The 72,089-nt window shown below is 32.9% G+C and overlaps 5 protein-coding genes and 1 long non-coding RNA gene across 7 annotated transcripts in view; 2 read left to right on the forward strand and 4 right to left on the reverse strand.

Moving 5' to 3' along the window:
• Window positions 1–1,255: 1,255 nt before the first annotated feature.
• On the reverse strand, window positions 1,256–2,686 carry LOC133192552 (uncharacterized). The gene is made up of 4 exons (XR_009721827.1): window positions 2,566–2,686; window positions 2,044–2,114; window positions 1,448–1,597; window positions 1,256–1,317 (listed from the first exon to the last, which is right to left on the reverse strand). It is a non-coding gene; the product is annotated as an uncharacterized LOC133192552 (long non-coding RNA).
• An 11,759-nt stretch (window positions 2,687–14,445) lies between these two features.
• Window positions 14,446–30,479, forward strand: LOC133191928 (glycine receptor subunit alpha-2-like). Of its 2 annotated transcripts, XM_061327690.1 has the most exons (11): window positions 14,446–14,584; window positions 14,709–14,818; window positions 17,139–17,235; window positions 17,345–17,401; window positions 22,208–22,272; window positions 23,955–24,022; window positions 24,465–24,691; window positions 25,556–25,638; window positions 25,951–26,082; window positions 27,684–28,057; window positions 28,220–30,479. In XM_061327690.1, exons 3-11 carry the CDS (start codon window positions 17,141–17,143, stop codon window positions 28,388–28,390), a joined length of 1,272 nt encoding a protein of 423 aa, XP_061183674.1. In that variant the 5' UTR covers window positions 14,446–14,584; window positions 14,709–14,818; window positions 17,139–17,140; the 3' UTR covers window positions 28,391–30,479. The 2 variants fall into 2 exon arrangements, with proteins under 2 accessions (XP_061183674.1, XP_061183675.1); XM_061327691.1 differs by lacking the exons at window positions 14,446–14,584; window positions 14,709–14,818; window positions 17,139–17,235; window positions 17,345–17,401 and adding an exon at window positions 17,883–17,919.
• A 17,385-nt stretch (window positions 30,480–47,864) lies between these two features.
• LOC133192553 (putative nuclease HARBI1) lies at window positions 47,865–48,981 on the reverse strand. Its single transcript, XM_061328546.1, has one exon. It carries the CDS (start codon window positions 48,909–48,911, stop codon window positions 47,865–47,867), a length of 1,047 nt encoding a protein of 348 aa, XP_061184530.1. The 5' UTR covers window positions 48,912–48,981.
• A 2,821-nt stretch (window positions 48,982–51,802) lies between these two features.
• LOC133191922 (cyclin-I-like) lies at window positions 51,803–58,570 on the reverse strand. Its single transcript, XM_061327683.1, has 7 exons — window positions 58,417–58,570; window positions 57,913–58,057; window positions 56,222–56,350; window positions 55,489–55,563; window positions 54,738–54,878; window positions 54,302–54,532; window positions 51,803–54,087 (listed from the first exon to the last, which is right to left on the reverse strand). The coding sequence occupies exons 2-7, from the start codon at window positions 58,024–58,026 to the stop codon at window positions 53,794–53,796; spliced, it is 984 nt and encodes a 327-aa protein (XP_061183667.1). The 5' UTR covers window positions 58,027–58,057; window positions 58,417–58,570; the 3' UTR covers window positions 51,803–53,793.
• A 187-nt stretch (window positions 58,571–58,757) lies between these two features.
• LOC133192554 (cyclin-G1-like) lies at window positions 58,758–62,785 on the forward strand. The gene is made up of 9 exons (XM_061328547.1): window positions 58,758–58,842; window positions 59,109–59,336; window positions 59,470–59,547; window positions 60,458–60,589; window positions 60,744–60,818; window positions 60,990–61,241; window positions 61,361–61,465; window positions 61,715–61,929; window positions 62,097–62,785. The coding sequence occupies exons 2-9, from the start codon at window positions 59,208–59,210 to the stop codon at window positions 62,200–62,202; spliced, it is 1,092 nt and encodes a 363-aa protein (XP_061184531.1). The 5' UTR covers window positions 58,758–58,842; window positions 59,109–59,207; the 3' UTR covers window positions 62,203–62,785.
• Window positions 62,786–65,437: 2,652 nt separating this feature from the next.
• Window positions 65,438–72,089, reverse strand: part of LOC133192555 (uncharacterized) — a 14,412-nt gene continuing 7,760 nt past the window's right edge. Inside the window, exons 5-6 of the mRNA XM_061328548.1 lie at window positions 71,804–72,089; window positions 65,438–66,067 (exon numbers count right to left, since the gene is read on the reverse strand). The exon at window positions 71,804–72,089 is cut by the window's right edge and continues 7 nt beyond it. Of these exons, the coding sequence (XP_061184532.1) occupies window positions 65,758–66,067; window positions 71,804–72,089 (596 nt within the window). The 3' untranslated portion in view covers window positions 65,438–65,757. The remainder of the gene's footprint in view (window positions 66,068–71,803) is intronic.

Consider the following 72,089-nt stretch of genomic DNA (forward strand, 5'->3'; position numbering starts at 1 on the left):
TGTTGTTTGGTTTTATTCTCTGTGCATTTTGGGCTGTAATTCTAATTTTGCTAACTTTTTAAAAGCAATTGGAAGTCCAACTTATTGAACAAATTATATGGGGTATAATTTCTCCTTGCACTTAGTTTCTACACTATAGAGTTGTCATTTTAAACAATGAAGAGCATGCAGACAACAAGAAATGTCAGAGGAGCAAAGAAAAATGGCTATAGATTTATTTCTATGTGGTTGAAAACAAAGGTATTTGCCAGAAATATTTTGTGTGGATAAATCCACAATATAGGGGCTTTTAAAAAAATTAATAATGGGATAAAGTATGGAAAAGAATCGAGGTAGGTGGTGTCTGATTGTTGAGAGGAGTGACAGAATCTTGATTCGAACAGTGAAGAACAGAAGACAGACTTTGAGAGAAATTATAGATAATTTCAATAAAAATCCTTCCCAGAAATTGTCTGTAAGGATAATTCAGAGAAAACTCCATTCTCATGGAATTCACAGAAACAAAGACCTTCACTGTGTCAGAAATCAATAGAAAACGTTGTATTCAGTGTGTAAGTGTAGGAACAATCGAGAAGTTGATGACTATCATGGAAGAAAAGTTTTTTTTCTTTTTTTTTGGAAACTCAGATAGTAATATCAAATGAAAACGCCTGTAAGTGTGGAGAACTCAGGATGGAGTGTATCGTCCAGTGTCGCTCAGCCTACATGGCCGCAGTGTAAGATATGTGGCCCTTTTCACAAAAATTCTTACGACTAAGACAAAAAAATTTCCAATTCTCCAACAAATATCTAAGCTATAGTAGGTCACAGACTTAAATATATTATTTCAATACATGAGATTACATTGTAAATAATATTTGGAAAATAATAAATATCTTTATTAAACACAAAATTACATAGTGGTCAAATTTTTATCTCAGGAGAAATTGCAACGTATGTTTAACATATGTTGAACATACATTCTGAAACATATGTTCGCCATAAAAAACGAGCAACATATGTTTTACATATGTTTATGAACATATGTTGATCATATGTTGCTTATATGTTTTGTATGAACATATGGTTAACATATGTTTATGTTCATATGTTTTTCATATGTTAAAACACGTTAATTTTATTTCTTACTTACATTTATTATTTAATTATCTTGTATTTCTTTGGATTGCAAACTTAACTAAATAGTACTCTTGTCCTTTAATCACTTACATGTAATAATAAGAAATCAAAGAACACAATCTCAAGCATTAATCTTGAGTTTATTTTTTCAAATTTTTACATAATTCTGGCTTTACTTCCCTGACAGTGACTGCATTGCTTTTGAAATGATAAAGAAAAAATAATAAAAATTAAGACATCCAAATTTCATGTCAATTACATGATTGTATAATTAATAAATATATACCAGTATTAGTTAGCACAGAGAGTAATTACTTTGAGCACTTACAATTTTTTTCTTGGCCTGTTCTTTGTTTTCTTTCATTTTATAACCCCTTGGAACCTCATCATAGGATTTGAAATTGTCACATGTTAAGGTACTGGGTGGCACTTCAGTGGAGTCTCCAATTTTAAGATTCTGTTGATTAATACAGGTTTTCTAAAATACATGTACAAATTAAAGTCTACATGTAATTTAAGTTCATACACTGAAGATATTTGTCATATGTATATGCAAACAAATGCATACCCCATTCTCCTAAACAGTTATCAGTTATGATATGAGTTAAAACTAATTTCATAAAACATTATATGCCTATGGTGTTGTGTAACACCATATAATGTTATGTCCAAGACAATTTCACTCTTGGAAGATATGCTTAATAATAAAATCATAGAAAATACAATTAGTTTCCCTAAATGTATACAAATGAATTTGGAATGTTGATATAATATAATATATTCATATTAAATGGATAATCAGATACAAATGTATGTTTGGATATAATAAAAATACAGGCAGAGAAATAGACATTCTGTTTCCAGTATATCCAAAAACTTTGTTTGGAAGAAAATAACAAAGCTTGTAATACAGGGTGTACTTACCTATTCTGAAGCAAGCGTAGGGTCGTGGTGTTCTTCCATGTTATTCATAGCAGACAGACTGTATATTGAACCTATAAAAATTATAAAATAAATACAGTAAATATTTTCTAATGAAATTCCAATCAAAACTTTAAAGAAACTTCGAAAGAGAGTGAGTACAAGTCCCTAGTTTCTCTAGTGTTAAAAAAAATTCTATGTCAATTAATATATAAATAGGTAATAAATTAGCTGATGAACTTTTAAATACATTTACATGTACACTATTATCTTGAATGCCAGATTAGGCTGAAATTGATCATCTTTCAGATATTCTATAGTTTAAAAGCCAGCAAGTTCCATCCATATTCATATCTTCAATATTTTAGCCAAAAAAAGACAGTATAATTTTTGGTACGTTGTAATGCAAAACAGTGTAGAATTAAGAAGCAAAAAGAAATTTCTCAAAAACTATTTTGTTATTAAATAGTCATTACTTATATGCACTCTGTAATTACTGTGATTATTATATGTATTTATTTTCACCTGTATTGTGATCGTGCAATCTTCAGTCAAATCAGCTTTGGGTTGAATCGTCAGTCCTAACAGCTTTGGGTTCTTTCAATAAAAACGGCACTCTGACACTGAACTCCAGTTGCTTAATACATAATAAAAACAAACATTTTCCATTAAAAATTTGATAAAAGAGCCGAGTGCATAACCATCTAACATAGGCTACACACAAACTGCAATGCAAGATTTCTACTTTCACTTTCATCAAGATCGTACATAAATATGCAAACGTAACTGTCGACAAAAGGAAAACGAATCTGAAAAAAAAATTAGCAATGCTAAATAGATTTTACATTCGTCGAAAACAAATCCAAAATAATGTAGCATGTAGGCCTAGATAAGATCACTAGGTGTGTCGTTTTTTACGAACTGCATTAATTACAACTACAGTTAGATATTATACAAGTCACGAGAGTACTAAGGACTTCGTATGAATTTATAACCGTAAAGAAATTCTCTTAAAACACCATAAACTAATTCAATTCTAAAAAAAACATAACTGATAGCACTTACTTGTTTCTATAACACCCAACACTTCTGCTGCAGCAGTGACACTTTCATCCGATAAAAACCAAAACCGGTCCGGAAATAAAATGTGGAATGATTTTAATTTCATAAATAAATCCAAACAAAACGGGGTAAATACAAATTTATTAATTCTTGATAAACTTGATTTGGGGAATACCATGTTCAAGAAGACAATTTTGAATTTGAAGAAAAGAGGGGGCTGAATTTGGAGAAACGAGTGGGGGAGGGGGTGCAGGGTAACAGAGTAGTTAACCCCTATTTATGTAAGCTTCTACAAGAAATGACCATTCTTTTGAATAAATGTATTCAAATTGATCTTGATACTTGTTATTGAAATTAATTTTTTAACATGCAGTCTATTTGCATTGGCGGATCCAGAAGGGGGGGGGGGTCCGGAGGTTGGCACGGGCTTGAAGTGCCTATGGTGCGATTCTATGCATGTGTGTTGGGGGCACCGACCTGGAACCCTCCCCCCTTCAAAATTTGCTGGATCCGCCCCTGACATGTTAAAATATATCATTTAACTCGAGTTTTTCATATTGCTCTTAATATTAAATTATTGCCGGTTCACTGATTAACATTAAATTAATTAACATATTTTTTTTATGTCGTTAAATTTAAATAAAATTAATTCAAATAAAAGATAACATTAATTTAATATTAAATGAAATAAAGGTGAAAAGGCGATTGGTTATTATATGATGTTCAGTATGAATTTTATGTGAAACTAAAACATATGTTGAACATATGTTTGAAACAACCATATGTTTAAAATATGTTCAACATATGTTAAACATATGTTTTGAGTCTGCTATATGTTCAACATATATTTCAAACATATATTCAACATATGCTTTAAACATATGTTCAACATACTGTCAAAAATTCATATGGTCAACATATGTACAACGTATGTTCAACATATGTTACTCGAAACATATGTTGAACATATGTTGCAATTTTACCTGTGTGTATATAGTAGCAAGATTTTTTTGTGAAAAGGACCAATGATCTTTTTTTTTTGGGGGGGGGGGGGAGGGGGTATGCGACATACTCTGGAGTGGGGAAATTAGTTCCAATAACTGGAAATTTGATATCTGAGAAATATATAGAAACTCATGATGAACATTAATGGCCAGTCGTTTCAAAACATTTTGGCAATCTATCATTTGTAGTCCAGGGGCCCGTTTTACAAAAGAACTGACGACTAAGACCAAATTAAATTCTGCTCATAACTTTTTAACTTGTACTAAATTGAAAATGGTTTAAATCTTTTTTAAAAGGAATGTAGAAAGATATTTTTACGCTAGCACTTTTAAACAGAATCATTCATTTTGCAAAATTTTACAATGAACTAAATTTTTGGTCTTATTCGTAAGTTTTATTGTAAAACGGGCCCCAGGATGACAATGCTCAATGCTTCACAATTGATAACACCCTGGAATAAAGGCTGTGAATAATTGTCTTGACTGGCCATCATAGTCACTAGACATCAACACCATCGAAAATTTCTGGCTAATTGTAGAAAATCAACTGAGAAAAAATAAATCCAGGATGAGTTTGATCACCAAAGTTTTGAAAAATCGGTCTTCTCTTACTGTCCCTTAATACATTAGAAACATATCACACAATTCAAGGAAAATTACTTGAGTCACATCACATCAATAGATACTGAAAATATCAAATGTCTTTTATAGTTTTTGATTTATGTAGGTTTGAAAACACAAGAAAATTTGCCGATAAAACAATGACGTCAGGTATTTGGCGTATCACTACGTCTACGTATATGGGGTCCGAACACATTAACAAAAGTATATTACTCTATAGCATGCTTTATGGTAGCAAATGGGCAGATAAAAAAGAAGAATCCTAATATCCTTGCATCTAGTTGTATTACGCTGAAGGCGTATGGAGTTCCTCATATTGGAGCTCAAGCTAGGTACTAGTTGTGATATGAAATTTCTTTTTTGATTTGTTGTGTTTTGTTTTGTTTTTAATTTAGGTATTTGTTTGTCTTTTTTTTTTTTAATCTAAGCTGGTTTTATTTCTTATATACATGTTTTTCAAAAAAACAAAACAAAACAATGTATACCTGATATCTTTTGATATAAAGCGCCTGCACTTTTTCAACTTTTCGATTTTTAATTATTTAATGTTCGAGGCTATTGCAAGTAAATTACTTTCTTTGGTGAAGGCAGACATGGTGACAACATATGATATTCAATGGAATTATCCCTTTCCGTTGATGAAATAACGATTTTTCAAAAATCGAACTCTTTCTTTGTTTACTGATACAGTAATCTTTGTGAAATTCGTGCATATATTTCGTGAAATTAATATGGTTGTTACGTTTTACTTGATTGGCAATCTCTTTAAACTAAACATTTTTGTTTTGTTTAGTCTTTGACGTGAAATTAAATGTAAAATTTAAAATTATACTGACGTGAAATCAATTTTAATTACGTTTTATAAATGATGGTAATAATTTAAATTGAAATTTTATCATTCCGTTCTGTATGTCAAAATATCTAAGGTTACATTGATCCACAAGTATGCTGACAGACGAGAAATTAATGACATTCACTTAGTGACCTTCAGATGAAGTAGCATACCGAGAAATATGACGTTCACTTAGTGACCTTCAGATGAAGTAGCATACCGAGAAATATGACGTTCACTCAGAGACCTTCAGACGAAGTAGCATACCGAGAAATATGACGTTCACTTAGAGACCTTCAGACGAAGTAACATACCGAGAAATATGACGTTCACTTAGATACCTTCAGACGAAGCACCATACCGAGAAATATGACGTTCACTTAGAGACCTTCAGACGACGTACCATATCGAGAAATATTTAAAGGGTACTGGCCTGGACGTCTTAGCCTTTGTGTTGTCAGATGATTATCTGTTTATGATCAAATATTTTTCAAATAGCTTTGGGTGTTGAAGGATTTGTTTTGACTCAATTTGGCCGTTCGTTTTCTTAGCTGTTTAAAGTTTTTTTTTTGTTTTTTTTTTTACATTTTAAAACTCAATACTTTAAATGTTTCTTTTTAGAATTTAATTTAAAGTTACCGATCATGTCACTTTAACGGCATCATAACGACTTCTAAAAGATTTCACAAATAGCTTCCATATGACTTTAGTTTAAGAAAATTTGAGGAAAAAATGGATTTCAGATTGATTCCTTGGCGAAGGCACAAGGCTAGTTGCTTGGATGGTACAGAGCGAGCAAATAGTTCATTAAAATTCAAGTGCCGTTAAGCTTAAACTCAATACATAGATTCTAATAAGAACGATATTTCCCAAATAATATGTGTGTGCGATACAAACAAGTCGTCATTATTATTATTAGGCGCAATAGAGATGTAATTAAGAAATCTAATACTCAAGCTAAAAATAATATGATACAGAACTTGGTATTAATTAAGGAAGGCACTTATAGTATGAATGTTCAACTGCTTCGTGACACATTTTCTTCTAAACTAAAGATGCGCAGTCTTTATGATATAATTTTTGGAGAAAGGTTTATTACTGGGGTTAATGATTGCCTTATCATATAAGAGTTATGCATTTGCTGCAGACTTTTTTTTTTCCTGACATCAATCAACAAATATAAGCAGTGTTGGAACATTAGAAGTAAATCTGTTCAGCATTAAACACTTTATGTGAACTTTTTATTTTCATGTTATTTGTATAACATTCTCTGTGGGAAAGACCATCACCTAAGTTTTACATTAACCCTAATTCAACATCAAATAAAATGAACGATTATAAAACATGGACTTCCAGTATAGGCACAGAGTTCATTTGATTACAGTTGGTAGTTAACATTTTACCAAAATGTTTAAAAGTGGCCCCTGGACCCATCCCCGGGCCGGGATTTTTAAAATGCATTCTACGTTTCAAGAACCTTCTTTTGGTTTACACATGGGTACCAAGAAGGAAAGTTGTTTACCTGATTATAATTGAGAATTAAGTCTTAACAGATTAGTTAGGTTTGCCCTCCCCCACTCCCACCACCACCACTTGCGAGGTTCAGCTTCTAAGATGGGACTTGATGCTAAAAATTTATTTTTTTCCCTCGACATTAGGCATGAAAACTGTATGTATGATTGCAGTACTAAATGAATGCTGAATGAATCCCCCCCCCCCCACTTGCGAGGTTCAGCTTCTAAGATAGGACTTGGTGCTAAAATTTTATTTTTTTCTGGACATTAGGCAGGCAAACTGTATATATGATTGCAGTACTAAATAAATGCTGAATATTATGTAAAGGAAAGGTGCAATTGTATGAATGTCTTTCTGCAATATATTTAATGAAAATCATGCATGTCTTGGCATTCCCAAGCACACACCAAAAAGAGGGAGATAATTACTTTCTCTTTCAATGCACTTTCTTTGAGGGCTCTTTGAAGTATCACAATACAAAATGTTTATCAGATAAGACATTTCTAGTCATCCAAAGCAATGATAATATTTTGACCTTTTTAAACGAGTATTACACTAACAAACACAATCAATGGACAGGGTCGGACATATACCAGCGATATTCAAATTTAATGCTTGATTGGACGTAAATGTATATTCGGAACTAGATGTGTTTTTACTGGAGTAAATAAATAAGAAAATAAAAGGAACTTGGACGAAAAAGGGAATGTTAATTTTCCCGGTGGCTGTAACGCTGAATCACTTAGTACTCTACTGTGTATGTCGAAGATGTAATGTGAATTATGTAATAGAATTTAAGACTTTAATAAGAAAAAGATTAGCACCTGAATGAAAGGTTGGTCATCTAAAGCAATTACTGTGTGTGCTTAAGCAATATCGAGGTATGTCTTTTACATGTAAATTATTTTATTAAGCATTTCTGTTGGTATCGTTTTTAAAAGCTGTTTGGGTGTGGCATATTTATCTTGACGACGCACATAAAGAGTTTACATCATCTGCCATTGATTAATGTATTTAAAGTTAAAATCGCAAAAAATACAATGATACGATTTCCCATGCCTTTCAATAAAATTTAAAAAGTAAGAATTTAATGTTCGAATTTTTAATGTTTTAACATCAATTTATTAAAAAAAAAAACGTTAAATGTAAAATCTCCATATACATGACACGATGGAAACAACTTGAATTTCTATTTCGTTATGTCTAACAAGCAAAGGGTTTCTTGGCAAAAATGTAACAATCATTATGAGGTTCAAAGACTTATTATTACACATTAGAGATTGTAGTTTTAACATTTTCATGAATGTTGATACAAAATTCATTACAAGAAATAGAAGAATATAATTTACAAAGCTTAAAGTAAAACATTTCTTCTTTTTTTCATTTTAGAAAAAAACGCAGTCTGGAGAAATTATTCTAGATTAGTACATAAATTTTACTCAAGGCGTACTGTTTATTGAAAAAATCGAATCAAACTACTAAAATTAGTACATGTATGCATTTTGCTGTATGTATTTTACTTCTGCTTTTTCACGAAATGTATGGAGTTATCGAAAAGTATCAAGCTCAAAAGTCCATTAAACAATACAAATTTTGGAGCAGAGCAAACACGGACCTCTAAAACATCAGAGGTGGGGGTTTTTTCCTAGTCAAAAAAATTTAGTCGCCAACGAAAAGTTTTAGTCGCCAGACAATTTTTTCTTTCGCGCCAGCTTTTAAAGCTGATAATAGTCAATATAAGGGGTGTGTGGGTCTTTTACAATCGTAAAGAAAAAGATCTACAAGAAATATAAGTCAGCTAAATGCCAAAAGGTTTTAACTTAAGAATGAATGTAAAACTCCATCTTTTCAAGCCACTGTTCAGAGTCCGCATATAGCTCTCTCCTACCAGCCAGAATAAGAGAGATGATCGTACATTTTGGCCCCAGTTTGCGACGATGGTAAAATCTTGTATTCAAAATATTTTAATTTAATCAATCACTCTTTTTAATTGGTTCTCATGAAATATTCTTTAAAACTATTAACATTTTAAAGTATCTACATCTGATTTACACCACATATTGCTGCACAGTACTCCTGAACTTTATTTTAGTGGGGAGTAAAGAAAGAGGCTTGATAGAACATTTACTGGAACCCGCGATGTATCTTTGTTTGTAAGGATTTTTATGAAGTTTCGGAATCCAATATAGATATGGTAATTCAAATTCATGTTGGTTGTTGGGAATATTAAAAATATTCAAAATGACATATTATTTTAAAGAATTTTCTCCTCAGAAAGGGAGCTATGGGTATAAGTTGGATTACCACTTGTTGAATTAAATCCCAATTCCTCTAAAATACAATTTAAATAATGGGCCTTACAAACAAAGACAATGTTGTTACCTGCTTTGTCAGCATGCAGGGACCAGTACATACTGATCATGTTTACTAATCTATCTAATAATTCTTTTTTCACTTTTGAATTATTGAACACAGAAGGAAAGTTGGTTTTCATTCATTTTTTCATTTTTTTTTTTTTAATTTCCGGACTTTTATGAAAACATTAAACAAAAACATACATGTTAACCTATACTGTGAAGAAAAAGAGAGAGATTCAGACCTCAAAAAAGATAGTATTGCGCGTGTTGTTTTACGCATTGATTTAAGATCGAAGATATATATGTAAATATTGCCTAAATTGACCCCTGCAATAATTAAACTCAAATATTAACTACAATGAAGAAGACAAAAATACCTTTAACATAAATTATATATACAAATATAAATATTTTTCATGCTTATTACTTTGGCTTTGAATGGCTGCTTAATTTAGCCTTTTGAAGAATGATCTTTGTTGATATAGCCTAACTGGAAGCAATAATTCTGAATGTTCTTTCAGTTGTCAAATGCAGGGAAAGATGACATTAATTAGCCTAATTCAGATCAAACACTCGTGCTTATCTTTCGTTAAAAAAATCGGATTTCCCGCGATGACCGAAAACGAAAGTAGAAATGCAAAAAAAGTATTTTAAATGAATGCTGATTCCCTTTTTTTACTTTATTGAACGATGTCAAAAGTATTCATCCACTACTAGAATACTATATCTCCCTTTTTTTCGGAGAAATTTATCGTAACCAATGTAATCACGAAGAATTGTGCTCCCGCCGTTGTCACAAACGTGCTTGAAATCTGTGTAAACATCGTATAAAAAAGGCATTTAAATGATCTGTTCAAATCACGCGATATCTAACGAGGTTATATGACGAGTGGCTTCAAAAATGACTACTCAAGCGAACCAAAAATGGATTTTTGTAGAAAAGCGGTAGATTTACGAATAAAAAAGTTAGGCGGAAGATGGAGTAAAAAAAAAAAAGCGGTAGACTTCCGCCCATCGTCTCAAGTCACGGTCCAAAGTCCGCATATAGCTATCTCCTACCAGAATGGGAGATGATCGTACATTTTGGCTGTGGTTTGCGACGATGACTTCAGCCTTAAGCGATAGAGTAAACATGTATGACAAAAACAATTTTCTGTAGTCTTAGATATTCAAAACATCATTCACTCCTACAATAGAAATTGTCATGTATATAGTATACACAATCGAAACTTCTCTGGTCTTCCCGACAAGCGGAAAAATAACCTCGAATGTGTTACATAGGCGTCCATGACCCCCCCCCCCCCTTTTATAAGCTTTGAAATAAATGTAGAGAGACCTCTTATCTATAGAGTTTGGAGCTCAACTTTATTGAATGTAAAATTACCTAAAATATACTACAGGAGTGACTTTTAACTATGTCTTTCCAATACTTTAATAAACAGGAAGCAACTCCATCTTGTATAAATTTTTAACGTCCGGTGATGTTAATACATTCGAGGTTGTTTTTCCGACCTCTGACGGAAAGGCCCGAGGTGATGCGATTGTACATTGTATACATAATGAAACTTCTACTTATGATTTAATGATAAAGTATCTGGTTTACAACACAATTTCAGCCATCGCTCAGACTAAATATAACCTTAAATAAGATGTTTGAAGGCATTTTTCTTGCGTTTTTTTCTTGGTACATGTATTTTCACTGCCTGTCCAAGTAATATCAGAAACTGACGACAGCCGCTTTAAGCTTTGTCTTGTTTTATGAAGAAAATAATCATTTCAATCCGAAAACTTGATTTAAAGTTTATTGCATTTTAACCCTGGGCCATTAAGTGAAAACAGTCAAAACTAAACTATTTTTCACCTGGATTTTCATCTGAAATATTTTGGTATATTTGGTCTATCTAGGACAATTCAGTTTGACAAAAACGTCATTGCTCACGAACTTTATGGAAAACCCTCGTACATATATAAAACTACTGTAAAAATTCAGTGTAACAAATGAGTTGAGTAATAGGACCTTCGTTTGTAAATTTTTGTAAAATAATTTTGTAATTAAAATAATTTGTAAATAAATTTACGCATGTATAATGATGTGCAATACGCTCTAGAAACTTCAATCAAAACAGAAAACATTAATCTTATTCCAGAGAGTATTGAACCTGGTGTTAAATAATTGATGAAAATTTTCTACATAGATTGATTAAATGATATTTGTTGTATGCTTCACCTAAGATTTAGTGTCGTAAAAAAAGAACAAATTTCAGGTAGAAAGTAATCTCCAGATCTAACCAATATCAAAATATTGTAAATGTGTTAATATTGACTTTCTATCAATATTACCTCTCGTTCTTCACAACCAGGAAAATCAACCACAATCCTGCAATATATTTTAATGACACAGAATAAGTACAATCACATATATTATTCAGTATAGTACTTGAATTTCATACGCATCCAATGCAGCGATAAATCTGGTCAAGGTGACATCGAAGGTCACTTGATCTATTCACTTTTGTATTATGATGCAGTAAAATCCATAGACATAAAGATCAATAAGATTAAAAAGGGAAACTGGATTATTTGCTCTTCCGTTGTTATTTAGTTTCGACAAGAACATATAACATATGTACCCCTGTTAGATTAGAAGCATTCAGACAAATAAAATATACATGTATGTAAATTCTGTTCTCAGCAGTAACATTTTTCAAAGTGCCCCCACCCTCCCCGACCTTCCCCAGAATGATGACAAGCTAAAGGTAAAAAAAATCTAAATGAAAATTAACATATAACCAGAAGTCTCTGATGAGACTGTAGCTCTGCTGGTCTGTTTGTATAACAAAAGAAAAGTAGCACTTGGATTTGAAACATTGCAACATGCAACAATGAATAGAATTATGTATCTTAATGTAGTCTACTTCTGTGCCAAGTTACATTGAAATCAAATGAAAACTGTAGGAGGAGTAGCGTTGTGAAAGTATTTCACGGAAATTTCTATTTTTAGTAACCATGACAACACCATTCACCCAAATAAAAAAAACAGAAATACATATTATGTATCGTAGTGTATTCTAACTGTGTGCCAAATTAGATTGAAATCAGACCAAAATTGTAGGAGGAGTAACATTTAATGGGAATTTCACAAAAATTTCTATTTTAAGTAACCATGGCAACACTGTTCATCGAATTCAAAAACCAATGCAATAAATTATGTATCTTAGTATAGTCTTCTTGTATGCCTAATTATATTAGAAGCAGACTAAAACTGTAGCAGGAATAGTGTTTTAATGGAATTTCACAGAAATTTCTATTTTTAGTAACCATGGCAACACCGTCCATTGAATTCAAAAACCGATGCACTAAATTATGTATCTTAGTGTAGTCTACTTGTGTGCCAAGTTATATTGAAATCGGACCAAAACTGTAGGAGGAGTAGCATTTTAAAGGAATTTCACAGAAATTTCTATTTTTAGTAACCATGGCAACACCGTCCATCGAAATCGAAAATTGATGCACCAAATTATGTATCTTAGTGTTGTCTACTTGTAAGCCAAGTTATATTGAAATCGGACCAAAACTGTAGGAGAAGTAGCGTTTTAAAGGAATTTCACAGAAATTTCTATTTTTAGTAACCATGGCAACACCGTCCATCGAAATCAAAAATTGATGCACTAAATTATGTATCTTAGTGTAGTCTACTTGTGTGCCAAGTTATATTGAAATTGGACCAAAACTGTAGGAGGAGTAGCATTTTAAAGGAATTTCACAGAAATTCCTATTTTTAGTAACCATGGCAACACCGTCCATCAAAAATTGATGCACTAAATTATGTATCTTAGTGTAGTCTACTTGTGTGCCAAGTTATATTGAAATCGGACCAAAACTGTAGGAGGAGTAGCGTTTTAAAGGAATTTCACAGAAATTTCTATTTTTAGTAACCATGGCAACACCGTCCATCAAAATCAAAAACCGATGCACTAAATTATGTATCTTAGTGTAGTCTACTTGTGTGCCAAGTTATATTGAAATCGGACCAAAACTGTAGGAGGAGTAGCGTTTTAAAGGAATTTCACAGAAATTTCTATTTTTAGTAACCATGGCAACACCGTCCATCGAAATCAAAAACCGATGCACTAAATTATGTATCTTAGTGTAGTCTACTTGTGTGCCAAGTTATATTGAAATCGGACCAAAACTGTAGGAGGAGTAGCGTTTTGAAAAATTGTTTACAGACAGACGGACAGACAGACAGACAGACAGACAGACAGACAGACAGACGGACGGACGGACGACGGACACCTTACTATCGCATAAGCTCTTCTGGTCTCTGACCAGTAGAGCTAAAAACTACAGCGAAAGTCTATACTCAGAAAAAGTGGTGGAGTCCCACTTGCCCCCCCCCCCCCCCCCCGGTGTACTACGGGCCTGCAAATTTACACTTATTTATTTCTGCTACTGAATATTTAAAAAAAAGTCGACTAAGGCCTGTGGCAAAAAGTTCGCCTTTGAAAAATACCTTTTAAATGAGCAAATGGAAGGCGTTTTGTTCCTTAAGTTATTTCATTAAAGACCACAGACGACTCTTTACATAAGAACATATAATTTTTTTAAATCAAGATTTTATTTTATTGCAAGACTTATAAATCAATTCGAATACATCTCATTACATGCAGACCGCCAACTACCAAAATGATTTTCAGTCATTGTTTCTTCTAGACCAACAATAATGTTTTGTGCTTTGTGTCGTACCTAAAAATTAATTTTCTATCTCCCTATGCTTCCTTCAAAAGTATAATTGTGCAATGGATGTAAGTTTTTTTTTCTGTTAATTTGGTTTTACTGAGAATATTTGACACTGTTTTTTTTAAGGCGAGCTGATTTACAAATAACTGCAGTCTGTAATAGCCAACAGAAAAAAGAGGGTATTGCTTAGCATTTTGTGAATTGATTGACATATGCGAGGCTCTCTCTTGCCATAGTACACATTAACGTGTGAGAGAAACAGAGTGTAGATTAGTTTCTTATTCACCACTCCGTTGTGTGCAGACATCAAGCAGGGGTAGTCAAAGCAGTAATGAGGAACTTTAAATGTGCGCTATCTGACCCTTCCCTTGTAATAATTATTGATTCAGTTTAATGGATGGTTTTGAGAGCTGGTATATACATATATATGATATAATACTGCTTCATGGGACATATTCATATCGAGGTTTTTATGTTTGAATTTGAAAAGAACACCTGTAAAGAAATTTTGTACTAAAAAAATATTATTATTCCTAGCGGCGGTATCTTCCATGCAGTTTTCTGTTTATTCGATATGTAATGTGGATTGTTGACGAACAGGAGTGTTAAATCCAAGGCGACAGTAAAGACCTGCATCTTTTCAAAAGGTATGTGAATAATCGGCAATTATTCATTCAATATTCAGATAATGCCTTTATGGTTTTTCTTTTGCTTGAGAAACTTGGTAGCGAAATTCCCTACCTTGATTTATTTCAAAATCTTTTCTCTTTATGAAAATAACATTCTTCCTCTATATATCAATATAATTTCTGCGAAGATTGTGTAACTAATTTTTTATTTATCTAAATCACATATTGTGTATATTTGTGGCGAAAAAAAAAATGTTCTCATTGGTTGGTTTCAAATGTAGAGTGTTTCAGAACACACACGAACAGTTTGGTATAAAAAGTAGAAATGCAGAAAGAACCAGTAACAAGAGTTTTCTGAAAAGCGACAATCAAGTTATAAGACATTCAGGACGTTGATTTTTAGCATGTGTTTTCCATATCAAATTTACTAACATGATTGCAAGCTTGTGACAATGAACTGGATGTATGAAAAACTCTCTAAGATTCTATCAAAGAGAACCTTTTCTAAAATACCGAAACTACCATGTGACTTTTATCTACTTTGAAAATTGAAAATATGCAAGGTACTTTGTATCTTTTGAAATTAGAAAAAAAATCTAAAATACCGAAACTACCATGTGACTTTTTTCTACTTTGAAAAATTAAAATATGCAATATATCTTTTCATGATTACATTTAAATAGCTCTGCTCTTGTAACATGCAATATACACATGTTAAATATTAAGTTCCTAGGCGTACCTCTTAGATCCAAAAGATTATTATTATTTTTTAATAGATAGAGAGTCTTCGCAGGCGACACAAAAACTGCACAGTCATTTAAAGTTTCCATGTGAAGGTTTTTAAATCAAGATTTCATTTAATGGCAAGATGGAGTTGTCGATTTTTTTAATTGTACTTTAAAACACTATATAATAGATCTTAACATTACATGATAGATCTTAAAATTTTGAAAGAGAACTGAACAGTTTCTTTCAATTGCAATTTTCAGCAACCATTTTCATATTTATTTCCTTGGCTAGACGATTTTTGTTTAATTTTGCTAGTACTGTTCACTGAAAATTATTCTTTTGCCAGTTGAAATTTTAACAACAGCCGCCATGTTTAAATATCTTGAGGGTTGTTTTATTTGAAATCAGTTTTTAAGATATGCACATTATGTAATGCTATTTGCAGTTGAATAATTTATGTGTATGTAAAATTAATTTGAAAATTGAGGATACATGCACCAGAAATTTATTTGTAACTCTTGTGTTCATTCATAACTTTCTTGACAGAATGAGAAAAAAATACTTTCATGTTTCTAGATCAAATTAAAGTTTCTTGACTATATAGAAAAGTATTGATTGTTTGCAATGTGTGGTACTGTTTCTGGCTTTGAATATCAAATACTTACAGAGTTATAAACATTTTTAAACATACTTCAATATAAATGTTATGACTGTTCTTTTAAATGTCATGTCTTTCTATCTTCCGCGTTCTTTGAAAAATGAGTCGAAGTACATGATTCCAATTTCTGTAAGATTCGAATCTACACTTGTAATGGTTCTTTTGTTATTGTCCTGGTTCGTGATCTAGCAGGAAGTGATATAAGTTACATTACATTCCTAAGCTTCCCGTGACTGCAAGAGAGTTACTGGTTCAAATATCTTACGACATTGTATGAAAACTATGTACACGAAGTACAGTAAATCATTTTAAAATATAGCGGTCAAACACCTATGTTAAGGTAATCAATGTATAACGACAATATTTTGCACCTAATAAATGAGTGGTCCGATATTTTTCACCATGGTAGTGTTTTGAAGGTGTTATCAAATAAAAATACTCCACCAAAGGAATTTACAAAATTTTGATTATTGTCCAGTTATTTACATCTTGAATTTTACATTGAAGTCTATGGGCAGCGTATGTGTTATTAAGATATTTTAAAAAGTAATTTGAACTTCATAAAGAATCTCTTGGTGAAAGTATGCATAAACTTTCTCTTTATTAAAATATGAAATAAACATTTACCACAGATACTTTGACAACATTTAATTTTTTTTTCTTTTTATCAAGTACAGATAACTCTTTAAAAACGTTTAAGGTGCAAAATGGTCGGCTTATATGTTATCAGTAATGTAAATTTGGTTCATTTCATTTCATCGTTAACTAGCAATACATATTTTACTAGTTTAAAATGATTCAAAATATCCCTTCATTATACATTGAATACCTTAAGAGAAGGTAATTGTATCATTCTGGTGTGGATATACAAGTAGTTAGATCTATGCAATGTGTAACATACAAGAAATTAACAATACATTATGAAATAAACTGAATTTTTTGTTCCTTAAGACATGGAGCGTGTGTTGACGATTGTCGGATTGGGGAGCCTCATGAATGTCTTAATTCGACCCGTACAGAGCGATATTACTGTGTTCAGCAATGCACGGTAGTCCTTTATATCTCAGACTCTTAATTTTTAATTTTTCATGCATCGTTTATATTTTCTGTTCTTCATTGCCATGGTATGTAGTTATTTTTCTGAGTTCTGTTTCCAGGTACTTTGCCATCTATTTTCTTTGCATGGTCACTCTGGGTTATGCCGAAAGTGCAAGGTATTATGTTTTATCTGATCTTGTACATTATTTACGTTACATCTGATCTTGTACATCATTTATGTTACATGTGATCTTGTACATTATGTGAAGATTTTTTTTTATTTTCATGAGTTATGCAATTGTTGTTTCCAATTTTTCAAACATGCTTATATATACAGCCAACAATTCAAAAATACTGAAATACTGATAAATCAAACGAATGAATATGATATTGTATATCCAATATATGAGATACATGTTGTTGGCTTTTTTTAGAACGAAGAATACAGTTTAATACGTGAAAAATTGCTTTTTTTTTGAAGATTTGTATTTCTATATTTATTTAAATAAGGTGTTTTTTTTTTAATTTATCGTCTCATAAGATTTCGAGAAAAAAGAAATTTAATTTTTTTTTTCATATTTGCAACCGTCTTTTATTCCTTTCAAGCTATTTTATTTATTTTTTGTTTCATTTGTGATCATCGTCGAAAATAGAAAATAATGGGGTTTTCCATAATCTTTTCACACAGCGGAAAGTAAGTAATTTTAAATCATACACATTTGCTTTTTATTTAATTGTTTTAAACTACTTCCCTTTTAGGCGTATTTTCACGTAAAGATATACGACCCATGGCTCGATATATTTTTGCATGCTTTGCTATTCACGATCTCTTTCTTTCTTAGGTCCGCAGATTAGACACTTTTGTGTTTTACAGTTGTACTTTTACTATACAAAATTTATAAGCAATATTATTTAAAAGAGTTTGTTGATTTAAACAACCAGGCCTGAGGAACTTTCTGTATTCGCTCTGATGAAATTACAAAAAAAATCAAAAACACCCTATGGGTTATTTAATCGTAAAAACATCGTATATTTTGTCAATAACTTGCCATAAAACGTTTTTGGGTGTAAACATTGCTATTGAATGCCCTTAGCTATTGGGATTCTAGTTATGAATACTTCCCTCGACGCAATAAACCTCTCAATGTTCATGAATTTATATGCTTTCTTATAAAACGGGCAAGCATCAAAGGAAAAATACCAATGAGTCCGTTTTCCAACAAAGCCTAATAACTATTCTAATTAAGATTTTTTAACTAAAAGAAATAGTATTTTTGAAACCGGTGCTTTCTCTCTCACATTTATTCCCTTAAGTTCTTTGCAGTATAATAAGGGCAAAGATATTAACCCGACAATTCCTATGCATTAAATTCTCGGTTTCTTAGTCTTATTGCTAATTAATAGATATTATTATGGCACGTATGTGACCTCAGATCCTCTTAAATATGCTCATGGGGGAAAGGAATGCATTGGCAAAATAACTTATCATAATAGTTAACGAGAAATGAGCAAACATTAGGCACCATTGTTCCATATGTTACGACTTCAACAAATGTATTTATTGAAAGTAACGAATGCTTCATTGCTTTTGCAATTTTACACGCTTATTCAGACAGTGTAAGTTTTATACCCCCTCCCCCTTCTTCACTATGCTTTTAAATAACTTTTGATATCAATGTGCTTTTAGATTAAATAGCTGATTATGTGGTTTAAGAAAAACGTTGACGCAAATACAGTTAACGAGAGAATATTGCGCAATTTCCAGCTCATCTGATCCAAGATGACTTTTTCTTTTCTCAGATTCGTTCGTTGTTTGATTGCATATAAACTATTATTTCATTTTTTTAACTAAACCGATACATATGTGTACTTTGGAATATTTTCATAGACTACATCTGAGATAGTAAAAAATCTTGAAAAAAGAGTCTAGAGGTATTGAACTTGAAATAATATCTAAGAGAAGACACTTTTTGAAAGGACTCAAATTATGGATGGTAATTGAAATCCACAAGCAATTAAGAACATCGTTAACCAAAGTTCTCAAGATGGCAATGCTAGCTAAAATATTTGTCTTCAATATTTTCCGTAAATATCGTCGTCTATAGTCATGATCAGATATGCATTTCGAATTAGCTACGAGAGAGGTTAATGTTTTAAATAGTCAGTCCATGGAAATGTTAAAATAACTCAAATGAAATTTTTTGAACTCTGTCCAGTCTAAAATCTCTTTTAACAAAAGATCAGAATAAATTTTGATGAGAATACAAGAGATTCCGCTACTTTTAATGAAAACTATTTGTGAGGAATAGAATAATTATAAGTATGGAACCTGTTGGTGATGTGGATAGAGTAGAAGTGAACGTTCTGGTTAAAGGATGATTATCTGTAAGGTCATTTTCCGGCCTACAATAAAAACTCTTAAAAATAAGATTTTATGTAATTTTAATCATTCTATTTTATGATTCTGATGTTTGTTTTCAACATCAATCACCTAAGTCACGTGATTTAGAGGTGACAAATGGTGGTCATATAAAGAAAAATTGAGGGTAGGTCTATCAATATCAGGTTTCTATGCATGTTTCTAAATGTAAATGATCAAAAATTGTTTATTTATTACGACACATATCAAACTAAAGTAATGAATAAAAAATTGTTTCATTTAAGGATTAAGACATTTTTTTATGACGTGGATTTTGATGCCTTTACATTTTGCATATTTTCAATGTAAATCTTTACAAAATGCACATCGTATTATGTTGAAAAAATGCTTAATTTTCATTTAACTTAAAATTATTATTTCATATAAGTTTTATTTGTAATTGTGCATTGTTCTATAGATGTGCTACCTATTTTACGCATGAAATGCTCGTATAAGAAATGTTGTCTCGAAGTATCTATTGATCTATCACACTTGTGTCAAAATTTTGAAAACATTGAAAGACTTTTGTTTGTGATTGAATAAAAAACTAGTTGTTATTAATTAAATAGGCTCTAAATTAACAAAAATAGGGAATACATTAATGTACAGGATGAAAATATTAATGCAAGTACATTTTGATTAATCATATGAGTAGTGGGTATATAAAACTCAGAACGGTTGTATTTAAAATATATACTGGTACATAAAATGAAATAACGACGTAAGAATTGTTTTCAATTGATTTCATTTCATTTCGCATGTATAACAACAAATTTAATAAAAAATGCTATCTAAAATATAATACACAAAAGTCAAGACCCTGTCATCACCCTCACCCCTTTTAACAGAACTTAATAAAAATGGGAATCTTTTCAACCATTCCTTCCACTATCCATGTCAAAAGTTTTAGTATATCCATGGACTAATATCACACAAATGTACAAAATGGGCCCTACGGCTTTGCCGCTCGCCTTCGAACTTTGAGGCCGTAGGGTTCAATTCTTGTTCTTAGTGCCGCGTCAAAAATAAGACATTTAACGAGGCTAGTGACTGTCCCTTTGCTAAGTCTTCGTTTTTAAAGGTGAATGTCATTGTGTCTTTTGGGTATAACCTTTAAAAAAGGAGGTCCCTTCAATAATGAAATCAAAATTGTGACACTTCACCTTAAGCAGATAATCTCTGCATCTGGGTGAAAAAAATTAAAATGGGGTAATGCAGATATCAATTATCAATCACATGTGACCTTAGGAACCCTTCTCCCCCTTGGCAAAGACAGAACTGCTGTTCTTGTAGCTAAAATGCTAACAAAGATGCGTGTTGCTTCCTGACATCCAAATAGATTGATCGAGTCCTTTCAACACCCAGGTAACACAAATTACTTGGATCTTATGTCACTCATACGGAAAAATATAAGGGTCCCTCTGAAAGATTGGGGCGAGAATTCTCATTATATGAAACCATCCCATAAGTAATTCCTTATCTTTAAAAGTTGCCTATAGAATATGTACCTATAGAAAAATTAGTTAATAAAAAAAATAGAAAATGTATCTTCCCACAACAAAAAATATAGCTTTTACCACTACTAAAAGTAGTACTAACAGATATGCTTTACTCCTAAAGAATAAATACAAAAATGTAGCAAAAATAAAGTAAACTATAATAATAATAATAAAAATTGTAATTAATAACTTGTATTCACACCTTTATATGTAAAAAAAGTTATTTTTTCTTTATTTCAATCAGACAGTTCATGAGAATTGTCTTCACGTGTAATTTTACAACATCCAGTCTTTCCAGTCCTTTGATTTTAGATTTTTGGGTAAAAATTGACATTTTTCGAGTAAAAATGCAGGGCTTATATTATTTTTGTTTATTCAACAGAAACATGTGCTCTAACTGAAGTTTATAATATGAAATAATCTACATAAGCCTTCATTTTCATTCATTAGATTTTCCTGCAAATATCGTAAAAATGAAGCGAACAATTTTTTATTACATGTCCTAACCACCTTTAACCAAGGTTCATAATCTGGTAGTCAATTTTTATGTTTATAAGAAGTTTACAAGCACATATTTGTGTTGGTTAAAGGTGGTTATAACATGTATAGGAGTTGCCTAACACACCCACCCTATTGAGTTTTCCCATTACCCTAATGCTAATACGGACCGATAGTACATTACTTTGTGACCTTATATCAAAACAAATACTATAACATCATTAACCAATTTTCATTTTAATATCATTAAACTGGATTATTAGCCTACTGATTCATGCAGTTTTTCAAGAGAAAAGTACTGCTTGAAAATTTGAAGTCATTGTAGGCCGCAAAACGACCTTATAGAAAATGGTCCTTTGTATATAATCTATGTACTTGTAATTATGCTTTATTGCTTTTATAATCTCTGTATATTTTTTTTATTTTTAACATTTTACTCGTGAGTGTAAATTTGATTTTAACATTATAATTCTAGTTCATGTTATAGATTCTGCAAAAATAGATATCGCTTGAATCATATCAAAAGTAAAATTAATGTAAATTTTAATGTTATTTTTTTTTTGTAGGGAAAAGATATTACAAGAAATCTTTACAGATTATGATGGGAAAATTCCACCAAATTACGACAATGGTAATATACTTTGCAGTATAGAAAAGGAATTTATTGGCAAATTGATGCGATTTGCTCGATGTTAGATTAATATCCGACTTTTTTACACATGTATCGGGTTTCTTTGGCTTTGCTCGGCTCAAATCTCACAACAAATATGCAAGGGAATATACCATAACTGCCCTTGTATGCGTCCTTAACATCATTGTGATTAAGTATATGGAGTTGTATTTGACCTTCCAATGTCAAACATACTACAGGGGGTACATGAACTCACATATTCATTTGAGGGTTTAAAGTCGAAGATAGTTTAGGATATCTTCTTACCAATGTTGTGGACATATATGAAGTGAAGCACTTGACATTTAGCATCAAATTCGCCACAGTGGTCGAGACATCCTCAGAAAGGTCAGTTCAATTAGGATCAAAGATTTACGTCACATTGAGTCCTAGAAGTGTTATGAACACGATGTGTAGAGTACATTTAACAATTTAGTCTTAAACGTGCTACGGAGGTGTAAGGTGACCAGATGAACAAATTTATGTATTTGCCGGTGCAAAAGGTCAATAACAAATATGTATGGACTGAATACTCAGTATATTTAGACATAATCTTCAGTTTGTAAGAGTGGAATGTGTCCTTATTTTCAACCTTGTCCTGTCCTGGAAGGGTTATCCCCCTTTGCTTTTAATCAATAAAAATCAATTATAAAAACTCTATCTGGTAAAAATAAAAAAAAAGTTTTCAATCATTTTGTTATTCCTGATGATTAAATACATCTTTCCACCACAGCATTTATTGATATTCTTAGTATTTGATTTTCCCCAAAAAATTTGCTTGTCTCCATAGAACTCAATGCAATCTTCATTAATTAATAACTGGTTAATTACTGTTTAGGTAATTACACTTTTGAAAACTTCTCCTGGTAAATCCTTTTCTACTCTAAAATGCTTTGAATTAATATCAGAGTATTAAATACATGATGAATAGTTAAGGTTAGAAAATTGCATGTGTCCTAATGTGAGTCGGATACCTTTAAAATACTTATATGTGTACGATGACTTTGAAAACATTCTTAAGGGGAAAACTCAACCTGTTTATGTCATACCTGCATGGAAATCAAAGAAAAGTCGGATATTGCTTCCATCGACAAACATTCCAGGCCCCAAGACCATAAACTGAGAACACACGTAAGTCAAAATTTCAAATCGATATAACTTTCAAAATAATTTTGGTTATAAAATAAAATTTTCATATGTTTGAATTGGAGTGTTATGCACAATTGCAAATTTTTAAGCTAATACGTTAAATGAAACTTAAGATATTCAAAATCAAATTTTTGACTTAAGTCAGTTTATGGTCTTGGGGCCAGGATAGTGGTTGGAATCTATAAGTTAAATGTTGTTAACACCAATATTTTCTTCGTTATCTGACGACTGTTTCCTTGATTTGGACGCATTTTTTTTTGGTGGTGTCCAGACTTTAGTTCTTGTTGTTTAAAACTCAAATGCTGAAATTATCCCAGCAAACGACACTAGTACATAATTATAATGCCTTGGTTATTGTATGTATAACAATATGAAATGAACAATTCGTATTTAATAAATGTTCTTTTTATTAAATTTTCATGTAATGTATCTCTTTTTCTTACTGACTGAATTCATTTAAAATCTTAATACTCCCTTTTTTAATTTATTTTCAGACACTCCCGTCAATTCTTCTGTGCAGTTTTACATCATTAGTGTTGACACGATCAATGAAGCTACAATGGTATGTAGTACTTCTGTAAAATAAATTATTTTCGTTGGGTCAAATATTCATGGTCTAAGAGAAAAATACTGATCCTTGGGGATTTGATATCCTGATATAAGAAAATCATACTGTAGTCTGAAATTTTCACATTTTATGGAGAACATAAACTTGTGGGTCTCTTCATATCACTGAAACAATGAAAAAATAAACCAACGAAAATGATTGATTTTACAGCATTAAATAAAACGTTCAAAATTATAAGCTCTTGTGTCCTGAATAAATATTTTATCAGAGAAATATATATAACATTAAATTATGATAATTTGAAAGACTGAAATTGTCTGTAGAGATAACATAAATGCTTTGGGAGAGAAAAAAAATTGAAAAGGGTGAATTTCAAAGGTGGCGGCATAGCTTACTCCCTACATCAAACACTGTGATCTGTGTATAATATTTTTAGGATTTTTCAATGAGCTTCTTTTTGAGACAAAGATGGATTGATAACCGTATGAATTACACCCCTGCTTTAAACATGACACGTCTTGAGCTAGACAATAGGCGAATGGCGGATGTCTGGGTTCCTGACCTCTACTTCGTAAATGAGAAGAAAGCAGACGTCCACGATGTCACCGTTCCTAATAAATTGATGCACGTCTATCCGAATGGCCTCATTGTATACAGTATGAGGTAAACAGTAATCATAATCAAAACTGACATTTGTGTTGTGGATAAACATGTCTCTGGTATGCGTTTGTAACGACAACCGAAAGTTCAGCTGATGTCGATAACGATGAAGAATGATGATGATTACTATTTTTATTATGGTTTGATGTTATGTACTAGTATTTACAGCTATTAAGTATAGCTGCTTTTTTTTTAAAAATGGATCTTCAAACATTGGTAGAGCGTCAGAATGTACATGGTTTTTTTTTTTTATATCTAAGTGGTAAAAACCAATTTCATCACTGAAATGGATCTCGAGGCTGTACTGAAATTTATAATTATGACAATTCTTATCTTAATCTTTTTGAAGTTTTTTTTAAACTGTCCATCCTTCTTAACCTGCTCCCTTGTTGGCCAACTAAAAGGCAAATTTGGTTCGTTTTAAGAGGTCATTTGTGATGTTCGTTTTAAGGAGTCATTTGTGATGTTTTGATATTAGTTTTTAAACTTTTTTTAAGCTGGAAGAAGACCTCTTAATTCACAAATTAAACTTTTTCGAGAAAGCAGTGGGATTTAGTTGTGTTAAACATGATCTAGGAGTTTTCACAAAATCTTTTAGCCATTGCATTACAGGACTTTTCAGAGTTAAATAGTGATGAAACTAATAGTAAAACACGCTATTGTTTTCCTTGAAAATACACTTTTTTCACATGTCTCTTGGGACTCTGTAATCTCTCTATAATAAGTGCTCGGATCATTTTTTTTTTCCAGAAATTGCTCTTTATCTTCGAGATAAAAATGAAATAGTAATTGGTTAATGGCCGCTATAGACTTGTGGACCCTTTCAATCATAATTAGGCTTGTATGTAGCTTGATTTATCATTTCAGAGTTACAGCAGTGTTTTCTTGTACTATGGATCTGCAGAAATATCCCCTAGACGATCAAAAATGCGCCATTGTTATGGAAAGCTGTAAGAACGATTTCCGATCAATTTCCTCCTAGAGTTTGCATAGCATTTTCTTACATGGAAAAGTACATTCATTATTCATTAATTCTTTTGATAAAGGATCCTAAGAGAATTTCAGATTTAAAAAAAAAACACATGTAAAACTATAATATTTACATGAGCAACTTTTGCCGAATTTTCAAATCAAACAAAACTAATAAACCAAACACATTCTATGCTATTGGCAGAGGTTGAAACAACGACAAACACTTTTTAAAAGAATATTTTTTTTCAGAAACAGATGTACTCAGATTTGTTATATTGTTTCTCTTTTAGATGGATACAGTACAGAGACGCTATTTATGCGATGGCACGAAACTCCTGTAGAAACATCAGACAATCTTCAACTTCCTCAATTCGAAATGCAGAACATTAAGGAGTCCAGATGTGACGTTACTTACGCTGGTGGTGGGTATTCTCTCTCTCTCTCTCCCTCTCTCTATAATGTATATTGAATTCCTTATTTAATATCGAAATCCGCTATGTTTGTTTAAGAGATATATTATGCTTCCTTGGTTGTGCTTTGGGTTAACTATGCAGAATTATTCATTAAATGTATGTTAATACATAATGTTGATATTTAATCTGAAACATTCTTGTGTTCATGACATTTGTAACATACACGATGATTAATGAGCTTAATGGTAAAATCAATATTTTAAAGCTACATGTAGTTCATTCGAGTCTGCACTACGTCTTTATTAAAAAATGGCTTTAATCTTTTTGATCTACAAGGACAAGTCAATATATTCAGTAATTGATTTATTTTATACTTCACTTGGAAGTGATGTTTTTTTGGTTGAACTATTTTAATTAAGAGTTTAGATATATATATACTTTGTAATATGTAAAAATAAATTTAAATGGTAAAATGGAATTAATTTTGGAAAACGCCGAACTGCTTTTGGAGAAGCCATCAGGGGGTTGAAGGTGACCATTCAACTTATTATCACAGGGGTAACATGGGAAATTCACAAGCATCGGGTTTCATCTGATACATATTAAAGGGTTTTCAAATTATTTTCGACAGAAACAAGATAACGTCTTAAACTTTACTTGACATATTATCCAGAAATAATTTGAAGTAATTCACAAGTGTGTGACTTTGACCTTTGACTCCTTAACCTCGAAAAATATGGGTCACGTTTTAGTTATAGACAGTATTAAAATGAGTCTGGAAACCAGTTCATACCCTATATGAACTTGTAATTTTGACCAATCACGTTTGGGCTCCAAATCAAAAAGGATCTTTATTATTAGTTAAAAAGATATACCACAATATTTGAATTTCCGACAATGAACTTTTGACGACAATATAAATAGGAGTCATTTTTAAGTCAGTAAAATTAGAAGGTGATGATCTGAAATTTTATTGCTAAAGCTTAGTAATATTTAGAGATGTCATCCGGAGAGTAAAGAGTATTCATACTACAAACGAAGTTGTGACCTTGACCTTTCACTTTTTGGCTACAAAATCAATAGTGAAGATTAATCAAGAGAGAGTCATCACCCATGAACCGCTGGACCAGACAAAATGAAATTTGTATAAAAGTTTCATTACAAAATATACATTGAAGTTTATTCAAATAATGACCGCCAGGGGTAGGGCGGGGTAACAAGAGGGGATCAAATTTATATACAGGAATATGTAGGTAATATCTTTAAAAATCTTCTCAAGATCAGCAAAACCAGGAATAGTCATCTTAATAGAGAAGCATCTTCAGGTAGTGTAGATTCAAGTTTGTTCGAACCCTGACCCCGGGGTAGTCTGGGGCGACAAGAGGGGATCAAAATTATAGGAAGATGTAGAAAAATCTTCTTTTCAAAAATGCTTTTAGCCACAATTAGTCATATTTAAATGAAAGCATCCTCAGGTAGTGTAGATTCAAATTCAAAACATGACCTCTGGTGTAGGCCGGGGCAACAATTGGCGATTAAAGTTTAACATAGGAATATTTTTTAAAATATTTTTTTTTTAAATCTTCTCCAGTCTACATTTTTTTTTACAGTCACCTACACCTGTTTAAAGATGGAGCTACATCTTCACCGAACTCTGGGATATTACATCATCCAGGTTTATGTGCCAAGTTGCCTCATTGTGATATTATCCTGGGTATCATTTTGGTTGAATGTGGAATCAACACCAGCCCGAATTTCCTTAGGGTTGTTGACAGTTCTAACTATGACGACACAAAGCTCAGGCGCAAAAGCCTCATTGCCTCGAGTCTCATATGTAAAGGCCATTGACATATGGATGTCAACGTGTTTGATATTTGTGTTTGCTGCTTTAATTGAATTTGCGTATGTGAATGTATTAGCAAGGGTTGAACAACGAAGAGGAAAATCTGTGATGTCAAATATGAACGAAGCTAAGGAGGAGGAGGTAAGTTTACAAATACCCTACCAGTACTACCAGTACTGTGAATTGTGTTCAAATCAGACAGAGACCTAAATAAACCAGACTCTTTAAAAAGAAAATTAGCTTTTACAAACACGTAAACATACTACACGTAAAATATAATTAGCAAACGTTATCTTTTTTTAGGAAGAAGAAAAGGAAAAGAAGAAATGTTGGTGTTTTAGAAATCTCGAGGACAGAGAAAGGGCACGATTGGTGGACAAAATATCACGTGTTGTTTTTCCCACTGTCTTCATAGTATTCAATATCATTTATTGGATAACGTACGTGTTTTGGGAACCAGAGACTGTAGATTAACGAACCAGTGATTTTATTATAGATGCCAATATACATGTACATTTACGGACTTCTGTGTTGACCAATTTGTACTTGTAAAAATGTAACCCCCAGTTGTCTCTTATAACTACAATTTGTGGTATTTCCATAATCTCTAAGTATTGTTGTATACTTCAAAACCGAAATTTTCTAATTGCACCAATGTACATGCAAGTGATTACATTTTAAAACTGATGAGTTTTTTGGAGATCGGTAAATTTTTATCTTTTTCCAGTTAAAAAATACCCTCAGGTCACCAATGCTTTGTGATGTAACTCAGGGTACAATTTAAGTAACATGATCATTTTTTTCCAGAGTTTCTAATACAGAATTTTGCAGAGTCCATTTTTGCTATGGGAAAACCTCTTTGGTCAAAATTTAAAGGAGGAGGTGCACAATGGCACTATGTAATAAAGATTCTCTGAAATTGTTAAATTTTATTCAGTGGTAAAGGAGGAGTTGTGGATAAGAGAGGGATAATCCAACGCGTAACGCACGGACAGAAGGACGTACAGACGGACGGACACTCCATCACTACACCCCCCCCACACTTATCAATGGGGGTATAATAATATACAACATATAGAATAAGTGAAGAGGTAATTGATATTACATAGTATAGAACAAATGTATAAAAACTAAAAAGTTTTAAATACTACAGACAGCTGATGCTCTATATAAATCTTTCCACATTTCTTCTAAAAAGAAGTGTCGCCCAAGTGGCACAGTGGGTAGGGCGTTTGCTGTATAGTCGCGGAGTAAGGAGTTGATCCTTACGTTGCAGGTTCGAATCCCACTGCGGGACCTGGAGACCGGTCCTTTGGATGAGATCGTATTAACCGAGGTCTCGTGCTGCCACGAAAAATATCTCTCTCTGCTCAATGGCCTTGAGTGCCGAGTATAGGTCAAAATTTGCAGTCCTCCGCCCGGTGTAACGACGAAAAGTGACTCCCGTAGAATATTGACCGGGGATCATTTGTCTACATAGAAATTTGTCCCCCTGGTCAATATTATGTAGAAAAATGACCTTCTTTTTGTAGAAATTATGGCCTTGGGGTCATTTTTCGCCATGTGGATTGTAGAAAAATGACCCTGTAGAATAATGACTTGGCTTTAATTAGAACAATTGGTGCTAAGACTTTCATACTTAACATGTGTAATCCTTGTGACAAGACCTTCCTTTGGATACCAACAACTTTGACCTTAACCTTTGAGTTTGACCTACTTTAGCAAAACTTTAACCTTGGCCCTAATTTTTGAACGGTTGGTGTTGGGGATTTTATTCTTCATATTTGTAATCCTTGTGACAAGACCTTTCTTTGGATACCAACAACTTTGACCCTTGGTGTTTGACTCCTTTTGGGAAACTTTAACCTGGTCATAACTTTTGAACTATTGGTGCTTCGGGTTTCATATTTCAGTTGTGTATTTCTTGGGAGAAGGCGTTTCCTTGGGCACCATTAATTTTGACCATTTGACCTAGACCTTGATGTTTGACATACTTTTGAAAAAACTTTAACCTTTTCCATATCTATTCAATGGTTGCTGCTAGGGCTTTCATATTTCACAGGTTTATTCCTCGAGACAAGACCTTACTTAAGGTACCAACATATTTGATTTGCATTTGAGAAAGTTTAACCTTTGCTATAATTTGCCATACCGGGGCATCAGTGTTTCACAAACACATCTTGTTTGATACCAGAAGAAAACTGCATGGTTTTGGTAGGAAAATTCTTGTTAGGCAAATACATGTAAATAGGGGTTAAATGATGCAGCCTTGTGATTTGAAGTGTTCATTTCTAAAAGCTTTAAAGTTTAAATGACAAAATTAAAAGGTTATACTATATTTTACACTAATAATACAAGATGTTTTATCCATTAAAGGAAAGCCTAACAAGGCTATAATGATGTTCTATTACTATTAGAGCAAGAATACATGTACGTACATTCTTTGATTTTTGTAATCACATTTTATAAAATAAGTTTCCACGGCTGTAATTCTTTTAAAAAATCAAGATCATTATCTTAAGTGGTGTAAGAAAGAGAAACATATAAATAAAAAAAATGTATAGCTTCCATAACTGTAATCCTTTTTGATTTTACTCTGGGAAAATAATGTGCAACAAATAAAAATATAGTCTTCGTTTTTAGCTCTACTGGTCAGAGACCAGAAGAACTTATGCGATAGTAAGGTGTCCGTCGTCCGTCCGTCTAGCTGTCTGTCTGTCTGTCCGTCCGTCTATAAACAATTAATTTTTCAAAATGCTACTCCTCCTACAGTTTTAGTCCGATTTCAATATAACTTGACACACAAGTAGAATACATTAAGATACATAATTCTTTATATCGGTTTTTGATTTCGATGAACGGTGTTGCCATGATTACTAAAAATAGAGATTTCTGAAAAGTAATTTCAAAACGCTACTACTCCTACAGTTTTGGTCTGATTTCAATATAACTTGGCACACAAGTAGACTTCACTAAGATACACAATTCTCTTTATCGGTTTTTGATTTCAAAGAACGATGTTGCCATGGTTACTTAAAAAAGAAATTTTTGTGAAAAACTTTCAAAACGCTACTCCTCCTACAGTTTTGATCTGATTTCGATATAACTTGACACACAAGTAGACTACACTAAGATACATATTTCTGTATATCGATTTTTGATTTCGATGAACGGTGTTCCTATGGTCACTAAAAATAGAAATTTCTGTGAAAAACTTTCAAAACGCTACTGCTTCCACAGTTTTGGTCTGATTTCAGTATTACTTGGCACACAAGCAGATGACACTAAGATACATAATTTTGTTTATCGGTTTTTGATTTCGATGAATGGTGTTGTCATGGTTACTAAAAATAAAAATTTCCTTGAAATACTTTCAAAATGTTACTATTCCTACAGTTTTGATTTGATTTTTATAACTTGGCACACAATTAGACTACACTAAGGTACATAATTGTCTTATTTTTTTTTTTTTATTTTGTTGAATGATTGTTAGCATGGTTACTAAAATCGAAATTTCTGTAATTTTTTTTTTAAAGGCTACTACTCCTACAGTTTTGAGGATTGCAATAAATCTTGCCACAAAAAGAGACTAAACCAAGGATCATTATTCTATTTATTGCTGTTGCAAAGTTTCAAGTTCAAGTGCTACTTTTATCTTCCTTTGTTTTAAGTACAAACCAGTAGAGCTACAGTCTCATCAGAGACTTCTGGTTTCTTTAGAAGTTATAAGAAAGGTTAACGTTTTGGAACCATACCCAAATAAATTTGCCTGAAAAAAATGGGAGATTGATAAGAAAATTCGATTTCGTAAATATCTTTGATTTTCTATGAATAAAGTCTCAAACTTCTTCTCATAAAAATATAGGGAAGATTACATTCGTGAAAAAATAAATTGTGTAAATCAACATGCCTCTGACCTTCGATATCAGGGGTACAAAAAGTGATTAGCTCAAAATCTTTACCAATGTCTTTTGTGGTTTGTTAGTGTCAACAAAATCTTTAACAAAATGAGGCTTTTTACATAAAAAGAAAAGATTGCTTAAAAAAGAGGTGTTAAATGGTATACCAAGAATTGACACAAGTTTATATACGGCAGTATCGTCTTTCCCCATTCTACATGTAGTTACACGTAAAATATTTACCAATATAAAAAAACAGAATGTTGCATTACGAAAAAAAGCTTCTTAGTCTAATTCTAGTAATTTTTTCTTGAGTATGATTGGCAATATTAGATTAGCACATTTGAAGTTGCGTGTGCAAAAAATATAGGAATAATATAGAAATCTTCTTTTCCTTTCATCGAAAATCCTCTTATAATGATTTTATTTACATAATGCATATGTGCACTGTAATGCAAGTTGTTTTAAATTCATTACGATTTACAGATTTTATCTCTATAATGTTACATGGCTTGAGGAGGGCGGTATGCGCGACAGCGGCAACCTTGTAAAATTTTTAGCACACATTTTGCATGGCTCTTTTTTTTTTTTATTGAATGGCTCTACTGCTTAATGGAATGATTGTAATTTTCCAGAAGCATGGCTAAGGCCTGTTATAAGGTGAACATTTACTCAAATTACACTGATGGCCCAACGGTAAATCAATTAACACTATCCTGATTCCATTAACAGCTATGGTTAGTAGAGTAGAAAGTAGAGTAGAACCATGCAAGAGGTAAAGATTACATGTAGGTTTTATTAACAGTACGCATTTGAATAAAGCACCAAACGAACATTCATATGCAATGAGAAAATATGACATATCGCGTAATGCGTAGAACAACGAGAGAATCATGATGCAAGTTCATTTTGGCTAACATTCAACGCAACAACACGATATCTGAACAGGATAAAAATTATTAATATATAACATTTAAGTAAAGTGAATGCATAGGAGGGAAAGGGAAAGTGAATGTCAAACCCTTATTACATTCTTGGTCAAATAAAGAATATTTTATAGACCTCCTCTCAGCATGTGGATAATTTAGATACTTTTCGTAACGGTACAACAAATAATATTCAATTGGGATTTCAAGCTGACATATCATTTTCCTTGCATGTTAGGAAACATATAAGTATTGTTCTTCAAGCATATAAAATTCTTCTTCATTAAATACGCAAACAACGCAATGATCTAATTATGAACTGGAAAGCAGTATTTTCTGTTGTGTGAAGTTATCGTCCGTATAATTTTAAACTGCATTCATTTTTTGCATAAATAAAAATTTCTGCTAAATCCATTTTTAAGCAAAAACATCAAGAATAAACATTTCATGATTTATTTTAAAATAACGATAAAAATGTTTTCTTTGTTGTAGAATAAGTATTTTTCTCATTATTTTTATTGTAAAAACTATGAAACAAATATTTAAAAGGCATATATATACAATTTATTTTTCGAGGCCAATGTGTAACGTGAGTCACAAGGAAAGAAATAAATAAAGAGAGAGGGAGAGAGTGGGGAGAGAGCGAGGGGAGAGGGAGAGGGGAGGGAGAGAGAGAACAGAGAGAGTGTGGGGGAGAGAGCGAGTGGGGAGAGAGTGAGGAGGAGGGAGTATGGGGTGAGGGGAAAGAGAGAGAGAACAGAGAGAGAATACGTGGAGTGGAGAGAGAGATGAGCGGATGGGAGAGAAATAATGAGAGGGGGGGAGTAGTGTTTCAGTTTCATGTTAAGGTGTCCTATGTTAAGTAGAGTAAATTAAAGGGCAAAAGCTCACTTAATCAAATTATGTCAGTGGTTTTGCAAATACAACTGAGCTGACTTTTTTGTATGTTTAATGTTGTAAACTTTGCTTCTCTGGTATGGGTACTTCGAAATTTACTCTTATTTTGACCCGCCTGACATCATACTTATGTAAAACAAGATATTTCACTTGAATGTTTTGCAAGTTAACTTGAAAGTGTTCATTGTGTTGCAACTTGTCGATCAGTTTTCTACATGTTTCAAGTAAAGCCGCGCAATTCACAAGTTTACAAAGTATATTCTACAAGTTTGTTTCTATGTATGTTGTTTAACGTCCCTCTCGAGAATTTTTCACTCATACGGAGCACAGGCACTTGGGGTATCCCCCCCCCTCTCAATTTTTTTCTTTTTAAATCTGGGTCGAGGCACCTTTTTCCTATTTTTGTATTCTAATATGCACTATATGTTATCAATTATGTAACTCTTTTGTCTCTATAAGCTGTTTTTAAATATATCGTTTTCGACTGATACATAAAAAGAGAGAAGGCTTGCAACTCTTTTCTTGTCGACAGCCTCATCTCGCTTAAACTAGCTTCGCCTGATTATTTATCTAAAGCATAAGAACACATGGAATATGCATACGTCAATAAATTTGTTACACATTTTTCTTCCTTTTCATATTTCCATTTAATTTTTATGTGCCCCCGATTTGTAAATATTTCGATTAATCACCCGCATCTAGGGTAAATTTTGTTGATGTGTACCAGCTGGGACGGAAGTGCAATAACGGTAACTCTAACTTTACAAATGATTGATTGTATATTGTTTTACGTCCCATTCGAGAATTTTTCACTCATATAGAGACGTCACCATATACCGGTGAAGGGCTTCAAATTTTGACCTTTACTCGGCACTCAAAGTCATTGAGCAGTGAGGGATCTTTATCGTGCCAACGCCTGCCGTGACACGGGGCCTCGGTTTTTAAGGTCTCATCCGAAGGACCCGCAACTTTCACTTCAAAGTGCCGAGCGCATGGCGAAGGAACAGTTGCTACCTATTTTTTATCGACTTAGGTCTGTCGCGGCCGAATTCGAACTCACGACCTCCCGATCACGGAGCGAGCGCTCTACCAACTGAGCTACCGTGAACGGCCAACTTTACAAATGTTCTGCATTAAAAAAAAATCCAGGCTTTGTATTAACAATATTTTGAAATTTGGTTGTCCAGGTCGTATGTTAAAAGTTAATCTTCATCCATCAGAATCTGCTAGTTACAGGTATCTTGTTATACACAGAACTTACCGTTCCAAGTAATATGAAGAGAAAATTCGGGATTTATTCCCTCTGGCATTTAATGTTCCGAATGACATTACACTTAATGATGACGCCCGAAAATACCGGCGAAGTTTAAGCGAGGTGAGGCTGTCGACAAGAAAAGAGTTGCATTAAGCCTTCTCTCTTTTTATGTATCAGTCGAAAACGATATATTTAAAAACAGCTTATAGAGACAAAAGAGTTACATAATTGATAACATTTAGTGCATATTAGAATACAAAAATAGGAAAAAGGTGACTCAACCCCAGATTTAAAAAGAAAAAAAAATGGAGGGGGGGGGGTCCATAGCCCAAGTGCCTGTGATACGGAGACGCTTTTACGACGTTTTACAGTTTTTCGCCAGAAATTTTGCATTAAGTGTGGAAAATCTAGCCGTCACCTCTTTTATATTTGTTGATATATACTTCAATTTAATGAACGTAAAGAACAGAAAATTACAGTTTTTAATGAAGCTTCTGAGGTCAAACAGACTAAGGGAAAGTGGATCAAGAGAAGAAAAGAGTAAGAACAAACACTACATGAGGATCGATCAAACATTTCAATTGCATTTCAAGGCGTACAATGTAATATGATTTTTCACATATAGAAACAAATTTTCGAAAAAGATAATAAGCTAACACATATTGCTGAGTACGAGGGTTGTTCGAAAAGTTCGTGGACTTATGCGATAAAATTAATACTATAGTCTATGCTTACAAAATTTTTAATGAACATTTAACAACAAAAGTTTAAGAAATGTTGAAAATTTTAACTTGATACCTTGAATATTTACCAAATTATCATAAAATAAAAAAGACATTATATGATCATCCGGCGCTGTCGCCATATAGTTTCATGACGTCATTGTTTTTCAATGTCCGCATTCTCTACCTCAGACACTTATCTTGATGAGTTTCCGTGGAATTAAGATTTAAACCCGTCTTGTTTATATGATTTTACAATGTCATAAACTGCTGGTATCAATGCATATAATATTGTAAATAGATCTGAAAGATCCTCACTTGGTTATAACAGCATATTTGCTTGAGTTCAACATCTATCACACATGATCAATGTCACTTTTCGACATGACAAACTTTGAACACCCTTACTACAAATCGACATTGACCTTTACATCTGTCGTCTCTCTAATCTTTTTCGGCGTTTAAAAACAAGTATTCTGAATGCATTTTATTTTTCAGTAGCCCATTTAAATATTTCCTAGGTCTATGCCAGTTTTTCCTGAGGGCGAAACTTCATAGAATGTTGGAAAAAGAAACCCACCCCCCTTTCTGACGTCATTATAACCCCATAAGTGTTTGGACATTTCATATAAATTTTACGATAAAAATTCATAGAACTTACAGAATGGGATAAAAATTGCAAATTTTACGGTACAATTGTGTCATACTACATGAGTGAATTAACGGGATTTTTGAATGACAAATGCTCATATCAAAAATTGAGTTTTTTTTTCTCAGTTACAGTTAGGAAAAAAAAACGTAATCTTCTAGGTTGCGCCGCCTGGACATACCATTGCTTTCAAAAACATCAACAATTTATTAAGATGTATAGTTTAATATATAAACAAATAAGATGATGCTAATTAAACGTTAAAAAATTCATTGATGTATCTTAATCGGTTTTAATTTTATGGCGCTAGTCCACGAACTTTCCGAACAACCCTCGTATGTTTTATCAAACATTTATTTGCAATATGTGAAGACAAGACAATTGTTTATTCTCGTGAACTCTGTCTACGGTGAAGAGAAAAAATTGCAAAAAGAAAGCTTTACAATAACGCTTGCGTGAAAAAAAAAACAGTAGCAAAAAGAGTCAGGTAATTCTCAGTGCTGTACGTCCTATGAAATTGCAAAGTTTGAGAAATTGAATTTTGTTATAATTTGTTTTAAAAAGTTTTTCAGACTTGCAAACATAAATTGGATTTGTGTGATGATATTTGGATAAATATACGCAGTCAATACTTTTAAAATACATAAATCAGTGTCATGAAATAAGTAATGGAATTCACTAATCTCCAATTTCATTACAAAAAGATTCAAAAAGCAGATTGTATTTTCTTTTGAAATATCAAACCATCTTCCTGTTCGCTATCTGAAAATGGATTAGGTATACATCCCTTAATTAAATGGTTTTCGTCGATTTGTCTCTAAGTTGATTGTGTTTATGCTAAATGAATTAGTCATTCCATAAATAAATCAATAGAAGATACACTGTAACTGACCAACGCATGAAAGAAAAAACTAAAACAGAATAAGATGTTTATCCCGTGGATAAAAGCAGACATGAAAAAGTATACCAACTACCGGTAGCTCTGTGAAACTTAAACGGTTTGCCCGGTAGAAGATAGGAAATCCTTGTCTGTGAAAGATGTAAGCAAGTTAATTTTTTCTCAAGAACTGCAAGATTCTAAAACTAAATATACACGGCACACTAACTCTCAAGATGATCCACAACATTTAAAATATGACTAAAGAAAGCAAATTTTCTGTTGTAAAGGTACGTGTATGTCAATGTGCAGTCTGATTAAAATCGGACCTTTATCATGCTTCGAAATTCTGGTAGTCGCTGTACAAAGCGATTATTAAAATTTCGAAGCGTAACAATTAAAGATCTGCTTTTAAATAGATTGATCAGTGCGTTGTCAAGTTGCTACGATATATCTTCACAATCCCAACAAATCTTTTTGTTAATATATAAACTTGTATCAAATTTCATGCATATCTCTTGTGTCTTGAAATAAAATAATACGAACATACAAAGAAAAGTGTATATAGCATTTATTAAGATTGGAATACATCAAAATGAAACCGATGTTACGTGCATCGGTATCATTTTTATCACACCTTCAGTGTGTTCAGTTATCCTGGATTCCAGTTTGTCGTATCAAGTAATATTGTGTCTGAAGTGGAATATCAAGTTCCTTGCAGTTATTAAAAAACTAATTGACTCAATTTATTAGGTCACCTGAGTCAATGAGTTGACCTATTGGTTTGACGATGTGCATCGTCCGTTAACATTTGGACATTTTCAGCTTCTTCTCTGGAACCGCTGAACCAATTCAAACCAGTTTTGGCATATACATGTAGCATATATGAGTGAAGGGGAACAAAATTGTGAAAACCATCAAAATGAGTGCTGCCTGTAAAAATCTTCTTTACTCCTGGACATCAAGCAGTTAAACTTTTGTCATGATTGTAATAAGCTTTGAGTCCTCTACCAACATTGTGAAATTCATGTCCCCTGGTTCAGGGGACTAAATAGATCAAATAGTGAAAGTACATTATTTCTTTGAAAACTTTTCTGCTCTGTTCCTAGGTATTTAACAGACTAACTAGGTACATAGTTATGATGAAGAAGGGTACCTCTTCCAAATTTGGGAATTTCATGGCCCCTGGGTCAGGGGTTCTAATGTTAGGGCGGCGTCCTATTGATAATATAGTAAAAATGTATTAATTCTTTGAAAATCTTCTTCTCTGTTCCTGGTTTCTAGACAGACTAAGAACATAGTTATGATGAGCAAGGGTGCCTCTTTCAAAATTGTGAAATTCGTGACCCCTGGGTCAGGGGTTCTGGGGCTAGGGCGGGGCTCTATTGATAATATAGTGAAAATGCATTAATTCTTTGAAAATCTTATTCTCTGTTCCTGGTTTCTAAATAGACTAACTAAGAACATAGTTATGATGAGCGTGCCTTTTTCAAAATTGTGAAATTCGTGACCCCTGGGTTAGGTGTTCTGGTGTTAGGGCGGGGCTCTATTGATAATATAGTGAAAATATATCAATTCTTTGAAATTCTTCTTCTCTGCTCCTAGGATTTAAACAGACTAACTAAGTACATAGTTATGATGAAAGCAGAACCGTTACATACTCGCAATCAATTTCATTGATAAGCTGTTTCTTTCTTGGTATCGTGACTGGATTTCAAATCTTTATATTTTTTAAGTCCTTTGGCTTTTCTCGAATCATGATACAAAGTTTAACTGTTATTTATGATTTATTTATGTTGAACATACGATTCAATAACTTATCTCGTTACTTTCAAGTACAATTTGTATTCACCATATTTTTAAGTTAAGGTTTCTTACATTAAAATTCAGATACTGTCACAGAATCTCTCTGCATTGCATTAGCAATATTTTTGAACTTTTGAAAAACTTAATTATCATTACCGCAAAAGTCATTTTCTCTTATAAAGACATAATTACCGAAAACTGAAACTGAAACATTTCACTCAAAGTTCTTTTAACATCAAAACGTTACAGTCAGCATCATACATCCGGGTACGAGTATTAAACAGTAAAGCTGGTACGTAGAGCTGAGGCTGAAAAACATTCGCAATAACGTGATTATGTTCATGTATGTGGGGCCATGTCACGCTTATATTTCAACTGCACTAGAAGCTACTTGTACTCTGCAGTAATTAATATGTGAATGTTGATGGTTATAAGCGTCTTAAATTGACTGTAAATACATATCTTTTAAATAGTACTGATAAAGTTTATTAAAATAATTCTTCTCAAGGTAGTTTAATGAAATATGGAGATAACGAACAGAATTCAAGCTCAAAAGTTCCATGCAAATAATACAAATCAGGAGCAGCAAACACGGACTCGACATGAATGGAAGTATAACTATTGTTAATTGATAATATGTCGTCGATATATCTAAATGTCGAATTAAAGACCATAGTAAGTGTTTACCTCTTCTTATGTATAAAGATTTTGAATAAATTCTTCTTCATATAAATACAAACTAGGTCTGTTAACAACGGGGCGCAATTGGTACCCATGGGATTTCCGACAGATTGTCGGAAGACCTGGTCCCCAAAAACTACAGAGATATTGTCAATCGGAAACTCAAGCATCTTTTAATGTCAACTTCAGAGTACTTGTGTGTACAATCACAATGTTTTTAACACGACAATGTTGAAAATGACCAATGATAAGGCAAATGAATTTACGAGTTCCATTTTTATTAAAAAAGCAGCTGTCAATGATGTCAAAAAGCCTAGACTTTAATTTATCGTGGGAAATAGTTGTATAAAGTGTTGAAAAGTCCTACGTTTTAATGTTATTGATTTTGTTAAAATTTTGCGATTTAAAATTTTCTAAAAGTTCCTAGGAATTTTTAAAGGGGTCTGGACACAGTTACAGTGTTCACATTTTAAATTTCTAAGCTTATTCAAAAAATAAAACCAGTTAAATGAATTGAACTTACATGAATATTCTAAGAAAAAAAATGACAAGGACATTCTTCTGTACATCACGTCAAACATCTGTTTTTGTAAACAGGGCACGAGCTCTGTTATTGTTAAATATTTACGTTTCACCAGGTCTCTTCATTTTGTTAAACTCTGCACACATCACTGTACACGAACTGACAATACTGGTGAGTCGGCTTTGCTTTCTCGCATTTCTACTCTGAATTTTCTGGATTATAGTTTTAATATTTTTTTATTAAAACACACCAAAATGTCTACTTTTCTTAATAATTAAAGATAAAGTTTACTTCGTGAAGAGCAAGGATTTGTGTCAATCAAATTCGTAGTTTTAATAATTTTTAGATGAAAGAAGTTTCTGAACACGCTTTTATTACATTCCCTTGTGAAATGCCCTAGCAACATATACGTCATGATAATATACAGAAAATTTGAGAAAATATTAACTTTAAATCTGTGTCCAAGCCCTTTTAATATTTTCGTGAGGAGTAAAGAAAGAGGCTTGATAGAACATTTACTGGAACCCGCTATGTATCTTTGTTTGTAAGGATTATTATGAAGTTTAGGAATCCAGTATAGGTATGGTAATTCAAATTCATTTTGATTGTTGGGATTATTAAAAATATTGAAAACTGACATATGATTTTGAAGAATTCCCTCCTTACAAAGGGAATAATGGGTATAAGTTGGATTACCATTTGCAGAATGAAATCCCAGTTCCTCTAAAATATAATTAACATAATGAGCCTTATTAAACAAAGACGATGATGTTACCTGCTTTGTCAGCTGGTACCAGTATAAACTGATTGTGTAATCTTTCACTTCAGAGTTAATGAACACAGAAGGATACATTTTCCCCCTCAATCGCTTAATACGAGATTTTAACATCCATATGATACATTTAATCCATTCTGACAAAGTGCCATGGTCTTCTTTTTCATGCTTTAATTGCCCATCGCCTGGCGTAATCTTCCACAGAATTCATAATATAAAATTATGGCCCCAGTTTAAATATCGGAATTCCCTAAATTTTGACCATTTAAAAATAAGTGGTTTAAGGTCCTCATTATTAACTATATTTACGTCACCAGTTATGACGTTTCCAGCAGGACTATAGTAGTAAGGTAAAGAAAACATAAACACATTGGAGGATTGTTTCAGATGTTCGATATCTAGGCCCTGTTGAGTTTTCTTGTAATTAAGAAGTTTGGAGGCAATAGTCGATATATTCCCAAGTAGTAGAAAGCAGGCAGCAACAGCCCAATCTCGTGAACGGAAGAGTTATTGAGGTTATACATGTATTTTTTTTTTTGGAAATGCCTCCACAATATACATTGATTCATGGATTATCGAAGAAAAATCACTAATGATGTATAAATATTTTCGATATTTGATAAAAAAAATCGGTAATGCAATGTGCAAAAATGCTCTCTCTATCTCTCTCTCTCATCACAAATTAACAAATTGAAAATCTTTGTAGATTATTTCTAAAGATTACAATATAATCTACAGATATTTGAGAGTTAGTAGCTTCTACCGGTACTTTAAACGATAAAAGATAATTCAGATTTATCTTTCACCCGTTACCAGTTAATCATTGTCTTTCATTGATCTTTGATTAATGTTTGGTTTTTGTTTGTTTGTTATTTATTTATTTGTTCGCTTGTTTTTCATTTTCTGGGCAAGAGGAAAAAACATACAATTTGTATATTTCATTTTATAATGTAATAAATGTATGTAACTAAACATTTCGCAATGGGATATTTCATCAAGCAATACCCGAATAAAAAAGCCTACTGTTCCGAGATCTTTTTTCCAAGATTACCCCTTTGGAAATAGCTGTAGCTCTTTATAGGCGAGGGACATCTACTGACGATGGACAAAATATACTAGTTATTTGTTACTTGACGGACCCAAAAATTTAGAAGAAAGGGTACCTTTTCTAAAATTAAAATAAGACAAGGTTTTTCACAGGTGCACATACCTGTTACTTTGTAATATATTATTTTAGGGGTGATTTAATCACAAAACCGGTAAATATCTTCACAAAAATATAGGCAAATCTATTCTGAATCCCTGAGCCGAACTTGCTACTGATTGCTCTCTCAACCCCCATCAACTGTAACCAAAGGCAAAGATGCTTACTGCAAAGGATACAAGATGATTGAATTATTGTCAAATAAGGGAAGGAGATGGGATAAAGATTAGGTTAGGATAGCAAATAATTCAATTGCTGTTTTAAAAATTTTCTGTATATATTCTTATGTAAAACTTTGATCGCCCATTGTGCCCCCCTCCCCTACCTCTGAGGGTCATGATTTGAACAAACTTGAATGTGCACTATGTTATGAAACTTTCACATAAGTATCAACTCTTCTGGCCCAGTAGTTCTTGAGAAGAAGAGATTGAAAGACTTTTCCCTATATATTCCTATGTAAAACTTTGATCACCTATTGTAGCCCCATCCTCCCCCCGGGGGTCATAATTTGAACAAAATTGAATCTACACTCGCAATGAAGCTTTTACTTAAGTTTCAACTTTTCTGGCACAGTAGTTCTTGAGAGGAAGATTTTTTAAAAGGATTTCCAATTTTTTTGCCAATTCTTAATAATCTCCCCTTTGAAAGAGGACGTGGCCCTTTATGTGAACAAACTTGAATCCCTTTTATCCAAGGATAATTTGAGGCAAGATTGGTTGAAATTGATCCTGTGGTTCTTGAGAAAAATGTGGAAAATTTTACAGACAGACGGACGACAGAGAAAATGTGATCAGAAAAGCTTACTTAAGGTTTCAGTTCGGATGAGCTAAAAAATGTCAACTTCCAACCCCCATTATATCGGTACATATACATATATAAAAGTAGCGCAAAAATATTTCCCAGATAATCATTATTGTTATACCTTAAAAAAAATTGGTCCCTATACAAATCTATACTTTAAAAAGTCTGAACAATTCCAATGTTTTACTGAGCGGTCATAAAAAAAAATCGATGTTTGACCACAGAGAGGGATATTGGACCTGTCGATGAGATATTGGACCGCTTACGTTACACTTGGGGCGGGATCAGCTAAATATTATTTGCATTCGTTGGTGTTCTACAGTGACAGAATTTACCGAATTTTAGTGCAGGTAAAGGAAATTTACATCATGGAAGCCAGCACAAGATATCTTATAAACGCTGAATTCAATTTTTTTCCTAAATTTCTTGTTATCAGTTATCTTGACTCAGGGCGGGGCATTGTTAAGACAATATTTACATTTCCAAATATTTTTCCTTAAGATTCTTTGCAAATTAGAAAAAGTTTATGTTTTCATGAACTATATCGTGGGATGAGTAAGAATATTTCAATTGTGCATGTGATTGAAGTCAAGAAGTAGTGGAAACTTTTTTTCAAAAATGATCGTTGAATGATAAAAATATGTGGCAAGTCATCAGAAAAATAATGTAAATATAAGATATGAATTTAATATTTGAGAATTCATGAGGTACATGAAGTACAACGCTTCACGCCTGCATATTTATCATGAAATATAGGCATATATAGGTTCCACAGGCACTTGTTTCGGTAATAAATTTTTAACCCATAGTATAATTATAATATTATGGGTTAAAAATTTATTATCGAAACAAGTGCCTGTGATAGGTTCGCAGCACTTTTCACAAACTACAAAAAGTGTTGAAAATAATTATATGTTGAACTTAGATTTTTAACTTGGTTATGCCCTTGCAATATTAGAATTTATAGATGACCTCAATACTTCAGGTATATTTGCTAAAATCACGTGACTGCCACATCACGTGACAAGTCTATATAAGAAATCTAATCGTCCTCATGTAGTTTTCAACCATATTGCATTTGTCCGATAATAGTAAAGTCCTAAAAAGAAACGCCCATCCTCGTAAAGAATGTATTTTCTATCTAAAAAATTCGCACGTATTTCCATTTGGCACCTTAACTGTACTGCGTAGGGTAAGAAAGATAACTCAAGAATGCACATTATGAAATGGGAAGATAACGAACATTAATTAAACAATATAAATCAAAGATGGATCACCGGGAAAAGTGGTGGATCAAGTGTCATGGAGAAGTAAGCATCCCCTGCCGACGGTTCACACCCGCCGTGTGCTCCTTGTCATGACAGATTGTATTATTTATTTATCGACCATAGAATTTACGAAATGTTGACTTCAAACTATAATGATGGTATCATCAACTCATTTTTTAAAAGCCTGTCTCATTTTAGAAAGTGTTCGTACATAGAACACGCCGTTGCGTATCGAATCAACACAACTCCAAGTGGAGGTGATTTAACGGTAAATAATGGAAGAAAAGTTTAAGTAATCACGTTTATCATAAAGTTATGTTGTCAGTTTGACTTTCTCTACAATGACGTCCAAATATAAAACAGATGTGTTAGACTCTGTGGTGTCTTTTATTTCGAGTTCAGTTGGGTATATCGAATCAACGTAGGGGTAAAACTGAATATTGTTATTTGATAAACGTCGTCGATATTTCTAAATGTCGAATTAAAGGCCACAGCAAGAGACTTCTTCTTTTCATGTAGAAGTTTTTGAATAAATTCTGCTTCATATGAATACAAAAACGGGTCTGCTAAAAATGGTCTTCGAAAAACACAAAGATATTGTCAATTAAAAAATCGAACATCTTTCAACCTCGGAGTACTTGTGTGTAGAATCAGAATGTTTTTAACAATCTGGGGGTCGTAACATAAAGGGTACTTAAGTCTAAGACCATGCTTAAGTAGGACTTAAGTACAGTCTTGAACTTAAGACCGTAACTAGAAACGTGCTAAGATTTGACAATCTTAGCAAAACTTAGGCGGCCGGTAGAGGAGACTTAAGTATGTCTTAACTTTCTTAAACATATATTTAGAACTATTTAAGGTTGACTTATTATGTTAAAACATTCCTCTATTTATATTATGCATTAAAAAATAATTTTCTATATTTAATATACTGGTATAAGAATGTTAGCTTTTCGTCGGGGGGGGGGGGGGGGGGGATTCATCACTGATTCCAATATCACTCTCTAAATGACATTCATGTAAATGCAAAATATTATTTTTGGGATACGTTTGAAATATTATATTAGTGTGACCTAGATTATAAACAATAATCATTTTGAGTAAATTGTATACAGTAATCATGGATTTGTTTGTTCACTGTGAAAAAAATGAGATGAAATGATTTTAAAAATTGTCGGTGAATTGAAGGATGATGACTAGAAAACAAATAAAGATTTTCTGTAAATTAGATTGAATGTAGAACGCAACAAGCGAGGATTCAGAGAGGGTTCACTACCGTTTACTAACGTTCCAGAGAGAGAGAGAGAGAGAGATTGTTGAGAAGTTGGAGATATACGAAAAATTATTTTCTGAAAACAATTCTTTCACATCCTTCATTAAATTGTAAATAAGTATATCATAAAACGTCTGCAGTCACTGCTTGCTGAAAATGTCCCTATCGGTTTGCACTTTTTTTTTTTATCAGAGTTTCAATTTCAAGTACATAGACGTTCGGTTATCGTGCCATGTCTGCGAGAATGACAATTTGAGAGCAAGTGAACATTTGTCAAACGAAAGAATAACAAGAAACGGTAAACTGAAAACAGCGCAGTCTCGAGTGATAAACAATATTCACACATTTACAAAAAACCACTTGTACCACTTTGTGACCGTGCAATATTTGTTTTCAAATACATTGTATTTCGAATAATTTAAACAGAATTAACTTTAACTAAGTACGAAATCTAATCTAACCTAGCTAAAACCGATAGGTAATTTATCCTAGCTAAAACCGATAGGTAAGGACGTCATCTTTAATATATATGTGATTAAAAACGTAACTAAATCATTTTTACAAATGTATATATAAATAAATTGAAAAACTAGGATGATTCGTAACAAATATTTTGAACATAAGTTTGACTTAGCTAAGACCTACCTAAGTCCGTTTTATGTTACGGTTTAAGACATACTTAAGTAGTACTTAGGCAGGTCTTAAGATTGCACCTAAAACATACTTATGACCCTACTTAAGTCAAAAACTTAGCAAGCTTTATGTTACGACCCCCTGATTTGCAGATGACCAGAAACAAAATATGTAAGTTTACGAGTTTCGTTTTTTTTCTTTTAAATTTTTAATTTTCGGAAGAAGCAGTTGTCTATGATGTCAAAAAGTTTGGCCTATAATTTATCGTGGGGAATGGTTTTCATCAAATTTTTGTGATTTCAAATTTTCTAAAAGTTCCTTGAAATTTTTAATTTAATCACATCTGTTGTACAATACGCATAAAGTTTCTCCTTCACTGCTGTTAAATTTTCATGAGGAGTAAAGAATGAGGCTTGGTAGAACATTAACTAGAACCCATGCATCTTCGTTCGTAAGGATTTTTATGAAGTTTTGGAATTTAGTATAGGTAGAGTAATTTAAACTCAGTTTGGTTGTTGGGAATATTAAAAATATTTAAACTGACACATGATTTTCAAGAATTTTCTCCTTAGAAAGGCAACTCTAAAATGCCCATATTCACACCTGTGTCTTAGATAAGCTAGATTTAAGGAGTAAGCTTAGTTCAGGTAAACTGAGTTTAAATCCCATTTGAGCTGAGTTCACATAAAACTCACCTGTGTTTCACACTTAAAATAAAACTGGGTTTACCTGAACCCCTGCTCTGTTTGCTTTCTTTATTTGGTATTACATGAACAATGGCTGGGAAGAAAGGTCCAAATTTTACTGAACTAGAAAAGTGTACCTTTATTGATTTAGTCGGGTCAAAGAAGGATATAATTGAAAACAAAGCTACTGATGCTAAAATGATTCACAAGAAAAATTTGGAATGGGAAAACCTTGCTAAGGAATTTAACAGTAGAAATGGTGTAAATACCAGGACATCCACTCAGCTAAAATCATTATGGAAAAACTTAAAATCAAGAAGCAAGTCTGCTGTGGCAAAGGAACGAAGAGAGAGATCAAAAACTGGTGGTGGTGCTTTAGAAGGGACAATTGACAAGCTCTCCTCCGCAGTTAGAGAGATCATTCCGCAACAAATTAACAGCTGCGAAAATGAATTTGATGACAACGCTGAACTTCACGGTGATATAGATAACTCCAATGTGTCAGTAAGTATTTTAAATACATACAAAAACAAATATTTGTAATAAATGTAACTATTTCTTTAATCTTTATAAAATGACATAAACAGTATTCTAACTGCATTCATTTTAATAATCAAAACAATATATAGCCAGGTTCCACATCATCAAGTGTATGTAATCTGCATCCCCCAGAAATAAATCCTGTTGTGTCTGCGTCAGAGCCACAAACGTCCATGTCACTAGCGACAGTAAGCACCCAGACAATGACCACGTCCTCATCTAAATCCATATCTGCATCTAAGAGAAAATATGTGGAGCAGGATGATGTCAAGAAAAAGATGCTCGAGATGGCCGAAAAAGAACATCAACTGAAAATGGAGATACTTCATTTGAAAAAACAATATATTGAGGCTAAAATTCGCAAACTTGAAGAAATCAGTTTCAACAGAGATGGAAACAATAATACCAATCAGAATCAAAATAATGATAATGCAAAGATATGGCAGCCATTCAATTTTTGAAAATCAAATGTGAATTATATCATTGAGATTGCAAAAATAAAAGAAATATACATGCCTTTTCCCCTTTTTTATCTATTCCTGAAAATGCCTTATTAGTAGCATTCTGATGCCCTGTCCTCCCTGATTGGGCCGTTGTGGCACTGGGACTGGAACGATGGGGTCATCGATATCAGCATCATCATTGAATGGCAAACGGGCATTCCACTTTCTACGCATGTTGTATAAGATTGCACATGAGACTATTACATGTAGTACAGTTTGAAGTTTTATGCTGAGCTTTACTCTAAGGCAGGGAAACATTCTTTTTAAAATTCCAAAGGCATTTTCAATTTTAACCCGAGAATGGCAATGGGCATTGTTAAAAAGTATTTCAGGTCTAGTGTTACAATGTAATAGAGGTGTAATTATATATTGTCGAAGCGGATATCCATTGTCGCCCAATAATATTCCATCTATCTCATGTCTCTCAAACCTGGCGCAAATATTACTGTTTTCGAAGATTCTGCTATCATGGGTGCTGCCTGGCCATCTAGCTACAATGTTTGTGAAATTACACTCATAATCACATATAGCTTGCACATTTATAGAAAAGAATCCCTTTCTATTTCTGTAAACTTCTGAATTTCTACCTCCAGGGGACTGAATTGGTATGTGGGTACAATCAATTGCACCAACTACTCCGGGAATTCTTCCAATGTCCATAAAACCCCTCTGTATCTGAAGTAGGTTGTTACCTTGAGGAAACTGAATAACATCCCTATACCTTGATGCCAAAACATATGAAACTCTTTTAACAACCCTGCTTATTATTGCCTGTGAAATGCCAAATAAATCCCCGTTCACTTGCTGAAATGCTCCTGTAGCAAAAAATCTTAAGGTTATCAAAAGCTGAGTAAGGGGTGAAACTGACATCAGTTTTCTCTGATTTGGTTCTAGATCATTTCCAAGCATGTCCATTATACGGAGAGTGTCACGTTTACAAAAACGGAATCTCACAAGAAAATCCTCCTCATCATAAAAAAGAAATGGATCTAATCTATCACGGATAGTTCTAGGTCGTCTTACAAACAGTTGGTCAATAAGTTCCAGCCTTTCTACTCCATCTATGTGGTCTTCCATAGTTAGAATAACACTATCTTTAACATTTAAACCTACCCTTGACCAGGTTTAGGTTTACCCTAATTTCTGAGATGAGCTCACTCCTGAGAAGCAGGTGTGAAACAGGTTTTAAAAATGTGAGTCCTTCTTACAGGTAAACCTGGTTTAAACATAGGTGTGAATATGGGCATCAGTTGGATTAGCATTTGTAGAATTAAATCCAAGTACCCGGCTCTAAAATGGAATTGCAATAATGAGCCTTACAAACAAAGACTGTACATGCATGTGCCGTCACCTGCTTTGTCAGCTGCGACCAGTACATATTGATCATGTTTTTACTTGATGTCAATTCTTTTTTCACTTCTGAATCATTGAAAAATGAGGGATGTATATTTTTTTATATTGCTCATCAACTGTTTAATACAAGAGTTCGACATCCATCTTATACTTTCAATCAATTCTGACAAGTGTCAGGGTTTTATTTTTCATATTTGAACCATCGTCTTCTGTAATCTTACACAACTCGTAATGTAATTTCCTCTTCAATTACATTTTATCATTTAAGTATAATTGATTTTATTTATCTAAGCACAGTATGTGCCCTCTAATGTCTTTTTTATTGTATTTTCCCCGATATCGTTTCAGTAGACTATCACACATGATGTTTATAAGATACGCACATACATTTTGTACATGTATTTAGATATTGATTGTTGATCGAGGATAAATCGGCCCCACTAGTCCTTTAAGGCAAGAAAATTGTTGTACATGTAACTTTACTGGTTTGAACATGCATTAATTGCAATTAATCTGGCTGATTGATTGATTTTTACGCTTACAGAATAATATGTATCCTTGAGTCTGTTACATGATGTTGACTTCGCGGCTAGAATTTTAACAATGAACCGAGCAAATTTAATTAATTGACACAACATATGCCTCTTAGCTTAGCAGACAGCAACTTGTACTTTACTACATACATAATGGTATACATTTAGTAGATAGATATATTTTCATTGCCTATGAATAAAGCATATGAGCGAGACCATTCAACAGGTAATTAAACAGTGCTCCCACTGGACCAAAGTTGAACCATTCTCCACCTTTTGCGACGTAAATCACGACTTATCTTTTTTTCTTTTACATTTATTTCCGGATCATATCATTTAAATACAATTGTACAGTCACTGTAATTTATATACCACGTAATATCTTCATTACTGTTTTTCTCATAAATACTTGTAGTCATTTTGAAACACTTGTTTATATCCAAACAGCATTTTTTTGTGAAAGAAATTATTCAATGTATCACATTGTAACACATATCCAGGCATTCATATTTGGGGGAGGGGGGTATCATCGGTCCTTAAACCAAGTTACAGTTATTATAGTGATTGTCCTGCACCTTTGAACTCTTTGCCTTCCAAGTAATTTTATTCCCCAAGCTTTAATTTATTTCCTCTATCGGTAATTCTGTTAAGATCAATTATATGGGATATATGCCTAGACGAGTTATACAAAATTCTGAAACGTATTAACCTTTTTAAAATGTTCAGGAAAGTAAATGCAAACAGTAGATTGCATATATTTGAAAAAAGTTTAGCTGGTCGAGAAAAAGTTATCGCTAGTCACGGAACCAAGCAAAATAAAAAAGGTTCCTACACTCAAGACCGACACGCATGGAGAAACTTACAAAAAATTGGGTCGAAGGTTGTGTGTAAATCTACCAATGCCTGTACCTGTTGGCAATCTCATTGTTATCAGTTAAATTAAGATTTTGTAAAAAGGACCAATGACCTATTTTTCACCTGTTGATATTTCACAGTGCTTGTGGAGTAAATTAAATAAACGCAAGTCTATCGGTAATCCCACTCGTGCATGGCCCTATATCTTGTACATTTTTACCGTACTTGTGTCCAGAGTATTTAACAAACGCATGTCAATCATGTCCTTCGAATTCATTTTATAAAGTTGTATTTATGCATTATGACAAAAATTGTGACAGTTTGGTTAATTACAAAAAGGATAAGCCAACACACAAAATATCAGAAGTCATGACTTTTCGGTCAAAAGCTTTAGTAAATTTCTTCAGGACGACGCAGTGCTTGGAGCGACGAATACGGCATTTTGTGGTGATTTGAAATTCCTTCCTTTATATAAAATACAAAGCGAAAAATATTTAATACATTAACATGTTCACGCATGAGAAAATGAAAATGTGTAATATATATATATATATATATATCGTCCAAAATCAGCAAAATGTGTTTAATTGATATACAAAAGGAGTATTTTATTTCAAAGAATAAAGGATCTCCGATGGACATGTCGTTATTTTACTCCACTAGCAGGGTGAAATATCAATAGATTGCAATTGGGAGCCACTTTTCGTGTTAAGCAGTGTGGGGGTAAATTATCGGTTCCACTTTCTACATGAAGACAATGCTTTACATAAAGATGTTCAAAGCATACTGGGTTTTTGCGAGTAAGCAAATCCGATTTACAATCGGTCAGTAATAACGTTATCTAGGACGATTTACTATACACTGATATATGAGACACAGTCCGTTACACTGGAGTAAAGTTGACCCCGTTTTGTCCAACAGCCTGTTATTTACAGGTTACTACAATTTGATAATGTTTACTATCACAATTCAGGCCAAGTGATGTTCACGCACTGATGAAGGACTCGTCCACGTGAACAAGGTCACAATAATGATATATAAACATGTTCAATGTAATTTTTTAATCGAAATTTGTAAATATGTAAACTGCATACAATATTCATATTTCGTGCAAAATGAACCAAGTTCCTTATGAAGCTGCTTCAAAAAGGTCTTATACATTATGTTAAAATGTTTTAAAGATAAAACACAGAGTATCCTGACTAAATGAAAATATGCGACAAGGAATTGCCACCAGAATTCATTTATTGCCATTCAAATCTTTTTACATAACACAGCCATCAATTGATTACAACAATGTGTTGTCATTCATCTACTGTAGATATTAGCTAAACCTTAACCTGCCTGATAGTTTGAGAAATGAAAGTTAGCAAGATTTACAGATTACAGAAAAAAGAAGTATGTGCGGCAGTCCAGTCTAGTAACTTCTACAAGTCAAATGCACAGCCTAATGGGACTAAAATGAAATTATAACAAATATATAACAACAATGACATGAAAAAAATAATAATAAAATTTGCACATATCACTCAGTTTTACTTCACACCTTCTTCTCTCATATAACTGGATTTCTGATCTCTCTCTTTCATCTATGCTCTTCATACAGATCTCATTGGAATGGAATTTGTAAATTCTGAGTTTTAAAGCAAAGTTTTCATTTTTGCTGAACCTATTCCACAGTTTAGATCAATTCCTCCTTTTGTATAATATTAATAATATCATTCTCTCACCTGCTTATTACAAATCTTGGCAAGTATAAATCACTCTTCTTCAGTATATAAAAGAGTATTTCAAAAACAACTTATTTACAATATACAAACTTTATATTCACAATAGCTGACCAGTACATTTTGCAAATATTTGTTCTTTTGTATACACATACTAGGAGGGAAATGAAATCCTTAACTTTAATAATAAATTAACAATTTTACCCATGAGGTTTATCAACAAATGAAAAAAGGGGAAAAAAAAAAATTAAAAATGACCTTTAAATATCATCTTGCGATCTTAACACATGGTCCAATTATATTTTAACAAAACTATCCCTATAGTCAGTGGAATTATGCTGCCTGAGACTTTCCCTATCCCTTGCTTGGGTGGAAATTCATTAAATTCCATACAAACACAACATTACAAAATTATTATATACAATCAAGATCTTTGTCTACACTAAAATAAAAAATAATCAACATCCATATACAGTCTACATAATGCTTGTTAAATGTGGGTAATTGACAATTTTTTTTGTTTTTTGTTTTTTTAAAACAATTTACTTTATGAACTTTTTTTTGTTCTTTTGAACTGAAAAATAATTCCGACACGATAAAACAAAGCTAAGTATGGCGATTGGTGGCATAGTTTATATTTTTTTCTTTCTCATAGGAGTCGAGTCATATTCTTTCCTTTTCCTCCAGCCAGTATGGATATTATTTAATTACTTAAAAAGAAATAATAAAAGTCACCTTTACATAGTAAAATCTGACAATAACATACATAGGCCACATTATGTAAAATTACTCACCGGAGATGTAATAGCACCCTACCATGCCTATCTTGCCTTTTCATTTAGTCAAGCATCAAAATTAAATTATTTGCTATGTATTCTATATGTGATTATACAATGTACACACGAACATATACATCATTTGAATTTTGAAAAATAATGTTCATATCATAAAGCAATGGGAAGAATTGAAAAGACAGAAGTATAGTGGCCATTGAATACAATAAATAATAAAAACTCTAAAAACATAACAAAATTATAAAAACTTTTGTAGACCAAAAAAAAAAAAAAAAAAATGAAAATCCATACAGGCTAGAGGAAATAATTCTGTACCATCACTGAAGTTTCTTTATCTGAGCAACTTGGAAGGTTTGGCTGAACAAAAGCCTATCTGTAAATTTTTGGGAAAAAAGGTTTTTGTCTTGCATTGTCTGGGTCTTAAAAATAACCATAACCAGATTAAAAAAAATCAAAATTTTTTGGCCCAAATTTTGTCACTGATTTTTAGGAAAGTATCTAACTATTGTAATAGTTCTGAACAATAAGAAACTGCCCCGATTGTCAAAATGAGTCTACCTAATTGAACTATTTCTTAATAAAGCCCCCCCCCCCTCCCATCCCCTGTAATTTTGGACTTGTTGAGATATTTTTTTAATTCAATCATATTACTTATAAGAGAAAGATAAGCTTTGTCAACCAATAGAACTTAAACGTTCTAATTGGCACTGACAGCAGCTACAAGGAAACTATTTCTTCCGTCAGTGTCTTGGTGCTGAACCATCTCCGAGCTACATGACTTCCTCACAGAAGCGGTGGTATCCATGGCATCTTCACTGTACAGACGTTTGATGCCGTCATAAAGATCTTCCTCTTCGTCATCCACGGCCTTTCTCTTGATCGACTTGGAACGCTTGATCACTCTAAACTGATATCCAGAGGGTAGAAGTCCATGCTTGGACAGGTACAAACCAGTCACTTCACGACAGCGAAAGAAGGTTTGATTGTTGACCTGCAAAACCAACAAAAATCGAACACTTAAATAAATGATGGGAAACAAATAAACAATGAACATCATGAACATAAAATTTATCTAAATCTTACTGAAGTTAAATTTTAGATATCAACTACTGCATTAGATCTGAGAACATACTAATAATTTATCAGATTTTGGGAATTGCAAGTGCACAGTTATCTGCACAATGAATTGATACTAATCTCCCTACCTCTGCCACTTGCTGGACTGTGTTGACGATGGAGAACCAGTTTGGGGTAATTTGTTCCAGCTCCAAGCTTACAATGGACAACACGAGGCTGATGGGGCTGAAGACCGCCAATTGGTGGTTTCCCAGACAATGGAAGATCTTCCGCATCATCATACTCAGGTGCTGTGAGGGAGTCAGGTTGCTCAGTCCATCTAGCAGTTTGGGGTAATAACACATAAGCAAGCCATGGATCTGGAAATGAGTCAAAAATAAGCCTACTTTTAACCACCAATAAACCTACATAGTGCTATGACCATATGAAAATACTAAAAAATTTAGTCATATTTCTGAATAATGTTTGAAACCTTCTCCCTTCCTGTTTTACTTTTATTTAATTTGCACAACCAAGATACATTATTCATTATATTTAATCAATGCACCAATGTCATAGACTTACAATGAGAAGAAGATCCACTGCAGTGACCTGTTTAACATTCCAGGAAAGTTTATCCAGGATAATGGCCTCCATCCTGAGAATTTCCGCCACAGAGCAGACACATCTAATGGTCTTCACAAGATCCTTGGTGCTTGGTATTACCTAAAAAAAAAATCCAACACATTCATTTCATGAATGCCAATCTTCCTTAAGGTCAAGATCTAGTAAATGAAGAGTGCCTACAGATTTTTCAAATTTGAAAAACAAATTCCTTTAATAATCTTTTACAATTATAGCTAAATAAATTGAGGTGTATCGGGGCATAATTTTTAGATAAACTCAACAAAAAACATATTTAAACTGCCCTTTTTAATGAAAAATGAAGAAAATCAGGTATAAAAATGGGAGTTTTCTCCATCTCAGACAAACAAAATGTATCAGTATTGCCTACAGTCTCTCAGTAAACAGTTTTTCATACCTTCTTGACCACTTCTTTAAAATGATATTAAATTGAATATAGGTATCGGGGTTCCTTTTGAAATGATTTCAAATTGAATTCCATGAAAATGTGTCATTTTCTACTTAATTCTGTTATAGCCACAAAATATGGGAAAAAATAAGATTAAATCAATTATAACGTCATAATGGATCTAGCACCAAAAGACAGACTGAACTCATTTACTAGATCTTGACCTTAAAATTGTTAGTGACACAAACAAAATTCCTTACACCCATACAATTATTTTTGTGAAGTGTACAAATCTGAACATACCTCATCTTCTTCCAAGGTTTTTGCTGCGATGTATAAGCAGCAGATGGCTACACAGGGTAGATACTTGGGGCGGACCTGTCCAATAAAAAAAAAATATTGTTGATTCAATTATCTTATCAAAATAAGAACATAAACATGAAAGAATTTTATTCAAAATTACCATGCATGCACAATGTGAGATCAACGACCAACCTAGGGGGGTGACTGAGGCAAGTAAGGGTAAAACTTGTACATTGTTCACTGACAATATACAATTTTGTCTTCTTGCTAGATATTTTATTTGATATATACTTTGTAATTTGAACATGTCAATATTTATGAAAGATCTTCCACCTTTTTGACTCTTTGAATATTCTTTGGATGTTGAAGTGACACAGAGAAATCAATGTATCAAGAGGATATAAAGTGACATGTATTTAAAATTTCAAGTTTAACAATGTTTAAACATATTTAACGATCAATGTGTGCCATGTGCACACAAAAAATTCTCCCAAATTTTGAAACTTCTACCTAAATTTTTCCAAGGAAGAATGTCTCCCTAAATGTTGGGTCTAGAATGGTCCCGGGAGATCATAAATCATTAAACAGAAAGATATGTATATATAAATATCAATATAAATCCACATAGCAAACACTCAAATTTTAATCTGAATTGCTAATACTAATAAAATATATGACAAAAACGTGTAGATTCCCAAGAATGAAAGATTGAGGAAATAATCAACAGACTTACCTTAATGAGATTCAGAAAGCGGTCAAGGAGACATATGGCCAGTCCGAGAGTTTCTGGTGTAAATCTGAACTCTGCATTCAATGACAAAATCCAACCAACAACCTTATCTCTCTGTTGACCCAAGACCTCCTTTAAAAAAAAAAAATATGGAATACAGAAATTTACTTAGAACATGTGAGCCTTCACTATTTAATAATGTGTTAATACAGCTGTGACTTCCAAACACTTTACATTTACAATTAGATGAATAAATTTACTATCTAAAAAAAATCATAATATAATTACGGAAATAACTGAACCAGTCAAAAAAAAAGGTGAACTTGCATTAAATCAAAGGTACATGTATTATGCCTGAAAAAATCATGTTTTGATATGACAAATACATGTAATGAATTTAAACAGTTTCTATTTTAATTCATTGCTGGAGATATTTATTTATATTCCACACATGACATATTTAATGTAATTTTTTTTTAATGCTGCCACATAACACCATAAAACACATCACATTGTCATCACCATGGCACCAGTGACATTTATGCATGTTTTTACATAAACTAGTTAAACCAGTAGTAGAAAACAATGAATATATTAAACCTATTGATATGGATAGACTTTTAAAGTTTGCTTTGAATTCCCTGATACTAATGACAAAGGTTGTTAAACAAACAGAAATAACCGATTTGGGCACCTGCCAGCAATCACTGTCAGCTCTTGGTAGGTCCCGTGATCATTGACCTTGTAAAGTTGGAGTTTAAAAGGATCTAAAAATAGCTCCTGTCCTACTGGTGAAACCAGGTTATATTTACAAATCTATACAATTCCTTATTCTTAGTTGATTTGCACAAGTTTTCATGTCCTTTCTTTTGAATATATCAGACTCCCCATATTTAAAAACAAAAATAAAATAATTTAAATATCAATATGTGGAATTTAAACTTGCATGTGTAGGATAAATTAGTAAAATATGGACTTTTAAAATTCAAATCAAGGAACAGTAAATTATTCTTTACAATAAGTAACTTTTTAAAAAAAATTTAGATAGAAATGAATGCATTTCAGGCTTTGGAGACTGAAGACATGGAGCATGTCAATATATGTCAAACATGGAACATTAAATGCCAAATAGGATTTTGATTACATTAACCTGGATTATGTCATTGACTCAATGACAGCATATAGATGATGCAATTGTTTAGAAATTTCATAGCTTTATGCAACATCCTCTCATTTGTAATGACATCACAGTTTCATCCAACAATGATTATTAATCATTTCCTGGTTATCATGAAAACTGTTAACTCAATAAACAGCTGATCAACCAATCTGGCGAATCAACGTTTTATTTAAAAATACTTTAACTTCAATTTCAGAAGATTTCCCAGAAATATTACTCCTTAAAAAGTCCTTTAATGAAACAATTATTATGTTTAGTTTTTTTTTTTTTATTATCTTATTTAACACTTAGACAGTTTCTAAAAGCAGGAAATTGTTTGAAATTCCAATACATATTTTTTTGTGAAAAATATGAGAAAAATATTTAGGCTTATGTTGAAACACCATCCCTATTTGGGTAAAGTAACAACATTTTTTGGGGAAGTCTATGAAACTTACTATATCACTGCATTCGTAAATATTAAATGAAAACTTCGTTGATCACAATGACAGAATTTCATTCCCATGTAACTTACATCACATGTTCCTGTAGGCTTGTACGCATTTGATGACCACTGACTGCATCTTGCAAGGTGCTCCCCAAGCATCTTCATCAGATGCCTAGCATCTAATCTTTTGTGCGACTCCATCTTGACAACCCCAAACTGCTGCACCAAAACACTGCAACGATATTTAACCCATAATTAAAAGCCTCTTAATTTAACAAGTAAAGACTCTTTTAAAGATGCTGTAGGAGGCTCAGCAGCCTGCATTCTATATGACTATGAGGGATTGTTGTTACTATAGTATCTTCTAGAAATATTTATTTCATAACGTTTTTACGTAATATTTCTCTTTAAATCCCATTTCGCATAAAGTTTTAATAAAATTGAAACCATCCTTAATAAATTCATCCCAGAAAAACCAATTGATTTGGTAAAATATTTCCCAGTCTTAAAATAGTCACTGTCAAAATGGCTTCCATGATTCAGCTGATGCAAACCAACATCAGCAAAATTGTCAGTAAAATTTACACTCACCTGACGAGAAAAATGGAACGAGAGTTGAACTAGGATGTTCCCCTGTTCCATTCACACTATCCTGCTTACATTGATGATTTTAAAACTCCATCTTCTATCGAATAAACGAAAATAATAAGGACTATGTATTAAAGTTGCGTTCCAAGGAAATTCCTTGTTGGTAAGGGTCAAATATAGTTCCGAATATATTCATCCGCTTAAAAAATCTGGTATTTTCATGTTAACATTATACTAAGTATGCAATATATACATATTAATTAACTAAAGATTTTAAAAAATTGTAGTTAGGATGAATATTGCTTTTCCACCTCATTTTTAGAAAACTTCTATGGAATCATTAGCGCGGAGGGAGAACTACACCCTTGGAAGCGAACAAAAGTTGTTTTCACCGTCGAGGTCAGAGCTGTCAAAAAAGGAAAATATGAGGTAAACCTGTTGTAATCTTTACTATGAAGCACATTCAATTAATCTAACGCTTTGAAGAACAAAATACTATGCAATTAAATGTAGATATGGGTGAAACTGGAGATTTATCGTTTGAAAAATTTATGCTGATGTTTACAAAACAAAACTATTTATAGTTCATATTTGAATAGGTAGATTTATCCAATCAAAATGAGTGTTACAAATGTAAGATTTAAGGAGAGAGGGTTTAAGATGTGCGCCAAATTTCAAACGACTTTTGTTGACAGCTGCCGTCTGCAAGTGGCGTAATGACAACAGGAGCAGATGTACGAATATCATCTTGAAGACGTAGGCAGAAACAAGGCTTTACACCTTTGAGATTAAAAATGGTTCAAGAAACAGAAAATAATAGTCGCCAGGCTATTAATTTGCTGTTTTGCGAGAAAATGGGAAAGAGTCGGAAAAGTCAGCTAGAAGCTTTGAACCATGTCCCGTGCAAAGATTCAAAAGAAAAGGTGATTGTACATAAATTGGTTTTAATTTTTTAATAAGAATTTAGTGAAAAAGAAAATGCATACTTAGTTTTTCACAACAATGTATTTTTATTTTAAGGCCTTGATTTAATTCTTTGTATAAATTTATTTACAGACACAGTTCGACCTATCGAATGAACATTTGGTTGAAAAATTAAGAGAAATCTTGAAGCAGTTGATAGCACCAAAAGTGGTAAGTTATAACTAAAATGTCAAATCATAGCAGGTCTGTGGTAAAATTAATGAAATGCTTTTGTTTGAGCTAAATAAAGTTGATATATATATACAGTCAGGCCAAGCAGAAACATACAGAATGTCTGTTGCAGGAGACAATTAATGTTGCTTTAAAAACAAAATGAAGATCAGTAAGAAAGGTTTTTATATTGAACTTAAAGCATAATAAATCCTTATTTATTTATTTTTTTTTTTTTGATTTTTTGATTTGATTTGGCCAAAAATAAAAAAAATATAGATCTAGAGAGTCAATAAAATGGGCATCTTCGCTAGCCAAGGGTGACGATCCACTTCTCTCGAGAGGAGCGGATCATCACCCTTGGCTAGTGAAGATGTAAAATGGACTAATTGATTGAGCATGTTGAGATAGGAAAAAAACATGTTTTTTCTTTTGGCCTCATGAGTGTAACTTGTGCCTGTTGTTATTTGTAAATCAACTTTAAATCTTTATACGCCTTTAATATTTTAAGGAAAAGTTTTGAAATCATCTTTGGCTGCTTTCCATCTTTATGATTTGAAATTACCAGTTCATTTGTAATGTTTGCTCTCTGAAGAGTTCAATTGTATGCTCTATGTTGGATTTGATTCGAATACTTTTCAAAGTTTTAGAACACAACTCGCAAAACTGTATTTAAAGTTAATTATTGTAATGTCCTTCATTTAACTTTCATTGGAGGGGCGAGAAAAAGAGGGGGTTTACTGAAAGGTGTATGGAAAGCCTTTATAGTACACTCCCTTTTCCTGCGCCCTCCAGAAAAGGTAAATGAAAGATCTTTATTAAATCATTGTTACATGTATCAAGACTTATAATATCTATTTGCTTTTCAAAAAAAGTGTGCTACATGATTAAGTTTTTGATAAATCTACAGGACAATTCTATAAGTGCTCAGAGGGATAAAGCCATCTCTACTATTCGCTGCCTAACACATTTTTATAACTGTAATCCTTCAACTTACGCCACTGCAGTTAGCTGTATGGACAGATTTCTAGCAAAAGTCAAGGTAATTTAAATAAAAATTATGCCTTAAAAAATCAGTAGAAAAATGCAATAATAAAATGTAGTATTTGCTTATTGTTTATATATTTTTTTTAATCTTTAACTGTACTTGACATTAATTGATATATATATTGATTAAATTTTAAAAAAAATTGCAGGTCCAATCAAAGTACTATTCTTGCCTTGCAACAGCCTGTTTTTATCTATCCAGCAAATTTCATGAGGAAAATGAGGTAAAGTTTTGTACATTCTCCACAAAATTATCAGGATAACAAATTAATAAGTATTTAATTGTTGATTTCTTTTAAAGGTTGTGAATTTTAAAACACCAAACTGTCTCCTTTTATTATCTTATTAATGTTAATAATAATTTTTTTTTAAAATCTCTGTTTTTCATTTATCAGGATGTTCCATCAGCAACAGAGTTATCTAGCTTGATGCAGCATGCCTGGAAATCCTCCGATTTGAAGAGAATGGAGACGGTTGTCATGCAGAAGCTTGATTGGAAACTGTGGGTTGAGACTTGCCCCTCTCTACTTAAGACTTTATGTGATATTATTTGTACAACAACTAAGGTGCTAGACCACCAATTTCTTTCTCGACTTGTCCAGAAGTTTGAGATTTGCATCAACTACAGCTCATGTGCAATATACTCTGTAAGTTTTCTTCCTTGGATCAATATTGACATTTAAAGTTTAAGAGTACTGTATAAATTTTGTAATCATTGAACAATTGCATTTTTTCTGATTACATTTTTAGTATTTTTGTGTTGTAGACTGCCTGTTTGGCCCTCAGTTTACTTCAACATGGTCTGCAGGAGAAAGGATTACTGAATAATGCAATGAATCAGAGTTTATTTAATCTTCATAACATATGCCAGGTAAGAATGTTTGAGATTTGAAAAGAATAAATAAAGGGACATATAATTAATAGAAATAATTTCAAAATTTCTGTAAATCTTGTAAGTTTTTTTTCTCTTGATTTGTCACTCTTTACAAGGGAAAAAAATCACATATGCATTTAATTGATTCATATATCACAAAAACAATATTGAAAATTTTTACTACATTTATACAAAGTAAGAAATGTATGTAGCAGCATATATTTATTTGAGGGTATCTCCATTTAGATTTCTGATGCTGAATTTTATGAATGCCATCATGCAGTGTCACAGGTGCTTGATAACTATAGAAATAGTCCCAAGAGTCACCCATCCTGTCTCCCAATGCCTAAACCTTTCCTTCGACCCAATCTTGTGTCCCGTCCTAGTCTTTATGGAGACTCTGAATTACCTGCCATTGAAGAAGACCCCTCTGTGGATCTTTTAGTCAGCAAGACTGAAAGGTGAGATTTAATAGTGTAACACATTTTGTGTGTCTTCCTTCCCTCCAAAAGGAGGAGATATATTTATTTTCTGTATTGGTAAAATGCAAAATTTTCTTATTTTTATCGATATTTTCTTTCTAAGTTCTGTTATACATGTATGTATAAAGTGCTGAACTGATTTTCAGTGAATATGAAGAGATAAGCGTCAGCAGTCAAAAGTTTGTGTTTGGAGGCCACAGTTGGAGTACCTGTATTTTACCTCAGAAATGTGCCACATGCAGCCTGGAATAAATGTGCAATATTCAAAATATTAACAGCTTTATTAGCTCAGATTGAGCCTAGGAGTTAGGAGATGTTTTATTATATTAGTAAAATTTAAATTATCTATTTTTACATATACGAATTTTTTTTTCTGCATGAATGGAAAAAAGAACAAATGTTTGCAGAAACAAAAAGTACTTTAGATTCATTATTTTGTTATTTGTTTTAATCTGTGTGACTGTTATTTAAATGTAAATTAATTTTAAGTTTTGTATGATTGGATAAAGGGTCAAACACTAGAGAACTGGCATGGTTAGATCAAAAGTATATTGTTTGTTGTTTTTTTTATTTAATTTGTATTTTTAAAATTCCTGTGTGTGTCTGTGTACAGTTGGAAGTTAAAAAGTGTATAATTCAAATCAAATATACAATCTTGAAATCCACTGGTGACCTGCCAAAGTAACATTTATTTTATCTATGTTTTAATTTGTATTTGTGTTTTAGTGGGTATATTAAAGTATTAAATGTATAAGTATGTATATGAAAAGAAATTTATAGTATACCGGTACATGTTTATTTCCTAGAATTGGTGCAAATAAATTATTTTTTTAAAGCTTGACTTTACTGTGTTATGAAAAATAGTTTGTTCATGGATAATTTCTTAATAACAGCTATGGATAAAGATAAAAATAACATTTAAACCTGCTTTGGAATGTTTATGTAACATCTTGGCCATAAATTAAGGCCTTTTTTAGCTCACCTGAGCCGAAGGCTCGAGTGAGCTTTTCTGATCGAAATTTGTCTGTTGTCTGTCGTTGGCGTTGTCGTCGTAAACTTTTCACATTTTCATCTTCTCCAGAACTACTGGGCTAATTGCAACCAAACTTGGCACAAAGTATCCTTGGGTGAAGGGAATTCAAGTTTGTTCAAATGAAGGGCCACACCCTCCTCCAAGGGGAGATAATTACGAAATAGCAAAAAATTAATGGCATTATTGAAAAATCTTCTCCTCAAAAACCAATGGGCCAGGAAAGATGAAACTCATGTGGAATTATTGTCAGGTAGTGTAGATTCAAGTTTGTTCAAATCATGACCCCTGGGGTTAGGGTGGGGCAACAACGGATGTTCAAAGTTTTACACGGGAATATATAGGAAAAATCTTCTTCTCAAGAACAGCAAAGCTATGATTGGTCATATTAATATGGACGCATCCTCAGGTGGTGTGGGTTCAAATTTGTTCAAATCATGACCCCGGGGCTAGGGTGGGGCCACAATGGACGATCAAAGTTTTACATAGGTGTATATAGGAAAAATCTTCAAAAATCTTCTTCTCACGAACAGCAAAGCTATGATTGGTAATATTTATGTGGGAGCATCCTCAGGTGGTGTAGATTCAAGCTTGTTTAAATCATGACCCCCAGGGGTAGGGTGGGGCCACAATGGACGATCAAAGTTTAACATAGGTGTATATAGGAAAAATCTTCTCAAGAACAGCAAAGCTATGATTGGTTATATTTATGTGGAAGCATCCTTGGGTGGTGTAGATTCAAGCTTGTTTAAATCATGACCCCCAGGGGTAGGGTGGGGCCACAATGGACGATCAAAGTTTAACACAGGTGTATATAGGAAAAATCTTCAAAAATCTTTTCAAGAACAGCAAAGCTATGATTGGTTATATTTGTGTGGAAGCATCCTCAGGTGGTGTAGATTCAAGTTTGTTCAAATCATGACCCCCGGGGCTAGGGTGGGGCCACAATGAACGATCAAAGTTTTACATAGGAATATATAGGAAAAATCTTCCTCTCACGAACAGTAAAGCCACTGTTTGTCATATTTATATGGAAGCATCCTCAGATAGTGTAGATTCAAGTTTGTTCAAATCATGACCCCCAGGGGTAGGGTGGGGCCACAATGAAAGTTCAAACTTGTAGAGAAAAATGCCACAGTTAGTCAAAAAATTATGTAAGCATCATTAGTAAGTGTAGATTTAATTTTGTTCAAATCATAGCACCACTCCCTTTTCGGGGTAGGTTGGGACCACTTATGCATTTAAGCTTTTCAATACTAAACTGATTTTTTTCTTGTTTCCTAGCCACAGTGTTCATGTGAGCGATGTGGCCCCTGGGTCTCTTGTTTAATATGGAAGTACATATATTTTCTTTTTCAAAACTTCGATAAAATTGAATTTCAAAGATTTCAGTCAAACATTTGAAACGGTCTGGGTTTGTTTCGAGGCAAAAGACGAAATCAAATAGACGCCTTTATAAACTCTTTTAAAGGGTCATTGGTAAGGTCAAAGTCAAAAATGACTCAAATAGCTCTCACATATAACAGTGTATGAATTTTGATAAAAGTATCATGTACAGTTTCCTTAAAACTGAGCTAAAAGCAAATTGTGATGGACAGACAGATGGAAGGACAGAAAGACACACATGACAAATATTATATGTGCAATATGATAATCAAGCTTATATATATATATATATATATATATATATATATATATATATATATATATATATATATATATATATATATATATATATATATATATATATATATATATATATATATATATAAAATTTAATTTTGTTTGTATTCTAGCCTCTGATTGGTTAATATCCAAAAAGGAACACAAATTATTTCTGTATAACCTGGTTTGGTATGGGGACACCTCCCCCTGACAACCAGCTGAATCGTCTGTATCCATTCAATGCTCTCATTTCCAGTCCTCGGGATTCATGGAAAATTCCAGATTTAATAAATGTACCTTTAGCTTCAAACAGTAACTCGGATCTTACCACATGCAAACAAAAAAACATGGTTGCTAGGACTATGTATCAGTTTTTACCTCCCCTTGCTTCCCATCACTTCCGTTACTAGGGTTGTATTATTGAGCGGCAAATTTGAACTAATAAAAAGCAACGAAATTTTACACCCACAGTTGTTTAATGATTTTAAAATTAAATTATAAGGAATGACTCTAATTCTTGGCCAAATTATTCGAGTATAACCTGGTTTGGGTCAGTTTACGCTGTTTTATAATCCGCTTCGCGGATTATAAAGCGTAAACTGACCCAAACCAGGTTATACTCGAATAATTTGGCCAAGAATTAGAGTCATTCCTAAAATAAATAAATAAATAAATAAATAAATATATATATATATATATATATATATATATATATATATATATATATATATATATATATATATATATATATATATATATATATATATATATATATATATATATATAAGGATATTATGCATATATAAATGATTTTATTACATCGTTTAATATGAAATGAACAGAGATTTCAACCATATGTATACATTTCAAAAAACAGAGAAGGTAGAGAGATGGCATTTTGACAGTTTCACATACATTTACTGTTCTTGGTATATTATGCAATGCCACATTAAAAATGGATAAAGATATACTGTATACATTAAAATAATGTACAAAGTTTTAATTTCACAAGCACGACTTTTATATTCCTCGACTATGGCAAAAGTTCCAGAGCATTTTGATCGCCCTTTCTGTAATATTTGTCACAATTTATTTAAATATCGTCAACCTTTCTAAAGTGAGTCTGCAGGATTTCTCCGAAGCTGTTGCCTGAATTGTATTTGTCGTCTGCGTCTCAAAGGAGGCAGACGAAACTGGGGAAGCATGCATTGACAGCGTCCGTTTACGGGTGAAATTTTCGGGGAGGTACCGAGTGGGCATGGATAGGCTGGTTGACAAGAGGCGTTAGGGAGCCTTAAGACCAGAGGTGGTAGAGTTGGAGCGGGAGCTGGGGTAGTGGTGGTGGTGACTTGTGCAGCCAGTTGCAATAGATTTCTAATCTCTTCGTCTGTCATTCCGGACACTCCATGTCGTAGCTCACACCTGTAAAGATAGATATAAATTTTTTAGAGAAAGATGGTATGCTACTGCTTCAAAATTTGAATTACTAAACGCTGAACCGAAAAAGCAACACTTTTGCACAAATGCTTTATGGTCAAGTCAGTGCACTCCCATTCACAGGCACCTGAAGCGTGGATCCCCCCCCCCCCCCGACTAAATAATAAAATACACGTATAATTTAGGAGTCCTTATTTTCTCGAAAATATGTGATTTCTCCGTCAATTTTATCTGTATGTCATTCTGTGTAATTGGTTTATACTTTTGTTAAGGTTTAAAAATTGGCCATATACTGTATAATAAAAATGCCCAAGGTAAGAAACAAAAATTATAAACAAACGGGGGATTCCCCGCTTCGAGGCTTATTTCCAAGGTACTAACAGTGTTGCCTTTCATAATATGGGTATTTTTATTATACCATATATGACCAATTTTTAAACCTTAACAAAAGTATAAATCAATTACACAGAATGACATACAAATAGAATTGAAGAAGAAAACACATATTTTCGAGAAAATAAAGACTCCTTAGGCCAAAGTAAAAAATACCTTTGTTTCCCCTAACGCGACCGACCCACTTAAATCGTGCCGACTGAAAAGTTTATTTAATACGATTATTCAGATATTTTTTTTTATTGTTTATCAACTTTATAAAATACAATTTCATCAAAATCTGTTTTTATCAGAACGGCAGCTTTTGTTTTACACTCATTAGGCACTCGCAACATGTGACCTCAGAGGGTTAGTTCGTGTTATAAAAACAGCGGCGATGTATCAATCTTATTATATATCATTAACTTATTAGAATTCTACACTCTTGAAACATTTCGTGAATTAAATATACCATGACTAATGAGTGTTAAAATGGTATTTACAAATGTTTCTTCTCAAATTAACGTACGTAGCAAGCATGGCAAAGCCTGCCTCATGAGCAGATGAGGGGCCCACCTTGTATATATATGCATATCAAAAAATGTCACTGCATTTTTTTCGTTTCGAGCTAATAAACAGTTCCTGTATGGTCCTATTTTTACTATATAGGACCATAGGAGTTGTAAATATGTCTTTGTATAATTATTTCATCTTGATAAATATAATTCAGATGTCGTTTCTTCATTCCTTTTATTTATGGGGTAAACTTTCGAAATCTTTAAAATTGGCTTATGGAGTTGCTTCCTGAGACGTCCAGTGTACTTTTGTTTAGTTAGGCCCTTGAAAATAGGTTGTTTCTTTGCTTTAAAATACCTTTAAAATTGTTGGGCCAACAACATTTGAACACCTGCCTGGTTGAGGACTCCTATTTTAGACTTTTACTCGGCACTTATGGCCATAGATCATTAAGAATCAGTCAGGGATCTTTTTCGTGTCAACATCTACATGTATATTGCGACACTGGACCTACGTTTTTTACGGTCTCACTCGACTGACCAGTTTCCACGTCCCACGAAGGGATCTGTGAGTCACTTAGAATAAGCTCCTGAATTACGTCGTGACTCCAAAACACTAGAATCACTGCACCACGCAAGGCCCTTAACATTTTGTCTGTGTAAGTACTCGAAGATGATAGTAGGTTTGAAAAATATACTCGGATGTCCGATGGTTGAGTATTTGTGAATCTTGTCCTTTTTAAAATATTCGATTTCAATAAATTTACACTTGGCCTGAGATATTACACAAGTTCAAATGAATAAATATTTGTGAATTAATTTACCATACATGTTGCTTCATTTGTATGATATTCGATTAAAAATTCAGTTTCTTTTGTTCTTTCCTATTTATGAAGATGTTATTCAATTTTTCAGAATGTATTTTCAAAACTGCTGTGAGAAAAAAAAATAATTTACCTACCTACCTACCCAACTTGAAATTTCAGGGTCGGGTTAGGGGAAACAAAGATATTTTTAATGATGGCCTTATATCTTATTAGTTAGTTGGGGGCGGGTGATCCACGCTTCAGGTGCCTGTGCTCCCATTGAGTACACTGAAGGAATACAACGCATACGAAAAAATGACATAGAAATGAATACTTCTGTAACTTCAATGAAAGGGTCCACCCTTGCGTCTGCGGGTCGCACTCAAAAGAAAATCTTAAAACATTTACGCTGCAATTTTCTGATACATTTAAATGGCTTGTCTGTGACCGGTCAGTGTTGCTTTGTGGTAAGGCGCTCGCTTCGTGATCAGGAGGCCTTAGGTTCAATTCACGTTCCCAATGACGCGAGAGACCTATGATTATTCATATACATGTATGAAGTAACCGTTCCTTTGTCGTGCAATGAAATAAATGAAATTCCCACTTTTTCTGATTATAGTAATTTGCTATTATAGTAAATTTGCAATTAGATGCTGCCCCCCCCCCAACTTTTTGTGAGTACTGACGAATTCAAATAGATCTACTTGGACAGTTAATTAACAAGTTTTGCTTGTCAATTATTTTGGGAAGTTCCCCCCCCCCCTTTGGACAAGAGCAAGAGCCACTTAGGACCTTTTTTGGCCCTGAGAATTTCTGAAAAGTCGAAATTTCTCAGTTTTGGTTGAAAATGCATTATTTATAGCTTGGACACTTGGTGACCGTGTGTCTATTGAACATGACGTAATTTTCTCTCTAGTCAATGCATTATGACGTCATAAAATGCGTCATTTTCCCCATATCCTGTAAATTCTCCTAAAAATGGCCAAAAGTTGAGGTATTTTTTTTTAATATTTCATATATAGCACAACCTCTGATCCAAAATATGCAAATACATAATGAAAGATCTGTTTCTGAAGATCACAAAACATATTTTAACTTTTGGATCGTGGGCTGTGCTCATAATTAAATTCTTTGCTGAAGGTAGTCAAATATGCATGTTTTCTGCAAAATTCAAGAACATTGCGTTTTCTCAAAGCCTGTTTTCCGATACCTGGATTCTCAAAAAGAAATTTTGTTATAGGAAATGAAAGCACCAAGTCTCTACTTTATGTTGATATATGAAATGGGACAGAGGGTGATAGTCAAAAAATTGATATAAGGAGAGGGCCATTTTATGCATAAAGTGAACATAGCTCTTTAGATGATTGGTTTCTTTGTGCTTGTCAGATACATTTTTGGGAGGTTAATTTTGCCCCCCCCCCCCACTTTTGAAACCGTTGCTACGGGTCTGAGTCAGCCTGTAAAATACCAAATGAAGTTTGTCTGGTTCACGAGTGGATTCACTACCCCTGACGTTCTGAAGATGCGCGAGTACCTGATATCACGATATGACTCGTAAACATCAAATTGCGAGAATATGAATTCGCGAGTGGGATGGGTTTTTTTTTTAAAAGATTTTACAAGTATTTCAGGAATATAGAATTAAGAACGAGTAATTTTGTTTCGTGAGGTGCTTCCAGCTTAAGTCATCGCACATATTAGTTAACTTGAATAAGGTACAAAGAACGAGGGCGCTTTTGATTGGCATTCGGCAGGAATCTGGGCGCACTTGAAAAGTGAAAAAATTATTGATCAGTCACACGAAATTTTAGCATTCTTTTGATCATTTGGGTCCCTGTGAAATCGGAAAGGGAAATATTTTCCAGAAATTGTATTTTGATTTGCTAAAAAATAATCTGAAAATAGGCTAGATGATCATTTGGTACAAAATGTCACATTTTTAAACACGTTTTTCTAAAAATTTGCTATCTCTGGGTCCTCTCTCCATGATTTTCAAATGTTATTTGTATGCATTCTAATTCAAAGAAACAAAAAATCATTTGTAAAAAATGGAGAAAAGACCCAGAGACCATAAAAAATGAACTTTTCCCCCCCAAAGAATTCCAATGTGTAAATGCGATGCTTCATTGTCGTTTTAAAAGCCAATTTGAATGTGTAGCGATGATAGCTCAGTAAATAGAGGATATTCAATGTTTTGTAGATGAATATGGAATTTATTTCACGAGTGGGACAGGATTTTTTTTATATTTTCACGAGTGCGAAGCACGAGTGAAAATATCAAAAAATCCTGTCTCACGAGTGAAATAAATTCCATATTCATTTACAAAACATTGAATTTTCTGTTTATTACATTTTCTTTGATTTTCCCTTTGCCTTTGTCTTTTCTTAACACAGTGTCATAGGCTTGACGTCATAGTTGAGCGGTTGAGACGTCGATCATAGCTTAGCAGTTGTGTGATTGAAAACATTACATAGCATGGATTTTAGCAACATATCTGGGAAGAAATTTGCACTTTTAGCTCTATCAAGATGCTTAGTTACTATCTCTATCTTATGACAGGCCAGAAATTATTTTTTACTTACTTTGATATCCTTTCACACTGTGAGAGAATATCATTTTGGTATCCTTTCATACTGTGAGAGAATATCACTTTTATTCAATAAATAAATCACAGTATTTCACTGTTGAAAATGTAATAATATGCGTTACCCGTCCAGTGCAATGGAGACGAAAATTTTTGGTTCGATCCTCATATGGAGCGTTAATATTTTTTTAATGCAAGCAAACAATTCTTTTGTCAGTTTAATTTTTTTGTACCGATTTATTTTAAAATGGATAAATTCTGGTTCTATTGCACCGAGAGCGAAAGCAATTCTTCCAACCTACTAATGCTTTAATATACACATGTACTTGTAATTGCATTTAACTAATACCCTTATTATCTTGTAGGTGTTTATTATTTATATGAAACATTACTATGTTAAAGTTTGATTATTAAGATAAGCGGACCTAAATATTACAATTTGACAGGTTATTTCAAACTAAATCTAACATTTTCCTATGTGCGTAGCTATGTAAAGCCTGTCCAGCTGTGGTCAGCCGACCAAATCGTGGACATTTAAAGTATAAATGTTTCGTACACATGATTCCTGCAGATCACACACCAAACACAACCATCTTCTTTATTGTAGTCTATGTAGATCACTCACATCCTTTGAGATTATACGTGTCTTTCAGAAAAAATAACATTTTGCTAAAGAAAAGGAAGATCGTAATACATTTCTAGAGGGATAAGAGACATAGATTCACATCTACTCTGTGCAACTGTCGAGGGGAAATGGACTCTTTGCATTCAAATAACTTTCATACATATGTAAATTTCATTGATTGCATTAGCACAATTCTCTAAGCCCCATCGCATAGTGCATCGACTCGTTTAACTGGGGTGAGTTCTGTTATTCGTTGATATTTCATAAAATGGCGTGATGAAAAATGTATCGATACATGTACTGACCATTAGGTGAACTCTGATAAACATCCACAGAAACTGATTCAAAACAATAGATCACAAAATCTAAGAGCGCTCAGAAATTACCTTACAAAACCTAGACAATATAATTCTTTCTCAATAATTCAACGTCGTCTGGAATCACCGATAAATTTAGCTCTTAGTAATTCCCATATAATGGAATTTAATAATGGTATTCATAAGATACAAAGTAGAAACTGATTTTATTAATGTGCCATTTAGCCTAAGTGAACCACTCTTTAATTATAATCACAGGATATGGGTTTAATGGAAATGGCAAGGAAAGAACTACAATTATAAATCCATTTATAGTACGATTACAGTATTGTAAGAAAACTTAAATCATAAACACGCATGCAGTTACCTTTGGTAGAATTTTTTTTAATTAAAAAATACTAAAAAAAAGGGGGGGTAATTAAGACAATCGAAACTGACACGAAACTTAAAGGTGATAAAGGATAACTAGTTCAAAACAGAACCCGATATTAATTAAAATACCTGCACGTGTCATCACTAAAACGAGAGAAGCCCGGGCAATTATCGTTTTTCTGGGCGCATTTGCAGCTGCATGTGTCCTCGTCCCAGACATGAAGGTCCGTGGGGCAAGTCCTTCTATTGCGACAGATACAGCTGCAGTCCCTCGAGACGTACACCTGCGTCACAGGATTACAGTGTTCCGGCTTTACTTTGCACTGTGGTTCACAAGAATCGTGTTGGATGATAGATTTAGCTTCGAATTCTTCAAAATCGGTTTCTGGTGATCCTGGGTAGGGAATTCTCGATC

Source organism: Saccostrea echinata, unplaced genomic scaffold, assembly GCF_033153115.1.
Source record: "Saccostrea echinata isolate AGI-Se365-2 ecotype Australia unplaced genomic scaffold, CSIRO_AGI_Sech_v1 ptg000025l, whole genome shotgun sequence".
In the NCBI taxonomy this organism is placed as follows: domain Eukaryota; kingdom Metazoa; phylum Mollusca; class Bivalvia; order Ostreida; family Ostreidae; genus Saccostrea; species Saccostrea echinata.

Coding starts and splice junctions, on each gene's coding strand:
- LOC133192554 (XM_061328547.1), top strand. CDS start 59,208: ATGGTTCAAGAAACAGAAAATAATAGTCGCCAGGCTATTAATTTGCTG. Junction 61,242..61,360: donor GCTCATGTGCAATATACTCT/GTAAGTTTTCTT, acceptor TTTGTGTTGTAG/ACTGCCTGTTTGGCCCTCAG. Junction 61,930..62,096: donor TTAGTCAGCAAGACTGAAAG/GTGAGATTTAAT, acceptor ACTGATTTTCAG/TGAATATGAAGAGATAAGCG.
- LOC133192553 (XM_061328546.1), bottom strand. CDS start 48,911: ATGGAAGACCACATAGATGGAGTAGAAAGGCTGGAACTTATTGACCAA.
- LOC133191928 (XM_061327690.1), top strand. CDS start 17,141: ATGGAGCGTGTGTTGACGATTGTCGGATTGGGGAGCCTCATGAATGTC. Junction 24,692..25,555: donor CTCATTGTATACAGTATGAG/GTAAACAGTAAT, acceptor TTATCATTTCAG/AGTTACAGCAGTGTTTTCTT. Junction 25,639..25,950: donor CGCCATTGTTATGGAAAGCT/GTAAGAACGATT, acceptor TTTCTCTTTTAG/ATGGATACAGTACAGAGACG.
- LOC133191922 (XM_061327683.1), bottom strand. CDS start 58,026: ATGGAGTCGCACAAAAGATTAGATGCTAGGCATCTGATGAAGATGCTT. Junction 54,879..55,488: donor AAACCTTGGAAGAAGATGAG/GTATGTTCAGAT, acceptor TTTTTTTTTTAG/GTAATACCAAGCACCAAGGA. Junction 54,533..54,737: donor CAGTGGATCTTCTTCTCATT/GTAAGTCTATGA, acceptor ACTCATTTCCAG/ATCCATGGCTTGCTTATGTG.